The sequence below is a fragment of the Nesoenas mayeri genome (genome assembly GCF_963082525.1).
Source record: "Nesoenas mayeri genome assembly, chromosome: 20".
NCBI classification, from domain to species: Eukaryota; Metazoa; Chordata; class Aves; order Columbiformes; family Columbidae; genus Nesoenas; species Nesoenas mayeri.
The window spans coordinates 1,187,851-1,256,944 of NC_137569.1; the positions used below are offsets into that span (position 1 = coordinate 1,187,851).

The window sequence follows — 69,094 nt, forward strand, 5'->3', positions numbered from 1 at the left end:
TGCAGAGCACACACGCTCTTGGGGGCATTAAAACACCAGCAGCAACAAGGCCGCTCAGAGCATCCAGTCCGAAGCACTTTCAGCAAAATCAAAATTAAATAAACTAAGAACCAATAAACAATAAATTAAACAATAATAAATAAAAATAAAGTAGTTTTTTTTAAATAAACCAACCCAGTGTGAAACACCGTGGGCAGGGAAAGGGACAAGCATCCCATCCCATATCCCATTTCTCTGCTCCCCATGGGGCACATCCAGGTCTCTAAACCCGCCCCCCCAGGGCCGCTGTCCCGACGCAGCTGCTGACACAGCGGGGACACCCAAACCACCCCGGCAGCTGATCTGACGCGTTGATGAGCAAGTCATGTTGCTATAATAAGAAGTGTTTATTTGAATAATAAGGTCAGCAAGTTAAGTAGTTGGTATTCCACTCGTATGAAGCAGTTTGCACAGTGTCACTAATAATTAAAGGGGTTTTTTGACTAATCTAGTTGCTCTTCCTAAATATACTCCACTCTGTTCAAGAAACTCATCAAAGCAGCGAAGTGATCTTGGAGGTTATTAATCTCCTTTGCTCCACAGCTGGAGCAAATTTATTTGCTTGAATTAGCGTGTAATAAACTTATAATAAAGCTGCCATATCCCTCGCTTTAGAGATATAGTTGGTTAAATCTAGGTAACGTAACAAGTCTTCAGGATCAGGGATCAGAGGGGAGAGGAAGAAAAAGCCCTGTATTGCTGTGTTCTCTGCAAGGCTGGGGTTGCAATGCGATTCCTTCCAGGGAATTCTGCCTTCTTAGACTCCAATGGAGGGAACCGGGGATGCTGTTCCCGGTGGGAACAGGCACAGGACGCTCCTGGACCCACCGCAACCCCAGAGACACGCAGCAAACCCGCCAGGTGTCCCCGCAGCCCCCCTAAGTCTCCTCCCAACCAGAAAAACCGGAACATTCAAACATCAGCTCTCAATATTGCAAAGGAGGGACGTCCTGTGAGCGGACACGTCCCATCCCCACCCGCAAAAAGGAGAATTAACCCAAAAAAGGCACCTTGGGCAAAGCTCTGAGCGGGAGCTGGGCCGGCACCGACCCCACCGCGACACACGGAACGTTCCGAACCGGGCTGAGCTGGCATGGGGCGGCCGAGCAAGAGGAATTAATTTGCTTCAGCTCACTAAGCTGAGCCTTTCTGGGCTGCAGGTTCCCTCAAACAATAAATCCTCTCCTTGCTTCTTCTCACATAACACTTGCTGCATGATCTTTAAATAATAAGAACTGGGCAGATGCAGAGTGATGTGGGTAGAAGCAAAGTTCAGGTGCATGGGGAAGGCCCCCACCCCTTCTCCTCCAACGTTATTATTCACAGAGCCTGGGCAGCAAATCATTTCTCTATTTTAGCTCTTTTCTGCCTTTGCCGGAGCGGCTCTGTGCTGGAGATGGGCCCGGGCATTAGCCAGAGGTGTCAGAGGTGTTAGACAAGGTATTAAGGAGGTGTCAATGGTGAAATAGCTGGGATTACAGTAAAGTCTAAATAAGGTGTAAAATAAAACCAAAGGTGATAAAGTCGTTGATAAGAAAAGCTGGAGAAAAATAGGAGTGCAATTATTTTTCCTGCTGGTTGTTCACTCTCGCAGTGCATTATCTCTGGCTTTGCAAAGACTTAAGGGAGATTTTTGCCGGTGTTTGGTGTTCTCCCCGGCAGCTCCGCACAAGCCCCGGCACCAGGACCAGGCAGGAGCGCTATGGGCTCCCACTGAGCCACACTGGGGTTGGGGAGCCAGGGCTGCGCTCATCCTGGCTCTGCGACCCTGGTCTGCAGACAGACAGACAGACACATCGAACTCCACACCCGCTTGGACAAACCTCAGCTGACCATCCTCAGGTTTGAAACTAATACTCATTCCAGACAGATCCCCCCACTTCTCAGGTCTTAGGAAAGAGCCTCCCAGCTCACAGGGAGCAGAGCCCAGCGTCTGCCCAGCCACTTCAGGCCCTGTTTCTGCACTCTGCCATTTATTTTCCTGTACAAGGCTCCTGCGGATGATCAGTTGGAATTGCTGATGTTTCTCCTCACTCCTCTAATTAACACGTTTTAAATTCATAGCTTTTAAAATAATAAGCGCTGGAGCATCTGTTCACGCTATTCTCCAGGACAGATGCCCTCTCCCAAACGCCATATGAGCTTCAAGAAGCACTGGGTTCCCCTTTCCCCCGGTATCGGTGTTACCGGGGCAGGTCTCTGGCACCACCCCAAGGAGCTTCATGCCTTTTGCCCTTTGGGGTGCTTCAGGCACCCTCCTGCGAGCGAGTCCCGCTTGTCCTTCCCAAAGTGGGTCACGTCCCCCCAGCCCAGGGACCTGCCCGGCTCCCCGGGGTCAGGACACGCACCCCGCAGCATCCCGTGTTTTGCATTGTGGTAACAGGGGACCCAGCGCTTGGAGCTGAGCACCTCGGGGTGTCCCAGCCCTGAGGAGCTCACGCCCGAGCAGAAGGTGCCCAAAGGCGCGTTTCACCACACTGCGCCCACCAACGGCCAATAAACCTGACGTTGTGGCAGCTCAAGAGTGAGAACTCGCAGCTCTCCCGCCCGCCACGGGCTCGCTGTTTAACCTCAGATAAACCACATCACCTGCACATCATCTGAACCAAACCCGCCATCCTCAGGCAGGGGATGGACAGAGCCCTTGCCCCACGCTGACCTGACCAGGGGGCTGCCCCCCAACCTCCTCCGGTCCTTGTCCAGGGGTCAAAGGGGCCATGCTGGGGAGAACACCTGGTTTTGGAGCCTTCTGACCTTCACGGGACACGGGGTATCAGCAGCGGAGAGCACAGCCCCGGGGCTGGGAAATACAGGTATTGCAGAGGAGGGTGTCGGGGGGGCCGGTTGTCAGCGGCTGTCACAGCAAAGGGACTCACCTTCCGTGACGAGAACGCATCCATCATCCCGACAGCCCTCGGCGGCAGGAGGAGCTGGCTCGAGGCTCGGCAGACGATGGGGGCTCCAGCCTCCCCCCACTCCAAAGGCAGCAAATTGTCTAGGGGAAAAAAAAAATAATGCAAGAAATTATTCCGGATGGCAAATCAGCAAATTAGCCTTGATTGCTATCCGAGTCTCTAAACCTGCTTTTCTCATGCTCGTCAGCTGTACCTGCCAAACCGTTTGGCTGCTGCGGTGGTTATTCCCACGCCTGGTGGCTGGAGCTCGGTGCAGCGTCCCCTGGGGTCTCCATGGGGTCCCCACGATGCTCCACGGGATCCCCTCCAGCAGCGGGGCCACCCGCAAGGACCACGGTGCGTTTCAGGAACCGCGCTGGTGCAGGAGGATGCGATGGGAGTGCTCTGCCAAGGCTCCTCCGCTCGGGGCTTTGAAACCAGCAGCAGCCCTTTGTGCGAGATATAAACCAAAATGAGGGCTTTTTTCAGTAAAAATCCAGAAGAATAGTTCTGGTGAAGATAAAAAAATATATATAGATATATATATATATAAAACCCAGATTCATCTGCAATTCCTCTAGTGCCTTGAAGTGTTATTAACTGATTGGGTTTCATCACATCTTGCTTTGCGGCTGCGGAGGCTGATTGTCCCGTATTTGCATTTCTCGTGGCCGAGCGGCTCCCTCCTCACCAACACCCAACTGACGGATCTTCGCAAAGTGTTTCCACTTCTTGGTTTTTTTAAATAGAAAAACATTCATATTTATGAACAGCTCTGTCACTACCATATGTTGTGCTCCTTTTCCATATAGGAAACAAGCTGTTTTCAAGCTTTTTAATTATACAAAATTGAGCGAAGTTGGATAAAGGGGAGGAAGGGAAATCATTTCTCTGTGACATATGAGCCATTGCAGGGTTCCCTTCTCACAAGGACAGCGGAGACAGGTTAAATCTGGGCAGATGCAGCCCAGGGACTGGGCCGCCACCTCAACCTTCTCCCGGCCCCTCGCCACCCGGCTGTGCCGTGTCCTTTTCTCATTTAAGCCTGAATTTATTTAACACAGACAAGTGCCCGGGGAGCTCTGGTGCACACGCACCCCTGGGTGCTTCGGTTTCGGTGGAGCATCCTTTACCGCTCCAGCCCATCAACCAGAGCGTCCCAGCGATCGCCGCCTCCGCCGCCTCGGCCAGCGCGGATCAGCTATTTCAAACCAGATCAGCTATTTCAAACCAGATCAGCTATTTCAAACCTGTCAGCTCTCGTTAGCGCAGCTCACAGCACCAGCAAAACGAGATAAAACAGCCATTTCATTTGCAGCGTGTTCCACCCCGGCCTTGGGGCGCTGCGAGACCAACAGGTCACAGCAAGAATTTTGGGGTGGGGATCAGAAAGCGTCACCCAGTTCAAATATCCCATTCCCAGAACGGGTGCGCTCGCTGCCCGCGCCGCGGGGACAGGCGCAGGGGACACCCCCAGCACGCTGGAGACCCCGCTCCCCAAAACCAGGGCAGCGTGGGGACCCCAATAAATAAAATGGCAAACCCCAAAAAGGAGCCACGTGGCATCCCCGCTACCGCCGGCCCCGCCAGCCCAGCGCTGGGGGTCAACGCTGAGCACAAACACACAGACCAGCTGGAAAGGCAGCAGCTTAGGGAAAAACGGGGCTGCAGCAGCCCCCACGCTCCTTAGGATTATTTTAAATGTACGAAACACCGTCGCTCTAAATAATCAAACTCTACTGACGCGACTTGGAAATTGCCACCTACGGCTAATGCTCCAATTTAAAACGCGTCCTCAAGTCAATCTTTGTAAATTCCACATTAAATATTGATCAACCCTGGAGAGGGCTAATACGGCGTGTTTAGCGTAGATGTGCCAAATTCAAACAGCAGCGGCTGAGCCTGAAAGTGTGTCCCCATCCCGTCCCAGGCCACTGTCACCGTCACAGCAAGGGCTCTGCGCCAGCGCGCAGCACGTCCCCGCGGCCAGCGCCGCAGGACGCCAGCGAAGCTTTCAGCCACCTCTGACTATAAGGGGCTTCATCTCCCTCCCATTTTCGATATTTGGATTCTCTTCCCTTCTTTGTAACTGACACCTGCAGCCACTGAAAATACCCCTGTGATGGAAATACAGATATTAATATATGTGCGCGCACAGCCTCATTAACAGTTTGGTGAGCCCAGCCATCGGGCTGTCTGCACAGGCAATGAGAACACCCGAGTACCAGAATCACTGCGCTGCACTGAACCCGTGGCCCATCCAGTCCAGAGGAGGACTTACCGAGGACAGGGCAAACCCAGCGAGGACAGTGAACAGACTTCGGCGGGTCCCAGCAGGACAGAGATGACACGCGGATAAAATTCTCCATCTCATTCGAAGCCTCTAGAAAGAGAAACAGCATCATTTTCCCTTGCACCTCTCCCTGGCAGCAAGCCCACTGTCACCCCCAGGATGGGGGTCCCACCGCTTGGCATTCACCATTCGGCCACAAATGTTTCCAGCGATCCCATCAAGGTCTTTGTGAAAACACCTTGTTGGGAAATGATCCCTTTTATTTCTGAATCCCCCTACGTTGTGTGTATCCGTGCCTGGAGTATTACGAAAATCGCACTTGAAACCCAGATTCCAACTCCATTTCCCAACCACTCGTATAAAATTTTCATTACAGATTAGTGCCCCGTAGAGGAACAGGGGGCAACTTTATTAGCAGCCGCAGCTCAGCAGCCTGGCAGCGGCAGAACGAGCCGCTCGACAGCTGCAGATATTCCTCTGCGAGATACGGCGCAGCGCTGGAAATGAAACAGGTTATATATAAAAAAGTAATTCCGAGCAATTTCTAGTAAAGAGTCAAAGAACCATGTAATTCAACGTTTATATAGACAAGGCTTCAAGGGAACTCTTAAAAAAAAGGTGGAGGGAGAGGAGACTGGAAGCAATGGTAGGAAACTTTGGCTTGATTTTCCTCCTTTTTCTATTTCTTGTTCAATCAGCCCTACTGGTTTGTGGCATCCTTGGCCACCCTGCACAAAGGTCTCAGGTGTTTGCTGCTGCCTCCCCTCCTCTTCCTCGCCATCGCTGGCATGGGGCAGGTCCTGCGTCTCCCACCACCGTTCCCAGCCAGGCAGCAACGTCCTGGGATGGGGACGATCTTCCCCAACGTGCCCACATGCTCTTTTCCTCTTCTTCATCTTCCCTCCCTCATTTATCACGCTATAAAAAGAACAGAGGAGAAGACAATCCTTTTTCTCCGTGATTAATTAAGGGCAGCGCGGGACCCCGAGGCGGGAGCAGCCGCGGTACCTGTGTCATTTCCAAGGTGCCGCAGCTGCCACGATGCGCCGCAGCCCCGTGACTTTCCCCCGCTGTCGTTTGTCATCGCCTGACACTGATAAAGAGCTTCTCCAGCACCGTGTCTTTGCAAGGGAACATATCCATATCAAAGCTGCTTGGATCATCCTTTTGCAAACTATCTGCTGCATTTTCTGGCCTAGTTTCCTTCCCGATCTCAAACTCTTGTTCTCCCCCTCCGAAGCCCCGCTCCGGTGCGCATCCCTGCAGTGCATCTGCTGGCTTGCAAACGGAGCAAATTCCATCTGCAAGACCTGGGAGGAGGACAACAAGGAATTGCAGCATTTTTTTAATATAGAGGTGCTTTTCTCTTTATGATGACCCTTTAACAAGAGCTTAACGAACAGCATTTTCTTGGTTTTGAGCGTCAAAGACAGGCCAGATAAAGTTACCAATTCACTAGTATCCCACAATGAATGTGGCCTCCGTATTCCCCAGCCATATGGTCAGCACGCTATGCTTCCAAAAAACAGGCACATCTACCATCAGCCACCGCGTTCAAGATGCCTGTGGTTACGTGGAGATCGGGAACGTCTCATTTCAGGATCTTTTTGCACGTGCAGGAACACACCACAGACTGGAGACAAGGTGACTTTGCAGGACGCGAGCATCCCTCCCACCGCAGACAGGGTTTAATTGGGATCAGCTCTCAGCACTGAGCAAAACACGTCTCCAGGGGGGATGTGCATCCCCAGGAGCTGCCGGCCGGGTGGGACACAGGGATTGGCTTCATCCTCCTCCAGACTAAGGCACCCCCTGTGCTCTCAGCACCACCCGAACCGCCGCCAGGCTCCCAGCACCTACAGCGTGTTCTCTAACAAGCAAATAGCGTCTTCCTCGCCCCACAGCTCCTCTCGCAGGCAGCGAGGCACAGCAGGAGGGTTTACACTCCTGCATCAGCCCACCTGCGTCAGCATTTTATTCTGCAGCCTTGTAGGTTTTTTAGTTAAAAAAAAAATATATCAGAGGAGTTTTCAAAGCTTAAATGGCTTTGAAAACAACATGGAGAGTTCTTTTTACTGCAGGAGAGGTTAATGATCTCCCTCTGCTACAGAACTAAACTGGACATCATCATAAATAATCGTAATAAGATATAAAGCATCACCTGGAGTCATTCAATACAGAGAACAGGTAGGAGTTATGATGCATTTCCATTATTCAGAGTAACTGCTACATGTGAAATTTTCAAAGTAAAGGCAGTCAATTAAAAAAAGAAAAGCCCGTAAAATTAAAATATTACTTAAACAGAAGGAGATTAGATCTTGCCTTGCCTGGGCAGACCAAACGCTCTGGCTCCTGGCTGGACTGGGAGGCTGCGATGCCCAGAGCCCACTCTGCTCCCTGCAGCCCCTGTGACACCCCACAGACCCCTCTGACACTCTGCAGACCGATGTGACACCCCACAGCTCCCTCTGACACGCCACAGCCCCCCGTGACACTCCACAGACTGATGTGACACCCCACAGCTCCAACACCAACCCCATGGTGGCAAGTTTTATTCAGGCACGTCCAAAAGGACGTTCGCATCCGTCGCGGTGTAGACAAGAGGGTGCCAACAGGCACAGAACTGATCTTACCGGCACATCCCCGTTGGGGTTCATAAACCCCAGAGCAGCACCGCTCAGGCTCCGGAGCTGCTGCCCCGTCCCCGCGCTGGACGTGAACACGGTTCTGCTGTTTGGGGTCACACGATGGGCACCTGGACTCCTGTGGAACGCGGGGATGGAGCACAGACAATAAAACCTCCATCAGAAACATCGACTGCGGCGCTGACTGACACGACCTTACAAAGCTCAGCACCAGTCAGAGGTGACACCCCAGCTGCCCCCCCGCCAGCCGCACCGCGCGGGGACCGGGAGGCCACAGTCCATCCATCACCGGCGGCAGGAGGTGCCCCCGGCACCGCGTGGCGAGGGGGGGTCGGAGTTCGTATCAAATGGCATTAATCACCTTCCCCGAGGCTCCGCGCGCACCGGACAGTCCTATTAATCAGAGGCATATCAGCCCTCCAGCCCGGCCGGGCCCCTTTGTGAGGGTCCCTTCCCATCACCGAGAGATAAGATTATCAGTGACGAGCGCGACACTCATTGAGTAACACCCGCCTGCAAGAATGGGATTTTTCTTTTTTTATTTATCCCCCTGTCTCAAAGATGAGCTGTTTCTTGTCTTGTCAAACCACATCCTTTTCTTTAAAGAACCAGCTTTAAGAATCCAATTTGTCAAGCTGGACAATCATTTGAGAATCCATAAAAAGCCTCAGTGACTTTATCAAAAAAAATAAATCAGAAGGTTTTAAACGGTAACTGAAAGGGATTTGAAAATAGGTTGAGTGGCCTACATCAATTAATCTTCAGAGAGCTGGGGCTTTGTGAGGCTGAAGTGGTGGCAAAGTGTCAAAGGCTAGGTACCGGGCTGGACGAGATGGAAGTTATCGATATTTCTCCTCTTTTTCTCTCTTTTCTGCTTTCCCTGTCTCTTCAGAACATGGTAAAGCCATATTCCCTGCAACAGGGCACTGCAAAGCCAAGAAGGGCCAGGCGGCCAAGCCAAGGTGGGTTGGTTGGCCAAGCCAAGAAGGGCCGGGTGGCCAAGCCAAGAAGGGCCGGGTGGCCATGGTCACTCTTTCCTGGTGGGATTTTTCTGTGGTTATTCCCAATGTTAGCTGACAGGGACCAGACCTGCCCTCCCGCCGCGGTTTCGGGTCCCTCACCATCACTGCACTGGGTGCTGGAGCTCTCCTCCGCCACAGATGCAAGAAGAACCCTTGGAAGGAGCCGTCAGACATCGGTGACACGGACACTTAGCACGGCTGGGGGGTCCCGAGGTGCTTTATAAAACCTGCGGGTCCATCCATCCCCATCTCAGCCGGGGCTCAGCTCCGTCTGAGGAGAGAAAGGGAGAAAAAGACAAATCACTTCAGTTCAACCCCCGAGCGTGAGCAAAGTGTCACGAACCGCCAGGAGGACCTGGGGGCTCACAAACCAGAGCAGAGCAGCTGCGGAACGAGGTGTTCGGCTGGACCGACACAGGCCCTGGAGCAGCGCTGGGTTTCCCCACACGCGTAACAAGAGCGGACGGTCCCTATCGCCCTGCGCTGCCCGGCTCCGCGGGACCGGGCGGGAAGATGCTGAGCCCCAAGGAGCACAACGGAGAACTAAAGAGCCTGAGGGGACACAGGGATGGAAACAACGGACTGGAGAATTTACTGAAAAAAACACAAAAAAGACCTTGAGACGAATCAAAGGCTGCGTAGAGAAGGGTCGCGCTGCCACTCGCCGGTACCGAGAGCAGGATGCAAGGAGCTCCAGATGGCTTTTTGTTTTAGTGCAATCAAAAATCTAATCTGACAGGCAAGTGTGGAGCTGGAGAATAATACAACACAAATAATTTCCTTAAAAAAATGAAAGGAATCTAGCGGCTCAAAGATATCTTCATCTGCTGCAAAGAAAAGAGCCTATCTGTTGCTTAACTGCATTTGCGAGCGTATTCACAAGCTTTCAAATGGTATTTTCTTGCAGAAGTATAATATAAGGACACTTCACTCGCTTTCCAGGCTGGAGAAATAGATGTGCCTTGGAAATGGGCCAGAAGGGCTGTAAGTTAGGGCTCTGAAGTGAAGGTGATAACTTTGCCAATTAAATATGGATGCGATATTTTTCCCTCTCCATCCCCTGAATACTTTCACACTGTCATTAGGTGATGATATAAAGACATAGGCCTCCTGGTGCAGCTTAATTGCTCATATATAGAAAAATGATGAGCTCTATTGCACTGCACGAGTGCCGCCGCGGCTACTCGCTGCCTTATTAATAGGTGATATGAACACCAGTTTAATTCTTCCGCCCAGGGAAAACAGAGCGAGGGCAAAAACCCTCGCTCGGCAAAGTACCTCAGCACCGCTAAACTGCTTTGCTGAACAGCGACAGACTTAGGAGCAAGCTTATATTTAATCACACAGAGCGTTCTGCTGAGTTGATGCTTCATGCGCTGGAGACAGGACAGACTTTCTATTAGGCCATCTTTTATTTCCATATCCTTATATTTTTCTTTTTTATCGCTACACAGTGCGGATGATCCTGCGTTTCACAATCTGCGGAATGATTTCTAACACAGGTTGAAGGCTGGGCAAGCTAATGACAAAAGAGGCCGTTGTCTTCATTAGTGTGGACTCCAAACGGGACAGCCCGTGGGGGGGTCTGTGCTGCCTCCTCCTGGGGATGGACCAGGATGGACCCTCCAGGGCAGAGGAGACCGTCAGGGCACAGGGTGACCGAGGACACCTTGTGCAGAGAGCGGGAGGGAGCGTGCGGGTGCAGAACACGGGGAACCAGAACGGTTCAGAGCCTGGATGGCCAAAGGATGCTGAATAATAGAGAATTAAGAAGGAATAGGAATAGGAATAGGAATAGGAATAGGAATAGGAATAGGAATAGGAATAGGAATAGGAATAGGAATAGGAATAGGAATAGGAATAGGAATGAGCTCTGAAGGCTGTTTCATCCCCAAATAGGCTGTGGGTAGCACGGGAGGGAGCGGAGGCTGCAAATAAATTGGTGGCAACAGAGAAAGCAGGAGGTACAAATGGCTGGAGCGAAGGCGTGATGAGATGTGACTGCCCTGGGGCCTGGGGCTGGAAAGAGCCAAATGGGAAAAGACCACCTGGCCGAAGAGAAAGTGCTTCTGATTGCGGGGGGAAAACGCAGTTAAAGATCATTGGAAGGGACAGGGCAATCTGTCGGCGCGCAGGGCTGATTGCTGTCGGCGAGCGGGGTGCGCGGGGCTGCGGCCCCCGGGGCTGTCAGTGCAGCAAGGAAGGGAAGGGGGGTAGACACGACATTAAGAAGATGCAACTTACCTTTCACGGCGCCCCAGGCATCCCATGGAGCAGGGAGGGCTGGTGGTCCGGGCTGGAATTTGGAGGTCCTGTGCTGAGAAAATAGAGAGTCTTCAGCAGCTGAGGACAGAGAGCAAGCAACCTTGCTTACTGCAAAAATTGCAAAAGCATGTACATTTTTTAAAAGCTGCTATTTTGGAGGCCCCCACCATGAAACCATCCATGAATTTAAGAAGCAGCTGCAGTGCTATGGGAATTCTACCGAAATAAGGAAAAAGATGCTGCTGGACCCACGGTGGGAAGGACACGGCAGGCGCCCAAAGGCAAACGGGGTCTCACACCTGTGCCAAAGTGCCTCGTTCCGGGGTATTTCTTAGATACTACGGCTGGTTGATGAAGTATTCATGTTGGGCAGGTTTGCTTTCCTTCCAACACCACTTGCTAACACCTGCAAACTGGTGGGTGCTGGGGGTCCTGCCCGCACCCGGAGCACCATGGGACCCCCGCGCCCCACGGCCAGAGCGGGCAGCAAACAGCCGCAGAGAGCGGAAAACTTCCCGTCGCTCTCTTGTTAATTATGATCGCGTTTTGCACAGAGAACCTGTCACTCAGCCTCCTGTAATGGCTAGTTTCTATTTCAACTCTCCTTCCACCCTATTATCTTTCATAAAATTCAGCGGGGCCGGGTGATGGATTGATAAGGGACGGTCCTGGTGGGAGCCGCTCGCTCAGAATGGCTCTCACGCGCAGCCAACTTCTGTATCTTTTTAAATATTTCAGTTGTTTGAGATCTTTATTTCATATTTCGATTTCCTGTAGTACAGCAAATTTATCTTAGTCACCCAGTCAAGTTCTCTCCGAGCCCCTTATCTTCTCCTCCTCCGTACAACCCAGAGCACCTACGTTATCTGCGCTGCCGATAAAGCCGCTGCGGCAACTCGCAGATCGCACCGATCGGACGGCGCCCCAGACAAAAAGAGACCTTGGGAGCCCCGAGCTCATCACCAGATGTAAATTCACGGCTCAAACCCGGCACCGGCTTCCGCTCGGCTGGAGAAGCGCCCGGGGACAAGGGCAGCTGCTCCCCGGGGCTGCGGACCGAGGGATGCTGGTCCTGCCACCCCGACCTCTGCTCAGGAACAGCCACGTGCCCACGGTGCTTCGTTCCTCAATCTGATTATTTCAAAAGCAAATACAGGCTTTGTTTTTCTAAGCATATCACCAACCTGCACAACCACCTCCTGATTTTCCTGCCTCTTCGCATGACCAGAAACACCACCAGAGCTCAGGAGAACCGGGATGGGGTTACGGCAGCTTCTCCCGCAGCCGTGCCAGTGGCAGCCTTGCTGACAATGAGCATCGCACGGGGCAGCCGTGCAGAGCCCCCACGCCACCAACACATCCGAGAGCACACCGAAACCCCCGGCCCCGCCGTGCTGCCTCTGCCCAGCCCTCGCCTGGCCCAGAGGGAGCACAGCGGGAGGCAGAGCGACAAGGACCCCGCAGGCTCTCCCTTCCCTGCCAATGCCCCGAGGGGTTCGGTGTCACCTCCCACCCTGTGGCCCCACTGGACCATTTGGGACGCCCCCGATGGAGCGGCTCCGATAGGGCGGAGGGGTCCGCAAGGCCCTGGGCTGGCAGGCAGGGTCACAAACACGGCGACGTATTTTCTCCCACTAGACCACAGAAGTTTAAATATCTCGAGAGCACGGAGCAGAGAGAACATCCTGCATTGCCATAGCAAACCCACTCCAAACAGCACCTTCATCATCCCTGGGGCAGGAGTCGGGAGCAATCAAATAAAAACAATAATTAAAAAAAACCCGAAACAACCAAACATGACACGTGGATAAAATAAAGTCACCTCGCTATTATTCCCCCTTTGGCACGAGCCCCTCGACACCAGCAGCAGCCAAATGCAACCTCCATGCAGGCTGCACCCAAACCGGCGGCAGCGACGGCCTAGCCAGCCTCCCACCAGCTCCTGGGGCGATTTTGTCCCCTGGGATCAAACACATCAGCGGGGCACCCAATAAATACGTCTGCAAAGGGGTGATTTATCTGTACGGGAAGCCATGGAAATTCCCAAACACTCTTAAATATCGGCTTCCTGGCTCTAAACAGTCAAACACTTGTCAACTGGGGAATGTCTTTGTCTGCTCTCCTCCATATATTTTCTGCTTTTCATTATAATTTGCTAAATAATACATTATGACGAGTTATTTATCACACTCCACAGTTTTGTGATTCCCCCCTCCCCATCTGGAGGAATTTCACCCATAAATCAGTCGCACAAATCTGGGCTGCGCTGCCGCAGCTCCGAGCCCCCATCGCCCCAATTCAGCGGCATCTGCGCCCAGGACAGACACCGCTGCCCCTGCTCTGGGCACCGGGAAGAGAGGGGACAGGAACAACAAAAGCCACAACGCCAGCAGATGGAGAGAGCAGAGGTGCTTTGCTCTGAGCTCCCTTTGTCGGGACTACATTGGTAGGAGAAGCAAAAGTGGCACCAAGAGGCAAAGGAGAGTAAAATTCATTGAAATAAGTGCTCCAAGGATTAGAAAGGGACCCTGGGAGGGAGGCTGGATACTCCTGCCCCGGCTTTCAGTTCCAAACGTGGTCCTGGTGAGCGCGAGGGGAAGAGCTCGGCACAGGGCAGGATTCCATTGCTGGGACACACGGACAGACGGCGCTCGGCATCGGTCCCAGGGGGCACAGCAGGAGGGAAAAGCTGTGATTCCTCAGGTTTAACCTTCCTTTTCAAGTCACTGTACCCTGCCTCTGAAGCAAATTGCTCTGCAAATACTGACCAATTTAGCTTTGCAACATCCATCTGAAATAAACAGTATCTTGGCTTATAGACGGGGAAATCAAGGCAGAACCAGGAACAAAACCATCTCTCTGTGCTTTAACTACAAAATCATCTTTCCTCATTAGCAGCTAATCAGAACTACCAGAGGGGAAGAGATTACAGGCAGGGCGGAGAGGGGAGTAACTGAAAGGAATACAGACATCAAAACAGATTTTCATTTATTTACTCGTTTCTCACAGTGAGTCACAGGCTTCGAGTTCATTCGAGTCTGCGTTAGCCTGGCGGGATTTTGAGATGCCATCAGCCACAATCTAAAATGTTGATAGGCCACAGCCGCGCACCTTCTCGGGAAGGAGAAAATCCGCAGTTTTGGGTTGGTCTTGGGAAGCTGGACATCGCTTTGCCTGCTGGATTATAAGAAACCACTAATCTTCCCTCGCCAGCCTCCTAATCTCTATGGGAACCCAGATACCTTATCTGAAAGGTGCTTATTGCAGAGCACCAGGCTGGCGTGACGGTGGCCCCGGCTGGCGTGACGGTGGCCCCGGCTGGCGTGACGGTGGCCCCGGCGCTGGTTTGCAGCGGCTCAGGGGCCTGGGAGGGGCAGGGGAGCAGAGGGGAATTTGGCACCAGGGAGTGGGGGCAGTTTGGTTCCCAAGGCTGCAAGGATGAAGCCAACGGGGATGTCAAACATCAGACGTCAGTTCTTTATCTCAGGGGCATCCAGGCTGAGCAGCTCCTGGGTGAGGGTCTGGCTGGGCTGGGGGTCCCAGGGCAGAGCCCACGCGCCCCTTCTGCTCCTCATGGCATCTCTGCGCACACTCCTACCCCCCAAAATAAACCAGCAGTGGGCTGGCGGCTTCCCCCACAAACTTCTTCCCCAAAATTATTTGCAAGAAGCCAAGTGTTTTATTATTATTCTATTTTATGATTTTCTGCTGGCAGAGAAAGTCTCGCCTTCAAACTTCCCTTTCTCTCCCTATTTCATCCCGACTTCAGGAGCGAGGGGACAGCAGCGCCCGCGATCTACGCGTCCGACCGCGGCGCAGCCCCGCGGGGGACAAACCCCTGGCACCGGTCACCACCCGCACAGCACGTTTGCTCCGGCACCTCCGGCCCCACGCGCGGGCCCGCGCTGCCAAACGGGGAACGCACTTTCAAATAAGAGGAGGAAATGGTGTCTTTGTGTCAGGCAAGGGGAAGAAATCCAGGACCTAGAGACTGCAGAGCCTTTCCACTTCAGACAGCAGGTGCTCTCCAAGATGTGGTTATGGCAACAAAATAAATGATGGATAATTGCTTTTGTGACAACTTGCCAATTAAATTAGACTCAGCAGAATAACATAATGACAATTTGTTATGCTCTGGTGGGCACTAACACACCAATCATAATTAAATGCTATGACTGAAATAGAATGCTGCTGTACACAGGAATATATAACCCCAATTCCCTCCCAGTGAAACATTATAGGTTCAGACTTGATTTCAATTTCTGGAGGATAATAGCATTAGCGCACATCAGAATGAGCTTGCAATATGCACAGAGGCAGCAGCAGCACCGGGAGACAGCCGGAGCAAGGGCAGCTGAGCCGCCGGCGCAGGGACCCTCCCCAGCAACTCTGATGCTCCCGGTTCCCAAGCACAGAGGACACCCCCAAATCACTGCCATGGCCTGGGGAGAACCCAAACCCCCGGTCCAGGGGAGCAGGCAGGGGAGTGATGTCCCCAGGGGATGCTGCTGCCACCTCGCTGGGACGGGGCCGCGGGGTTTCTCACGGCTGCCCCAATGCTGCACATCGCTCGGGGCCAGCAAAGCCTTCCCACACCTCAGCTGTCCCCTCGCAGCCATGGGGACACGATGCAGCCTGCGTGTCCTTGAATGACTGTGGAACTATTTGTTAAAATAAATGTACCTGCAGCACCCAGCACTGCGCTCGCCCCACAGCTGGGGTCCCTGGCGCTCAGCCCTTCCAGCCGGGGTCCCTGGCGCTCAGCCCTTCCAGCCAGCCCGACCACAACAGAGCTGGGCAGCCAAACCAGCCGTGGCTTGTGTCAATGGGCTAAAAACTGAGCGAGGAATGGGTCAGGCCCTGTAAGTACCTAAAAGTCACTGGTAAACCAGCAGCCAGCTGCTTCACCCCCAGCCAGCGCCGAGCTCACCCGCTGGTCCCACAGGGATGCGCCAGCCCTCCTGCCTGCCCTGGGTTATTGTCCTGAATTTTATCCATCCTAGAACTGACGTGGACATTTCTGGTGCTGCAGAAGAAAAACACTAAAGAGATCACCCATTCCAACTGTTACAAAAGCATTTATTTAAAACCAAAATTGGGCAGATGGCAGGAACCTGTGCCACTAAGGTTTTGCAACGCGGAGAGCAGCACCAAGCCCCACTCCTCTAGGAGAGCCACAATTCCCCCAAAGAAAAGCTTCCTAAATGCCGGTGGTGCAAGGGCGGCTGTTGCCTCGACTCAAGCGCCCAGCACTGGGGCTGCCTCGGCCCTGGCTTACAAAGGCCATCACTCCTCAACAGACCTCAGCGCATCTTTTAGCGTGTGTTGCATAAGAAGGCAAGTATAAAAACACAACAAATTCAAGCTCAGATCCTAACAGATACAGCTTTCTGGAATATTCCAAAGCTCAAAACAGGGCAGTTTGAAGACCAAATGTGAGTGTGTGGGCAGAGGCAAGTCACAGAATACTACAGTGCAGCAACACCAACATTTCAATATCTTACTTAGAGCTACATTCTTAAATCACTAAATGCTTCAGGACCTGCCTGGACGAAGCCTGGCACTGGCAAGGTCACATCACCTGGTTTTCCAGCAAAGCCGATGAATTTTTTTGGCTGCCCCAGACATAAGACTTGATCCTATTAAATGCCGAGCTCGCTTGCCCTCAGCACGTAGCAGCGGATAATCCACCCGCGCGTGACCAAGGGTGGCCAGAGCCATGTCACCGCACAGGGACACATGCCGTGCGGGTGACCTGCCAAAGGGCTTGTGCAGCGCTGTGGGGAGCAGCTGCCGCTGGATTAAAATCCTGCTGAAGCTCAGAGCCCGTCCTGCAGCCCTGAATGGCAGGACCAGAGGCGGTCGCTCCAGCGGGACACATCCTGCACATGAGCGAGCTCCAGCACAGACACCGTTTGGTAAAGCAACGCTACGGCATCCCTAGAACTTCTCCAACCACTCGTTGCACCATCATACCCACGTCATTTGCTGCCTCTTTAGTGACTTTGCTGCAGAGCAGCCGTGCAGGACCTGCCTGCAACACACCAGCACAGGTCACAGAATCCTCTTAGTTAGAAAAGACCTTTAAGACCATCCAGTCCAACCATTAAGCCAACACTGCCAAGCCCACCTCCGAGCCGTGCCCCTGAGAACCTCATCTACGAGTCTTTTAAACGCCTCCAAGGATAGTGACATGGTCTGACTCTGGGCAGCTGACATGGAATGGCAGCCCCCTCAATTTCCAAAGGGGCAGAGGTTTCCGTTCCCGGCGCCACAAACGCTGCGGCCGCAGCTCAGCTGGTTATCGCCAGCACCGCTGGGACACGCTGTCCTGAGCATCACCGTGCACGAGGACTGAGCACAAAAGCAGGAGACTTTGCAACTGAGATTCTGGACCCTGTGGTGGGACCTGCTAGAGAGCAGGCAGAGCCCTTCACTCTCACTTTTTCAGGTGAGAACCACCATTTTAGGAACTGCCCTTGGAAAACCTTCAGCCCGGCTTGCAGAGCTGCAGAAGGGGTTACTGACTGCCCGCAATTGTCTTGTCTTTTCGATGCCTCAAGGAGTAAAGAACCTTGTAACTGATACTTTGGCATTTATTGTCACTTAAAAATAGCCTGGCCATCAGAGAGGAACTGCCACACACAGCGCTCATCTCGCAGGAGGAAGGAGGTCAGCGGTTCTGCCCGGGAAAGGTCATTCTGCTGCTCCGTGACGGGGTGCAGGACTGAGACAGCGAGCGCCCTGCTCCTGTGCTTGAGGAGCCCGCGACCGCAGAGGACAGATCCACCCGCACCGGAGGAAATCACTGCACCGCACCAGCTGCCCGCAGAGGCCAAGTGACAAGGTCACATCGGTGTCCTCTGCCTCCACACCCCCGGAGTCCCCTTTGCCCCCCAGCATGGGCCGGACGGACGCTCAGCAGCGGGTTTTGCTGTACCCTGGGGCTCTCCTCCCGCCCCAATTCCCTTTGTGCCCCCCCAGCTGCGCACCCGTCAGCTCCCGGTGCAAACCGACATTCTCTTCAAGTCATTTTGCTGGAGAGCGGGATTTCCCCGCCCGCAGGATCAACGCAAAGCCGCCGGCACCGGGTCGGGCGTTCTCCGTGCCGCCCGGTGCCCCCGGCCGGGCAGCGCTGGGGGACGGGGGACGAGCCCCCGGCCGCACTGGGGGTGCCCAGCGCCGCCCCCCGGCCCCGCGGCTCGGCGGGACCGGCGGGGACCGGCGGAGCGCGGCCCCCATCTAGCGGAGAGAGAGGGGGCCCTTCCCCGAACCCGCCTCCGCCGGAGGGGAAACGCTCGGTAAATAATGAACGGCTCCGCCCCAGCCTCGCGCTCCAACCGCTTAATTAAAGTCGTTTTGTTCCTCTAAAGTCCCAGCCCAGCAAATGTATCCATCGAACGCACAAAGAACTCCGGTCTTAATTGTGTTTTCTCTTAATTGCACCAAATACTCAAGCTCACATCCATTCCCCACCAGGTTCCCCGTCCCCCACCAGCTCTAACAAACCCCCAGCACAGAAAACCTAACTAACTTCCAGAAATCACCTCCCGACTTACACCAGGCGCGGACTCCCAGCCTCCTCCAGCACCCCTTCCCACCACATGCCCAGCTCTTCCAGCTAACTTGCCCACATACCTGCTCCAGGTGAACAGCACCTGTCCGGAGCACACGGCTCAGCTCCATCCTCCTGTCCCACAGCCAGGCCACACAAATCCCAGCTCCCGTGCACCTTCCAAGGGCAGTTTGGTTGCTGGGCACAGCAGGTTTGGGCTGCACACAGAGGCAAGGGGCACTAAACCTCCTCACCTGTGCTCATTAGCACTAATGGGAAGCAGCTGGGCAGTCGCCACCATCACTCAGGAAAAAAAGCAACTCAGGTGTCTCATATTCCCACCCCCAGGCCACAGGTGCCCATGGGGTGAATCCGGCTGCTCCCACACAGCTCTGCCTGGGGAGCTGCCCCTGGGACTTCTTCCAGCACAGAATAAAGGAGAAAATGAATTCCAACTTCGTTCTGCTCTAGTCTGTGTTCTGAATTTAATGCTATTGCTCAAGATGCTTTGGGTGACTAAAGGAAGACACAGCCAAGCTCAGTAAAAATGCAAGACTGAAGCTTGTGACAGCAGGTGACAGAGGAAAAAATGTCTCTCGGTAATTTGTAAGTGAGAAACCTCTTGCGTGTCGGTGCGTTTGACTTCAGAGCACTGCTGCACCTTTTCAAGTACCTCCCGATTTTTGGCAAGCTAAGAGCACCATCAACAGTTAAAAAGGGCAAAACAGAACGCTCCAAGTTTTCCCCTCTGTGCTGCACCATGGACAGGCGGCTTGCAGCTCTGTAGTGAAATCCTGCACCCCTCTAGAGTTACAGAGCAGAACTAGGAATAAAGTTTGACCTTTGAGGATAACCAAGTACTCCTACTGTAATTACACTGACCAGGAAGGGGATCGAGCCACACAAACCCAAACCAGCGGCCTTTTAAAATGCTCTTTACAGCCATACACCACAGATTGGTAAGAGAGGTTTTCGCATCACACACCACAGCAGCATCACAGGATTGTGTCATGGAGAATGCGCCTGGAAGGCAGGTACAAAAGCAAAAGGAAATGCCACCCTTGTCCCTGGGGAAGAAGAGCCAGAGGTTGGTTTGATGTGACTTACACCTGCTGGTGGTGGTAGTTTGTTTTTTTAAAAAGAAAAAAAATCACAAACAAAGAGAGAAAACACACCAAAAAATACAAACAAAGAATAATAAGAGCAGAAAAAAAGAAGTAAAACCCCACAAACAAGAGTTTAAATCTTTAATACAATGAAGGTAGGCCCTGGGGGTTGTAGATACAGTAAGAGTGAAACTCCATCCGGCTGTGACTCCTGGTGAGATTGTTATTTTCTTACATTGCCCAAGCGCCTGTGTCTATTCCTGCAGCAGCTCTGGGCTTTCGCTCCAGCAAAGCTGTAACATCGTGTCTTTCACACTTCTGAGGTGACCGACTTCAGCAAGGAGTCGCTAACACCAGCAAAAGTCCCATTATCTGGTATTGTTACCTTCTGAATTTAAGCAAATGATGGACTAGGAAGAGCACGTTGTTACGTTTCTATAAATAGCAACTCTTCTCCACCAGCTATAAAAAGGTGACCCTTCGGACGGCTGTTCGGACACGTCAGGCCAGCAGCAGCTGCCATTTCCACAGCAGGACTGTCACGGGCCTGCACCGCCACACACGAGAAGTTAAGAGACATCTTTACTGCTGAAAACAAGGCGCCTGAAGAAAAGGAACCTCCAATTTTTAAAGAAAACGTTTAATTTTCCACTTTTGCATTTTGCAAGCCACCATTTGAGATCACGGTCTCGAACCTCAAAAGAATGTATTATCTCCAATTTTACACACGGGGAGGTGGCAGAACCCGCGCCCCGCACAGCATGACGGAGGCACCAGAGCCGGGGAACTGAGGTGTGTTCTGCCAAAACAAGCGTCTCACAACCCCGGGCTGCGGAGGCAGAAGCGGCGGCTCCTGCAGTGACAGTCGGGGTGTCGCAGGGAACCCCAGGGCTGTCAGGAGGGCACGGGATCTTCCTTCTGCGCTTCTGCCGACTCTGGCACCTGCTCCTCCCGACCTCTCTTCTCCTGTATCTCTTCCAGCACAGTTTGGAGCTGCAGGTGTAACGCAGAATCCCCGGGTTCAACCTTGTGATGATCCTGTTGTGCTACCTGCAGTCACAGGCAGACAGTCACCAAAAACAGGGTCAGAAAAAGCTTCTGTTGAGGTGTGACTGAAGGGAGCAATGGACAGCAACAGCCCCGGGTTGTACGTCCAAAAAAAGCTGGTAGAAAAGTTCTAATTCATGCTTAGATTATTTTTAAGGTACAATACAATGTTAAGGTACCACCAGTGCAAGGAATTTAAATTCAAAATGAGACTGCTGACTTCAAGCTACAAGATAAAATCCACTGACCAAGTAATCTGTGAACACTTAATACTTACTTTATCTGTTCCTCTTCTCTGCAGAATTATCCCACTGGCTAAAAGGGCTTTTCCTGTTTCTTCAAACAATTTTTCCTCTTCAATTTTTCCTCCTTCCTTCAGCTCATTGTATTTTTCAACAAACCTGGATTTCAATATTGTAGTTTTTTTACTCCCACAAATAACATTTTGGTTCACTGACTGAAATATTTCTGAGACTTGTCCATTGATCCTTTTATAATCATAAATAAATCTCACCTTTGGCAAGTAGATTTATAGTTTGACTGTGACAAGTCGAAAGGTCTTGGGCCATTGCCATAAATTCTGTAAAATTTCCTATTCAAAAAAAATAAAAACAGTTTCATATTTCAAGAGGGATATGTCTTGGAGTAAAAAAACAACATCAGAGGCAGCTAAAGCATTCACCTAACTACTCCTTTTTCCATTAGCTTTTATGTTATACAGAGATCATAAAATCACAGAATTATTTTGGTTGGAAAAGCCCCTCAAGATCATCGAGTCCAACCATAACCCACCCCTGTCCCTGCCCCATGTCCTGAGAACCTCATGTCCGTCTGTCCAGCCCTCCAGGGATGGTGACTCCAGCACTGCCCTGGGCAGCCTGTTCCAATGCCCCACAGCCCTTTGGGGAAGAAATTGTTCCCCACATCCAACCTCAACCTCCCCTGGTGCAACTTGAGGCCGTTTCCTCTGCTCCTGGCGCTTGTTCCTGGGGAGCAGAGCCCGACCCCCCTGGCTCCAAGCTCCTTTCAGGCAGTTCAGAGATCAGAAGGTCTCCCCTCAGCTCCTGTTCTCCAGCTGAACCCCCCGGTCCCTCAGTCTCCATCACATTGTGCTCCAGCCCCGTTCCCTTCTCTCCACTCGCTCCAGCACCCCAGTGTCTATATTCCTTCCAGACTTTTTAACTTGTTCCAATAAGACCCAGGGGAGGTTCCCCGCGCCCGGTGAGCCGGGCAGCGCTCTGACTGTTCCCGGACCGTTCCGGCTCCCGGGAGCCGCCCCGCCCCTCCCCGCCCCGCCGCAGACGGGCCTTCCGCACCGCACACGCGGGGCACAACGCGGCAAAACCTGCGCGACCTCGCTTCTGTGCGACGTGAACAGGAGCGGCCGCGGGGACGGGGCACGGGGGGGCACGGGGGGGGCACGGGGGGGGCACGGGGGGACTCACGCTCGCACTTCGTCCTCCGGGTAGAAGACGGGCGGGACGACATCCCGCACCTTGCCGTAGCGCGGCCGCGGCACCCGGTACACGGGCTCCCTCAGCGGGGGGAACGCGGCGTAGACGTCGAACCACAGCGGCTTCTCGATCACCCCGATGCGGACCAGGTCGCGGGTCCTGCCGGGGAGAGGAGCGGCGGGGGGAGCTCAGGGGACGCCCGCCCGCCCTCCGCCCTCCCCGCCCGGGACCCGCCCGCCCCGCACCGGCTGAACACGCTCCCGATCTTCTGCAGCCGGTTCCCCGCCATGGCGCCCGGGCGGCCAGGCCTCCCCTAGCAACGCCGCCCCCTAGCAACGGGCTGCCCTTTAACCCGGCACCGGAAACGCGACCCCCCCCCGCCCAGCGCCGCGAGGGCACGCAGCCAATAGCCGAAGGAGGGCGGTGCCCAGGCAGCGCCAGCCGATGGCCGAGCAGCGGCTCAGCCGGATCATTTAAAGGGCCAGCGCCGGATTGCGCGCCGGGCGGGCCGGGAGGTGGCAGCACGCGGCGCCGGGCTGGGTTGTTGCTGTGATTGATCACACGCAGCAGCCCCACCCGGGCTGTGCGCCCCGTGTGCTCCCCCCAGCAGCGCAGAGCGGCGCCGGCACACGGGCTGGGCTGGGGGAGGTGCATCCCCGCATCACCGCATCACCGCATCACCGCATCCCCGCATCCCCGCATCCTCCTGTCCTTCCACCCTCCTGCCCTCCCGTCCCGCGCTCCCCCCGCCCGTCCTGCGGCGCGGGGCAGCGCGTTTCCAGCCCAGCGTTCACCGTCGGACCGCGGAGCTCCGTCCTGGGCTTCTCTCAGCTGTTGCTTTGCCTAAAACACAGTTTTGGGATGAACGGTCTCGCCCGTGCGGGGCAGCGGAGCCCCCGAGGGGCGTGCGGGGCTCCGGGCGGCAGCGAGCTCCGCACCCCGCGGGCTCCCCGACAGCCACCTCCTGCGCTTCTCCAGCATTCTGATGCTTTTGACACTCAAGGCTGTGGGTTTTTCCAGCACCTTCTCTCCCGGGGAAGGTTCCCGAGCCACCCGAGGTGCTGGGGAGCTCTGACCCTGCCAGCGACCAAGAGCGGGGCTGCCCCGGGATGTTTCGCACAGCCCAGCCAGTCCCAACAACACTTGTCCCCAGAACGAAGGGCTGGAGAGCCCGGGGTTTGGCTCTGGCCGGGGACACAAGGGACCAGCTCCCCACGCGCGGTTTGGCGGGCACCTGCCCGTCCCTGCAGGGACCCTCCTGCGCTCTGGCTGCTTTTTGAGCCTCCGAGGAGCTTCTCATCAGAAGTTCTGCTCCTGCAGCCTGCTGCAGGGATGAGGAAGGGGAAGCCAGGGCCAGAGCAGGTGGATCCTTCGGGGGGACGCGATTCCACCAGCAGAGCCGGCGATCTCAGCGCGAGAACGTGCGGGACCGGAGATGAGTAACACATTTCAGAAATAATTCATCCCAGTAACGTATTTCCATTCCACCCGGAGACGATGCAAAGGAGCCGAACAGCCTGTTTGGCGGAGTTGCTGTGATGAAACGGCTCAAGGAAGCCTCACACGCCCCGTCCCCAGCGGGCTCATTCGGGACGGGGCGGGTTAACCGCAGTGTTTTTCCCTTTCCTCTCTGTCCTGAACGGTTCCCACACGCGGAGCCGACCACGGAAGCACCGGGAGCTTCCCCGGGGATGGTGACATCGAGAAAACCATCGGATGCGAATTCAGCGCCGTCCCGAGCAGGAGGCACCAGAGGTACCGGAGGCACCGGAGGCACCGGGCCAGGGCGGCTGCTGGGCGGCTGCAGCAGAGGGACAGCGGGCACAAAGGAAGAAGCGTTTCCCTCCCCGCCCTGATTTATTTCTTTTTCCCTGGGCTGTAAGTAAGTGGCAGCAAAATGCACCAGAGCGTTAAGAGTACAATGGGACTTTATTATGTGAATTACTATTAAAGATCTTTAAGAAAAATATCACTTACGGAAATAAATTCTAAAATAGCAACACTTACAAACGTCACGGATTTGTTTTGTTGTGTTCTTTTTCAACCATTTTGTATAGAAGTGATACAAACGTCACTGAGAATTGTACATTTTTATGTAAGAAATGCATTTTGGCTTCCAAGCCAGTTTTAGTGGCCCTTCTACTCATTAGACCTGATTTTTTTTTCCTTAAATGACATAAAAACAATCACTCCTCATCCTCCATTAAAACGATGCTTTGTGCCTCCGAGATAATTTGCAATGGCTACAGAGCGACCTCATTCAGCGCGGCTTTGCCCAGCCCAGGGTATTTTGGGGCAAGTTGTTCGATGGCATTAGCAAATCCATCCTCGAGCCCGCGGCTCGCGGCTGCGGTGCCACGTTTGGCACAGGGCCCTCCGTGGTTGGCGCGTGTGGCCACCACCAAACGACAGCTCAGCTCCAAAGGTGACGTGAGCTGACGTGCACAGAGCGGGATCAGTGGCATTGCCGGGGGTTCCAGCAGGACTGACCAGGGATGTGATGCGAAACGTGGCTTTGCCCAGCGCCACAGCGCTCAGCGCCGTCCCCGCAGCCGCGGCTCGGCGCAGCAAACCCCCCAGGGAAGGCACCGCCTGGCACAAGTGCGTCACCCGGCACCGGCGCAGCCCCGGTAACACCCTCCCGGCTGGGAGCAGAATTTCCCTCCCCAGCCCTGTCGGTGCTTCCCGCGCTCATGGAAGCGCCACTGGAAGTGAAGCCCTTGGTGGCTCCGAGGCGCTGGAACACTGACAAGCTAATTCGCTTCCAAGCTTGATTTACTTCCAAATATGCAGAGAGCTGCTCCAGGCTGGGAGGGAATAACGGCAGCTTCCTACAGACCCCGAGCCAGCGGATGGATCTCCGCTCACTGTCTGGGGACCAACCACCCGCCCAGGGAATAAAGGACACTCTGTCCCCAGCCCCAGCTTCACGCTCAGCCCCTGCGCCCACAGCCACGCTGGCACCTGAGCCCGCGAGGACACACGCTGCTGCTGGTGACCGTCACCACCGCGGTGCCGAGCAGCCGGTGCAAAGCACACGGTGCCTCTTTGAACTTCAATGTGAAGTTCTTTGGCTCAGGGGACGATGCTCCGCAATCCTTCCTTCCCACAGGAACAGACACCAAAGCTGGGACCAGCTCCATGGGGTGGATCTTCTGGGCTTGGACTTTGGGAACCCAAATCTCGCTGGGATCCTGGGGGGATCCTTCGGCCAAGCCCCGGTGCTGCCAGCAGCGCTTCGTTTGTGCTAACGAGACACCACCCAGACCCTGCACCCCAGAGACCTCCGAGCAGCCCCAGTCCTGACCGGGGACCAAGGTCCCCACCGATCCCCATAGGGGGTGATGGCCGTGGAGATCAACAGGTGCCGCGGCTGCGCCGCCGGTGGGGATGGAAATCTTGGCTTCAAAGGCGTGTGGGCTGCAGGAGGGTTTAAAAAGGAGCCGGTCGGCAGGCAGCGCCTGCCATGTGGGCTTTTGTTAGCAAACCCCGCCGAGAGGCAGGGAAAACAGTTGCGTGCGTGTTTGATGGCTGCGGCTCCTGCGTCTGCCGCCTTCGCAGCTCCGCGCTTGCAACATTTGTGCTGGTTCGCAGGAGCCAGAAAGAGAAACAGGCGCGTCTGTAGCCACCTCCCGCATTTCGCAGTAAACAGATTATGTCGATAAAGGAGAAGAAAATGTGCTGGCGGGAGCGATTTCTGACTTTACGCTCGTCACTCATTACTTACGCAGGGAAGGGATTTGTTTACATAATTATTTTTAGCCTGACAGCATCTCCAAAAGCTGTAATGGTTCAAGCGCTGCCCGCAGCCCCGGCAGCACGGGGCCGGGTGCTGTCCCCGCCACGGGACCCCGCGCCAAACCCGGCAGCGCCCGCGAGCCCTTGTGCAAACTCCCCGTGCCGAAAATCCTCCAGCACCCTCAGGTGCAAACCCCCAGCCCAGGCTTTGCAGCTCACCCCCGGCGCCCAGCCCGGCACCCCGGCACACCGCACCCGGCGGGACGTGTCCTGCTTCGGCAGCGACGATAAACCAAGGCGAGATCCAGCCATGGTGCTGCCCCGCCGTCCGTCCGTCCGTCCGTCCTGCCCCGCAGTGAGCCACACCGCAGCCCACCCAGCGTCCGGACTTCAAGGCAGTTTTAGCAATGCCGAAGGCAAAGGTTTAATTCAAGGTGAAACGCCTAGGAAAAGAAGGCCTTTCCTTTTATAAACAATTTATATTATTTGACTATTACCTGATCTGAATCTCTGCTCGTTACTCCTAGCAGTAGTAGACAAGGCTGTTAGGTTCTTTCTCACGTGTTTTGTTGTTTGTTTGTTTTGTTTCTCCTGTGTGCAGAGTAACATGACATCAGGTCGCCACAGAGATATGTTCAGGCGTGCTCCGGCCGAGCAGATCCCACATGTGAACGCATCCTCGTTAGTACAACTGATTTTCGTTGCCCTGCGACGCCGCTCGGCACGCGAGAGCCGGCGGCCGCTGCCCCGCGCCGGGCTCCACCGCTCCCAGCAGCTCCAGCAGCTGCCCGCTTCCTTCTTTATTTTCCTTTTTGGCTGATTTGCTAGATAGAAGTTGTTCTCAAACTGCTATTAAGAAAACATTGTGCCTCACTTCAATACTTGTACTTCAGAGGAGCACTGCAGCGCAGGGGAGACAGCCAAAAATCTGGGTTATTTGTTGGGTAAGACTTTTTCCTTTTTCAGCCATCTTCTGATGAAGCCTCGTGCATGTTCTGTGCCAGCCACAAACCCAGCGCTGCATCTGCAGGGGAGGAGAACGGCTCAGCCTCAGACGCACCGTGGCCCCGGCACCCTCTGTCGGGGTCTGTTCCCACCCGGACACGCTCTGCACCTGACCCAGAGCACCCAGCTCCCTCCTCCAGCACAGACAGACGGACGGACGGAGCCGTTCGCGTGCTCACCGGGATCGTTCGTCCCCGGGTGCCTCTCACCGTTTACTGCCCCTCCTTCGGCGTCTCCTCCTCCTCCCGCAGCTGCTGCCTCCGCGCTTGGAAATCTTCATCTGCAAGGCAGAGGCGAGCGGGGCTGTGGCCACTTCCATGGTGGGACAGTGGCCACCCTGCCGTGGTCCCAGCCCCGTGAGGTGGCCCAGCGGGGAGGACACCCCTGGGACTGCCCAGAAGAGATCCCTGTCTCCAGTGACCCTGGCAAAGCGCAGGCTTCCAGAAGAGCCACGCGGGACCGGGGACAAGCCCCTTGCAGGGGTGGCCGTGCCCCCGGCAGCCCAGCCCAGTGGGACGATGGTGCGGGGCAGGATGGGGCCGGCACCGCTGGACCCCAGGGAACCGTGCTGAGCACAGCACCACAAGGCACAGCGTTTCTTACCACAGGAATGTCCTTCGACGTCGTCGAGAAGATTTGCCGTGGAAGCCGCCGTCCCCAGCCTGTGCCCTCCGCTAAGGAAACCAGTTGTGGAGCTGGGACGTGGCTGCAGTGCCACCACCGCCCTCCCCAGCCCACAGCCCAGCCATGAGAGGCTCCGGCCAGCCCCGAGGAGTCCTGGGGAGCCCCGAGGACAGCCCCCGCACCCCCCACAGCTCCCCAGCCCTTTTAGGATACACCTGGTGCTTCAACAAGTGTTTTCTTTTCGATTTTCTCATCTTTGTCTTCTCAGAGAAGGCTCTGGCGAGTTCAAACAGCTTCTTGCGTGTGGCTGGAAGGAAGCAGCAGCCAGGTGAGGGTCTCACCCCAAAACTCTCCCCAAAGCTGCCCTGGGTGATGGGGAGGGGACAGCCAGGGCCGGCGGTGTGACAGCCCCCAGCACCCCGGTTCGCCATGGCAGCACCCCACGTTCGCCTGGCACACCGGGGCTGTGCGAGGCTGCCAGGCTGGGAGAGCCGGGTCCTGCCCCCGCAGGGACACGCTGGTCCCTGATGTTTTTACCCTTTCCCTGGGTTCTCATGCCCTTCCCTTCACGACTGACCCCCACCCAGCCCGTGTCTCAGCTGGCTGCAGCCCAGCTCAGGCTGCACAAAGACCTGGCTCTGTTTTGTGGTGGGAGAATCGGGCTGTGACTTGAACGGATTGGAAAAGGGAGAGTTCCAGCAAACCCTCTGCTTGCTTTTCTAGGATTCATACAAACTGCTCAGAAATCCCTCTATTCCCCAACACCACCCGCATCCTCGGCTCACGCCACAACCCACACGTGCACCAGGGACAGACGGACAGTGCAGAGCTGGGGCAGCAAGACCCAGGTCTCTGTCTCCCGGCCCCAGCTGCCTCCAGCCCTCGCGGGCGTCCCGACCTGCAAATTAACTCACATTTTCCCATGTGTTTCAGTTTGTCTCGGAATAAGGCATCGTCAGACACAGCACCGCCGGCCTCGCTGGTCACGGATGGGGCTGCGTCACCTGGAAGGCAAACATCTGGTCACCGGGAGTGCGTGCGAGGGGAGGCCGGAGACAAATCATCTCCATGACCCAGTTCCAGCCCTGCCAGGAGCTGAGCTGAGCGGAGGTGACAGGGCTGTGCTGGGATGGGGCTCTGCCAGGACGGGGCTCTGCCAGGACAGGGCTCTGCCAGCATGGGGCTCTGCCAATTACCCCAGGCGCTAACTGGGTGTTAGATCATGCCCATGCTCAGCACCCAAGATGGCAGGACCACTGATTAGAAGTTCAGGCAGCCCATCGACTCGGCCAGATGGACCAGAGACCCCAAGAGCCAAGTCCTGGTGTCCCCTCCCCTTGGCCCACACCCTGTCCCCGGTTCTGGGTGCCCCGAAGCGCCATGTGCCCACCCGGAGCCCCACCAGCTGCCCCGGGACATCGACAGACACCAGCTCTAATTCTGACTGCGGCAGCTGCTCCGCTCCCCGAGGTTAATCAGGATTTACTGGGAACAGTCATTATGTCTCCCAGGCACAATCCTCCGCTCCCGTCAGGACAAGGCGGGGATTTGTCTCCCCTGGGAGCTGGATCCGGCTCCTGCCCACAGGGATGGACGGACGCAGGACATGGGAGCAGCTCCCCATGGGGAGGGCAGCAGCACCCACCCCCAAACACGTCCCCACCACCCCCAGCTCCTCTCCTGCACCGGGGGCAGCAGGGAGGGATCAGCCAGTGTCCTCCCCCTGCAGCCAGGTCAGAGGGCTGGGGACACCGGAGCTGCTCAGAGGCGATGCTCAACCTGCATCTTTGACAGTTACCTGATATTACAGAGGAGAAACCAAAGTCATTGCTCACGGCAACACTGGTCGACTTGGATTTTTTTGACTCATATTTCAATCGATCTGAAAAACAAAAAGCCCAACTGGATCAGACCCGAGGCAGCTCCCGCGGCTCCGCTCCCCTCTCCTCGCACAGCCCCACGGCCGCGGAGGGCAGGCTGACCCAAGGCAGGGACACGGGCCTTCCTGGCGTCCCCCGCAGCTCGGCAGCCGCAGGAGCAGCCTGACCCAGCCCAGCACCGGCCAGGCTGCGCTCAGAGGACATTTCCCAGGCTCCTTGCTCTGGATTTTGCGGCACTTTGCCACAGCCAGCACAGAGGCAGGCGGGGGAGCAGAGCTCCGCGGCAGGCGGCTGAGCACCCGGAGCAGGAGCAGCCTGGGTGGACCACTGGGTGGACCACTGGGTTGGACCACCCGCCGCCAGCCTGGCACGAGCCACCATGGCACGGGCAGGGTAACGCTGCCGATGGCCAGCATCACCGGGGAGGCATGCACCCGAAAAGCGGAGACAGATGTTTCTGAAGGCGCTTCTCACCTCTCTCCAGGGCGAGGAGGAAATCCCGGTTCCTCTGGAGCTCCTTCATGAACTCCTCGTTCTGCAGGAACAGTGCGATGCGCTCGTCCTGCAGGTACTGCTTCCAGCGCCGCTCCTGCTCCAGCGAGCCCTGGCCCCGCGGGGCCGGTCCCTGCGGCTCGGGCTGCCGGCGCCCACGGGAGCCCTGGCAGGAGGAGAACGCGGCAGCGTTGGGTCGGTGGCCCCAGTGCCTGTGCCGTAGCGTGCAGGAGGGTCCCTGCAGCGGCACCTCAGCCTGAGCTTGGCCTTTTGTTCCTCTGTTATCCCACGGCACCCCCAGCCCCGACAGCCACCGGCTGCTGCTCCCCAGCGGGGTCCCCACTACACCCAGCGCACCATCCCCTCCCCGGCTGGTGCTGCTGCAATGGGGACAAAGCGGGACGAGGCAGTGACACCTCTGCCCAGCGGGAAGGGGGACAGACAGGAGGCAGGAGGGACAGACACTGCACACGGGAATGGGGATCTCTGGGTCCCGGCTCAGCGTGGCACAGGGAGGAACCGGTGCCTCCAGAAATGCTCCTTGGCAGAGACTTTTTAACTTAAAACCGTGGGGTTGAGCCAAGACAGAAACTGGTGTGGAGGTGAGAAAAAAAGTCTGAAAAGCAGAGGCTGCGATTTCCCGCTGACAAACGTCCCCGCGCGCGGCACCTCGCGCGCTCCCCAGCCCCGCTGCGGCCGCGTTGGGGCAGCAGCAGAGCCGCCCCACAGCCGCAACCTCATCCTCGCCCACAACGTTCAGCTGATTTGTGGCTGCTCTCACAGAGCCATAAAAAGCAAAAGTACACAATTATCGGGGAAAGAAAAGGGCAGCTGCTCCTCTCCTTCCCCTGAGCCCAGATGAATTGGCACGTTCCTACTCCCAGAAAGGCAATATAACCCGCAAAGCTCAACTTCCAGGGCAATCATTCAGGAAAACGCGGCGGGCTGCCTCTGGAGCCAAGACGGGAGCAAGGAGCCGATGCAGGGGGGCTCTGGCCCCCTTTGCAGGGTGGCTCCGGTGTCCCCAAAGGGGCCGAGGGCTGCTCGCTCCCCTCGGGTGCTGCCTGTCCCCAGGCCTTGTGGCCACAAAACCACCACAAAGCATAGCGGGACTCTGGTTTCCCAGGGGCAAACCCTCTGGTTTGCACTAGATTTTCCCTGGCAGCGCTGCTCCTCCCGAGTCCAGCTGCTTCTCAACAGGGCAGCACGTTAGAGTCTCAAATAATTTAAAATATCAGGTGCAAGCAGTATTTCTGGCACTAACCGCTGGTCTAACAGCAGGAAAGTGTCAAAGCCTCGCTGGAAATTTCCCCTTTCATGCCTTGCTTGCTCCAGTCTCACCTTGAACAGCACGAAGTGCTTCAAAACTTTCAGTTTAGCCCGCGCCAGGTACCCAGGAGCTGTCAGAGCACCGATGCTGCACGCTCAGGGTGGCTGAGGATGGTGCTCAGTGCACCGCGGAGCCGGGCGGAGCAGCGAGTGAGCCTCACCTGCGCGCCGGCCGTCTGCTGGGGCAGGATGCGGAGAAAGTCCTCGGGGAGGTTGCCCAGGAGCGGGGGGTTCCAGTTCCTGTAGCGCCCGGGTGCCGCGGTGCTGCCGGGTGCCGCGGTGCTGCCGGGCTCCGGCACGTCCGTCCTGCGGGGAAAGCACAGAGAGAACCTTTGGGGAGGGAGAAACCCCCGACGTGTGCTGCATGGCGGCCCCTGCCCAGCTCTGCCGGCCCTCCTGGGAACCCAGAAACCACCGCACGCCCCTAGACCCTCAGCAGCAGCTCTGGGAGCGAGAGGCTTTCCCAGCCAGCTGGAAACCTCGGGGAGCTGCTTTCCAAGCCTGCCCACAACCGCGCGGGCTGGATTTCCCTCCTCCTCCCCGTTTTGCTCGAACTCGCAGAAAACAGCCCTGTGGGAGCCCGAGCGCCGCAGGGTTCTGCTTAGGAAGCTGAGGAACGTCTCTCGCCAGATGTCACACAAGCCGGCAGCGCCTTCGTCCGAGCGGCTGGCCAGAGCAGCCAGGGCACCCGCACACGCCCAAGCCCACACTGTTGCTGCCAGGGGACAGCCAGGGACCCCGGGGGCTCAGCGACAGCAGCTAAACCACCCCGCAGTCTCTGGTGCAAGAGCCACAACGCGCGGGGCCTGGGCGGCAGCACCTGCTGTTTTTGAGCGGAGCCGAGCGCCGCCCTCCCCGGGGAGCTGATTTTTGCCATTCCACGCGCTGCCACGGCGGCTTTCTGAGCCCCTCAGCTGTTTGCTTCTTAGGGCCTTGCAGGGATTTTTTAGCCAGCTGTGAGCTTCACTCATCTCCCTCGGCTTCGTCTCACGCAGCCCTAACGAAGTGACGCCAGACGCCCCGTGCCGGGGCCAGCAAACGCGCAGGCGGACTGCGGGTGCCGGTGCCACGAGGGGCTCACCTGGGCGGGGGGGTGGGTGGCGCGCGGGGGTAGCGGCTGCCGAACTCCTGGCTCTCGTAGGCGGGAGGGGAGTAGACGGGAGGGGGCTCCTCGTCCGAGCTGTCCGGCTCCAGCGTTCGCTCCAAGATCTGCAGGACGAGAGGACGGGGTGAGGATGAGCCAGGGAAACGCTCCCCACATGGCAACATAATTCTATGTATCTGTGACCTGCCTGCCCATGGGAAGCAGTGAATGAATTCCTTGTGTTGCTTTCCTTGCGTGTGCAGCTTTTCCTTTATGTGTTAAACTGCCTTTATCTCAACCCACAAGTTTTCTCATCTTTACACTTCCGATTCTCTCCCCATCCCACCTCAGGGGAACGAGCAAGTGGCTGCGTGGTGCTCAGTCGCTGGCTGGGGTTAAAGCACGAGCGCCGAGGTTACCTCGGGGGGGATGCTGTCCTCCGAGTCCGAGCTGTCATCGCAGCCGCTGCTGTCCAGGTTCATCTGCAGGAGCTGGTCGATGGTGGCATCCACGGCGCCATTGTTGGCCCTCAAGACGCACTCGATGATGTCGTAGTCCATGTTGGGGAACATGGTCTTGAAGTCCTCCATGGCCTGGTTGAACTCCAGCCGGCGGACCTGCCTGGCGGGGCGGCTGTTGTTGAGCTCCTGCGCGGAGGAGCCGCCGCGCGAGCTGCCATTGCTGCTGCTCCGGCGGAAGAGGCTCGTCATGGCGCGGCGGCCGCGGCGAGGGGGCACCCGCCACCGCTCCTCACGGGGCTCTGCCCCCGCGGCCGGCGGGGAGCATGGGCGGGCGGCGGGGGTCCTGCTCCCCACGGCCGGCGGCTCCGCGCGTCAGCCCCCGGCGCGCTGCAGCATCCTCCCACCTGTCGGGAGAGGGGACAGAGTCACCCGCAGGACACAGCGCCCAAAACACCATGAGATCCCCCGTCTCAACAGGGATTCGATTTAATTCGACCCATCCAACCGCATCCCCGCGGGACCGTCCCATCCCCGCGGGACCGTCCCATCCCCGCGGCGCGGCCGGAGCTCGGATGTGCTGTGCCAGGTGCTGTACGAACAAAATGCCAGGTAAGAAAAATGGCATCACCTCCACCACCGAGAGCTCCACAGGCTTAACATTTCCAGGTTTGACATGTATTAAAAACACAGTAAAAATCTCTCTTTAAAACAAAAAACTGGCGTGGGCTCAGTGTTCCAGAGCAGGGGGCTACGATACTCGGCAGCACGGCAAGCCGACCCTTGGGAAAAGCCACCAAATCCAAGATTAACATTCACTTTAAAACCATAAACAGATTATACAGCTACTGCTTCTCATTTGGAAATGCAGGGCCAAATTCAGTCCTGGATTAACTCCACCATTGAAACAGAATTACCCCAGGAACACTTTTGATCCGTAATATCATTTTCAAAGGCTTTTTCCTAAGCAGCAGGCAGAGAGTTCAAGATAACTGTCCCTAAAATGGTATTTAATTCAGAAGAACCTGCCAAGCACATTTCTTAGCAAAACAGGGTATAATCAGATTCAAAGCCATTAAGCAGAGCAGTCAGCTCTGAAGGTCACCCGGGCTGTCCCCTGCCCGCGGCCCGGCCGCTGTGACAGCCATGTCCCCAGGGCGCACAGCTCGGAGCCCCAACCCGCTCCGAGGGGCTTCCGGGAGCCAAACCCACCTCCAAACCTGGGAAACTTGCCACGAACCCTGGGCAAAGGGTTATTTTGGCAATGTGGGGTAGCCCCTGGTTGTGTCCCCATGGCGTTCGCTCGCCCTGCGGGACAGGACACAGAGAAGCGTCAGGGGTTCACTGCTCCAGGGGCAGTTTCCAAGCAGCCTCGGGAGCCCCCAGCTCGCTCCCCGCTCGTGAATAAACTGCATTTAACAGATCAGCCCCGTGTCCACCCCGCAGCTGCTGTGTCCCGGGTCTGCTGCTGCCCGCCGGAGCCCAGCACGGAGCAGACGCGATTCCGGCAGCCCTGCCTGGCTCTACTAATGAGGACAAACAAATCTGCAGGAGTCAATTAATAAAGTACGGCTTCTGGGTTCCTCCTCTGCTATCGTGACTCATTCACAGCAAAAAGGCGGCATTGTTCGCACCTCCGGTATTATACTTTAATTGCAATATCGCGTGGCTGGTTTAGTCACATATTAAATTGAGTTATACCACTACCACAGGCTCCGTAAAAGATTTGGCTGGTCCAAGAGGATGGGGAAAGAGCCTGGACATCAAGGGGAAAACAGCTTTACCGGATACACCACAACATGATCCAATGTGAAGATGAAAGCTTCTGCTCAGCAATGCCGTGCTAGCCCACGAACCTCCAACAGTAAAATCAGCCCCCAAAACCAGGAATGTGCTTGGAAACCCCCAGATCTGTTAAAAATCCTAACAGCTCTTACAGTAACAGAAGGGCCTGTGGCTGGGGGGTCTTTGTCTGCCGGTGCTTGGGTACCTCCCCAAAACGGACCTTTCCCATGGCGGGACAGCCCGCGGGGCCACTGGGGCCGGGGCTGCGCAGGAGGAGCCGCCTGTGGCGTCAGGGCCGAGCAGCTGGATCATCCCAGGGCTGCTGGAACCGGGAACATCGTGCTGGAAACAACAGTTGCTCATCTCCGCAAGGAACGCGGCCCAAACGGGGAACAGCTGTAAAAGCAGCGGGACTGATCGCTCGCAGCCCTCGCAGCTCGGGGAAGAGCCTTGGCACCGACTGCAAGCGCAAATATTCCCGTCCCCGGTGTCTGCTGCAGCTCAGACAGCAGATGGGATCGCTCCAAACCCCCGAAACCAGCCCGGCCCCCTTTCCTGCCGCTGCCACGCCGCGTTTGCAGCTCATCCCTGCGAACACAGGGGAGCTGCGGGAGGATCTGGAGATGGGGGCTGCCCAGCAGCTGGGGGGAACGCTCTCGGAGGAAGTATCGGAACTAGGGACGTTAAATTAGAAAGAAAAGCTTCGGCCAGAGCAGATTTGTCAAGCTCTGCCTGCAAAGGAACAAGAAATCTGGGAACACGCTGCAGGTGTAACTGTAACAGGGCTGAAATGACGATGAAAAGTACATGATCGGGAGCAAAAATTACAGTCGCCTCCACCAGCAAACTGAAAGGCAGAGCACACACTGAGGATGTGCAGGACACGTTCTCAGCCTCCAAAATCCCGCCCCGCACCTTTCCGTCTGCCTCAGGGCTGACCGTGCCCATCTCCCGCCCGAGCCTGGGAAAATCCTGTGAGCAAATCCTGTCTCACAAAAACAAATAGGCACCTGAGGATCCCCTTTAATACTTGTCCTCCCACACATTAAAATGCCTGGGTTTAAGCCCTTTTCAGCGACAGCACAAAGCAATCAGGGAGGAGAGCAGAAGGAAGCCCCGTCTGAGAGCCTGGCAGCACCCACCTCTCTGCAGAACCAAACGCCCTCCCGGCCGCGGGAGCTGCTCAAAGCCAGAGGAGCAGCCGAGAGGGACCGTGGAGACCCCCGAGCGACTCGGGTCCCGACGCCCGGCATCGGCCGCGCTGCCGCTCCGGCGGCCGGCCCCGCGCTCCCAGTCGCACAGCGATCACATTCGAGAGAAGCGGCGGCGGCCGCGGCTGCCCCAGGGCACCCAGGGCTGTGCCATCCTCCGAGAGAGATTTATGGGGCCCTTTGTGAGCCGGCCAGATGTCGGCCCTGCACAGCACCCGGCCGGCTCTGACCCAGCCTCCCCAGGAAACCAGGGGCTGCCCAGCCGCGGGGTCCCGGCACTGCCGGCGCGTCCCCAGCCCCTGCCAACCCCCTGCCCTTCGGCATCGTGCTAATCCCGGCTTTCACACACATTGGCCAGGCCAGAATTACAGCCGCCACCCCCTCCCCTCCAAACTAAGCCTGGATTTAATGAGGTAGCACTAGATCTTAATCAAAAAGTCGCCCGCCTTGCGAGGCCGCCTCGCGCTGCCTTCATTGAAGGTAATTTGATCTTGGTAGGACGACATTCCTAAAATAGTTGAGGGAATTCAAACATGAAATAAGGTTTCCAGGAAGAGATTAAGAAAAAAAATAGGTCAAGCAAGTGTGAGCGATGAGAGTAAGCCAGCATCCCTATGTATGGTTTAACTGCGTCTCTGCTCAACTCTGTCCTGCGTCAACATGTAATAAATTAGATGCAAGAGGTTGCCTGAAGCAGAGAGGCCGATATTAGATTATTCTGCAAGGTGGCTGAACGTCGGAGACCTTTCGTGCTCCGGCTTCCAGCCCTGACATCAAAACACACCCGCCCTGGCTGAAAAATCAGCTTAGGGCTGGTTAGAAACAGCCCCGAGGAGCGAGCGCCGGTGCGGAGGCACCGGTGAGCGCAGCGCGGTCTGGCCCCGGCGCTGCCGCAGTCCCGCGGCACAGCCCTGCGTCCATCACCCAGCCTCCTGCCTCAGCTCACCATCCAGCTCCAGCCTCACGGGGGAAGCCCAGGCAAGCCCGTGCCCACTTGTGTCCCCCTCGCGCCACATGTCACACGAACTCATCTTTAAGCGCTCACCCCACCTTCTCCTGTCGTGCTCCCAGCCAGCACAAAAGCGCTGGGAAGCAATAGGAGTGGAAGAAAATCAAACTTCCTGCAGGTACAGTGGTGTGCGGCTCCCCCGGCGCCGGACCCTGCGCAAGGTGTGCGAAGGAGTCACCTCGGGGCAATTTGGGGGTTAGATTTGGCCAGTGAGCCCCTAATGGGGAGCAAGCAAAGGCAAATCCAGGCCAGGGGCAGCCCAGCTCACCAGCTAATTAGTGCCACTGATTCACAAATGATAATTTGTCATTTTAGGTCAAGGGTCGAAGAAATTAAAGAATGGAAGGGGAGAAATGGAGAAAGCCCAAGCAGAGGCAGCCCCTTCCCCTCCAGCTCCTTGCAAAGCAGGAACCGACTGGGAATGCACTGGACTGGGCTGGGATTAGACTGGGCTGCCCCAGCCCGCTGGGGCTGAGCGTCTCTGCAGGATCTGGCCCTGGGCATCCCCCAGAGCCGGGCAGGGACAGGCAGGGACAGGCAGGGACAGCACCAACGTGCCACCCAGCCACCAGCATCTCCGGCTGCTGCCCTCCCGCCGTCAGGGTTTAAGGGCTGACACTTCATGTGCAAAGGAAAGAAACCCAACATATTGATTTGCCCGAGGGTCGGTGGAGCAGCGAGATCGCGCGAGTTTCTATGGAAACAAAATTAGTCAAGTAAAACTCTCACTGACACACAGTGAATTATTGACCAGGACGGGCCCCTGGCCATCAGGGTCTGGTACAAGATTTAAAGGTGCTCATTGGGCTGCTGGGGCCCCATCCCTCGGGGCACCAAACCACAGCCTGCAGGAGGAAAGCCCCGGAGTTTCCACGCCACGGGCGCGGGTATTTTGGGTGCAGAAGTGAAGCAGAAGACACAAGTGCCCTCCCAGGCAGGACCCCTCGCTTCTCCCTCCTCCCCAGCCCCGTGCTGCGTGGCACAGCGGCGATGGCGGCACTAAGCTGGTGACGAGGCTCCTGCCCGGCGCCCACACCAGCCACCCGGCGCGGTCCCCCGTCCCTTGGCACGCAGGATGAGCCCACGGCGCCTCTGCGCACCGCGCTCACAAGTGGGGATCCCTGCGAGCCAAGAGGAGGGGAAGAACGGGACTAATTAAGTTGCAAATGAAGCTTTTTTTTTTATGAGCCACTAAGCCATACGGCTGCTGCGAGCTATCCTGGAAAAGCACCGAGCTGACCATTCGGGCGCTGCCGCACCCTCGTTGTCCCGGGACACGGTGCCGCACTGTAATTGCGCCGGTCTTTTGTCCTCCCTTGCGCCGGGTGACATTGCTCAGCAGAGGAGAACCTGCTTGAAATGCTACACCTCGCCAGGGACAGATATTTAATTAATGCCAGTACGTCAGGCTCCTGCAGAAGCATTTCCAGCCTCAGGAACAGGTTCTGCCATCGCTGGCCCAACAGGGCTCACGGGGAGAGAAAAGCCCCTGAAAGCCAAAGTGTTGAGGTTGCTCCGCTCCTCCTGCTCCACCACAACACAGTTTACATGCAGAAATGATACGGGATGCTAAACTGGATTTGAAGCCAGGCCAAGGCTCAGATAAGCTCTCAGTCTCCTTTCAAGCTTTCAATCAGCTTTGAGCCTGCCTGTCCCTGTAACCCACCTAGCAGTGTGCCACGCTCCATTTTCTGGACACCATCTGCCTATCTTCCCCCCACTGGAGCTCCGTGTCCTCGCCGAGGACAGTGGCCGCGCTCGTCCCGCCGTGCCCGGCTGCGTGTGCCTCCCCGGGGACGCGAGCGAGGGCAGCGACCGACACGCCGCCAGGGAGAAGGAAGAAACGCCATTGCCAGGAGCCAGAGCTCATTTCCTGGCAATAAAGCAGCGCGGGGCTGAGGGAAAACATCCCGCACCACTTCAGCTGCTGACTGCAAAGGACCAAGGGGCTTCAGCTTGGAAAAGGAAAAGCCACCAGCAAATGCCTGGGTTTAAGCAGTTAAAGCACTAGATTGGGTTCAGGTTGGTGCATAAAGGATCTGCCCTTCCCAACACGTTATTGCTGTGGACGATGCCCTCCACATGCCAACCTCAGCCCCACCGCCCCTGGCTACAGCTCCTCCAGCAGATGGGAAAATAAAGTGTTATTGCTTCCTCCTGGGGGGGAATTCCCCAAATCATCCTCCCCAGTCCCCCTTGTCCTCTTCAGCTCCATCGGCCCCACTCCACCCACACACACCCTCTGGGGACCTGAGGAAGGGCCGGGGTATCCATGGCTCATCAATACCATCTAGAAATGAAGGCCTGAAGCTTTTGTGCTTCCCAGAGTTATTTGTGGGTGGATTTTACCTCCTTTTCCACCTATTCTCAGTGCACTTTGGCAAGGAGGGCCCTTACAGGTGAGCCGGCAGCCTCCCCTCTGCCAGGCTCCCACGCCGCAGCTGCAGAGCATGCGAGAAACACAGTTATCTCCCCAAAACGAACCCCAGAAGATCCGCCGGCCGTGGGGCCACACCGGAGCCCAGCCCCGCGCAGCCACGGCACGAGGGGACAGCTCTGCAAGGCACTTGGTCTGGGCTTTAAGACGCTTGTTTGTTTGTTTGTCGCTGGGCAACTGGAAGGATGGAAAAAATATCCATGTCATATTGTCGCTTATGAGTCACCACCCAGCACGGGCTGGGATGCCCCGTTTCTCCCAGCGCTGAGTGCAGGGAAGGGCCTGAGGCACCCCAAAATCCGATCAGCCCTCCTCTCACTGCCCACCCCAACACCGTCCCCATCCCCGCAGCCAGGGACACCAGCAGCCCGGGGACATCGGTGGCTCAGGGACAACTTTCCAGGCCCTGGAAGGCGGCAATAGGAATTTGCATTCTTATTTGCATTTCCTAATTGCGCCTGTGGGTTTCCTGGGGCAGCGGCTGCCTTTGGTTTCCATGGCAGGTTTTGTGCGGACCCCAAGAACCGAAGGAGGCACAAAAGGGGCCACAATAAACCTGTCACTCACCCGCATCAAAGGCGGCCGGCGGGGTGGGACGGGGGCACCGGGGATGGGGACACCGCAGCCTGTCCCCCCTGGAACCACGGACACCGGGGGGGACATGGGAGCCCCGAGAAGGGACAGGGATTAGGGGGCAGCCGGCACATGGGACACCAGTGGCTTTGCCGGTCACTGCTGGAGCAGCGGTGGGGACACCGACACAGCTCAGCTCTGGTGCTGACCCCAGGGAACCCGCCGACCAGCCAAAAACGGGACCGAGAGATGGGAAAACCTGGTCCCTGAGCCACTGCAGCAAAGCCCAGTGCCAGCGATCAGAGACACAGCTCCGGCCACCGTCCCTCCGCTCCCTGGTGACAGCGACGCTGCTCCCCGGCTGGGCCACAAGAGATGGACCTAGTGTTCTGTACACCTGCGAGGGGTTTTGCGCTATTATTTCAAGCATTTTTCTTATTTTATAGTCCACAATTATCATCATTAACTCATGCTGCCTAAAAGTTCCCCAGCTCTGACCGCGAGCGCCCCACCCCAGCCAGCGCGCACCCCCGGGTTACGGCAGCAGCCCCCTCCCCGCAGGCCCTGCTCCGGGATTTTACCCTCACAGCACGGACACGGGCACGGGCACAAGTGACCCTCGGGCTCCTCTCCCAGCCGCTCCCCTCCGAATGCCAGCACCCGCAGCACTCCCCGTTATCTTCCCCCCGCAGAGGCTGTTTGCACAGGCAGATAAGGACCGAGCCCTCGCTATTGTGCCGGACACCCTGCTCACTCCCGCGTGCTCCAGATCCGGTCAGGGGAAGAGCTCAGACACCGGCTCGTTGGGGTTTTTAAATTTGAAGACTCTTTTTTAATAAAACATTGAAAAAGTCCAAACTTCCCTGGGAACTCCGTGGCTGGGAAGAGGACGGGCACCTTCAACCCATCTTTGAAGGAAATGCTTTTGGTAACTGGAGGCTCCGGCACTGGGAAGGGGCTGTGGGCACCCAGGGGTTGGCACAACAGGATCTGCTGGCATCGGGCACATCCTCACTGTGGCCAAGGCAGACACTGCCGGGAAGCAGATGCTGCTGCAGCCCATGTTAGAGACAAGCGAGGAGGAGAGAAGAGAGAGGAGAGAGAAGAGAGGGGTAGGAGAGGGGTACGAGAGGGGTACGAGAGGGGTACGAGAGGGGTAGGAGAGGGGTACGAGACGGGTATGAGAGGGGAGCCACGGCTTGCCCAGCAGCCAGACAGCCCCGCCATCAACGCCCCCGTCGCAGCCCCGGAGATGGGCCCAGGACGGCGGCTTTCCCGCGGGGACAGCTTCCCGCTCCGTCCTGCGCGCTCCTTGTCAGCGGCAGCGGGAGGTGTGAGGAGGAGGTGTGAATCTGTTGCTTTTTAAAAAATAATAAAAAGGAGCTTTCCAAGCCGTCTGGCAGGGCTGCACATGGGAGCGTGTCTGTGAGCAGCGGCTTCCACAGCCGAGGCAGCTCCCAACCGCTTCTCCATCGCCGTTTGCCCGAACCCGCGGGGGCAATGTCGGCGCTGGCCGGGAGCCCCGGGCTCGGGGCAGCCTGGCGGGACGGGGCCCCCGGGAGCCGGGGCGGCAGCGGGCCGGGGCCCCGAACTGCCCCGAGCTCGGGCGGGACCGACACACACGTCGGCCCGCCGGGGCCCCGCCGCGGGCCCTGCCCCAGTCCCTGCCCCGGTCCCTGCCCCAGTCCCTGCCCCAGTCTCTGCCCCAGCCGGCAGGGCTGTCACCGCTCCGCGGACCGGGCGGAGCGGGAGGGGCTGGGGTCCCGCGGCGGGAACCGCCAGACCCAGCCCGGCCCGCGCACCCCGCGCTCCGGGGGCTCCGCTCGGGGACCGAGGGGACCCGGCACCCCGGTCCTGCCCCATCGCCGCGATCTGCCCCCCCGGCCCCAGCCCCGCCGCCCCGCACCGCCCCCAGGGCTGTCCCCAGGCGGGGCGGCCCCGCGGGACCCTCCCGGTGCTCAGGGATCCAGCGCAGGAGCGGCGGGGCCAGGCCGCTGGGCTGCGGCCCCGACCGCCCGGCTCCAGAGGGAGCGCCCGGGCAGCCGCACCAGGCGCGGCCCCGCAGCGGGCACCGGGCCCGGCCGCAGCCGCCGAGCGCCCCGGGCCGCTCTGCCCGGGCCCCGCCGGACGCCGAAACGCGGGGCTCGGGGGCGGCCGCCGGCCCCGCCGCACCGCGCAGCCCCGCGCTCGGCCGAGCGCAGCCCCGGGGCCGCCCCCCTCCCCGGCGGGGCCCGCCAGGCTCCGGGCCGCGGCGCGCGCAGGCCGAGAGGCGCCGCCCGCACGGCCCGGCCCGGCCCGGCCCAGCGCGGCCCGGCCCGGCGCACAAAGAGCCCGGCCCGCCCCCCTTACCGGCGGTCGGCGCCGCGCTGCGGGGGCGGCGGCGGCTGGCACCAGTCACGCCGGGAACCATGGAAAGGAGCCGGGAGGGGAGACGTACGTGGCGGGCGGGCGGGGGCGGGGGCGGCCACCGTGCCCGGCAGCTGGGGGCGGCGCGGCGGGGCCGGGGCCGGGCCGGGGGGGCGCGGGGAGCGGGGCCTAGCGGCGGCCGGGCCCAAATGCAGCGGGGACGGGGGTCGCTCGCGGCCCCCCCGGAGCCTGGGTGACCCCCCCCCCCCCGCATCCGATCGCGCCCCCGCGCCGGGGTGTCCCCGCGAGGGGAGCGCGGCGGCCCGTCTCGGCCAGGCCGGGGGCGTCGAGCGGCCGGCACCGCGCGGTCCCTTCTGCCCCCGCTGCCACGCGGGTCTGCCCGGCCCTGGGGGCTCAGGGCCCCGGCACCCCCGGCTGTGGCTGCGGCGTTGGGCAGCGCTCCCCTGGCAGCCCCAGGGCCCAGCAGCGGCCCCAGGACAGCGGCTTCCAGGGCTGCTCTTCCTTCTCCTCCGCACCTCTTGAGCACCGCGGGCTCCTGGATCTCAGCCCACCAGCCCTGAGCACGCTGGCATGAGGAGGACACAGCGCCCTGCCCCATGGGCTGAGCACCAGAGATGAGTTACAAGAAAGCATCACTTCGACCACAGACAGAAAGCAGCCATCCCTGGTATCCAGCGGCTGACAGCTTGCAGCCACACCACAGAACAGCTCTGCGCGGGAAGCGATCTCCTCTTACAAATTACAGGAGACGCTTTACATTAGGGAAACACTTCCCGTTCTGCGGAGAGCAGAGTGAGACCGCAAACAGCAGCGGGTCGGGGCCTCCACCTCCCTCGCAGCTCTCCAAACCCTTGTGGACACCAGCACCGCGCTCCCGGCGCCCGCGGCTCCTGCGGCGGCCAGCGAGACCCGCTCGGAACCGCGTCCGCGGGCGCTGCGCCCCGAGCGCCTTTGGGAGGGCGCAGAGCTCTCGCGGGACGGCTCTCGGTGCAGATGGTATCTCCCCGCTCAGCCGGTTCGTCGGTGCCTGGCAGCCAAGCGGTCCTTAGGCTGGGTAAAAATCTGCAAGGCTTGGACAAGGAACACAGACATCAGTAAGAGTGAAAACATGAGGCAAACCTTTGGCTTTCCCAGTGTCCACGTGCCACGTTTGCTTCCCCAAAGTGAAAGGCTCCTGTGACACGGCGCCTTGCAGCGAGCTTTGACTGCCATGTCTTTTCCTAATCCAGGCTCGTTTCAGGGAAAACAGGCGGTTCTATCAAATTTCTTTACTGTCCTTTGATATGGGTTTAGCTGCTAATGACACTACGAAGTAAAAAGAAATTGGAATAGAAATACACAACTATGAAGAATTAAAATAGTGAATTTAATTCATCTGATTCCAACTAATTTGGTAATTGCCTGAAAAACAAACCTTGCACAGACAACACAGAACACAAATGTTTTTGTCTTGACAGCTGGTGAGAGCAACTAAATGAAAAGGTGAATGGAGTATTTCTGCCTTCTCTGAACAACAAAAGGTGCCACACATTCTGAGAATGGCCCTTGGTTTTGCACTGAATAGGCTGATTTTGGGGAGCTATTGCAAGGGCTTTGCAAGGAAAGCAGAGGTCTGGACTCTGACGCAAGCAGCAATTTCAGCTGCCCACGCTGAAATGTTTTACAAATGTCTGGTTTTCAAAAAGCATTCACGCTTCCTTAAAGAAAAACCCAGAGCTTTCAAAAATGGCTCAAATGAGCCCAGAAACCTATTCTGTCCTTTTTAAAAGATCATAAGGCAGCTTTCCCCGGCCCGGGCTGGGGCGGTGCGGAGGCGCGCGGGCGCTGTGGCGGTGCTGAGCGTGCGGGCAGCACTGAAATGCTTTTTCCAAACCAATACCAAAAAAGGTTTGTTTCTAGGTCAGGACCTCAGTACTCGACTTCAACCAGGGGCTGACAGTCAAACCTGCACACAGCTGTAAAACGGATTCGCAACAGGAGCTCAGGCATTCTTTTTCTAATTAGAAAACAGCCATTGAGCCTCGCGTGTTTAAAGGTGAAAGCTATTTTTGACATAAAAATTAGCACGTAGTTCCTCCGTCAGCCTTCGGCTGCTGCTCTGGAAGCTCTGAGCGAACGATCCAAAGATAAGAAGTACAAACACCCTGAATTAAATGAATAGATAGAAGGAGATCAAGTTTTAAGTTTTACTCTACCTGACGATTAGGAAGAGATTTTTATGCCTGCAATTTATCCTAAAAAGCACCAGTAAAAAGGTTCACTTAAGCACCAAGACAGACCTCAGAGGCATTTAAAAATCTGAAGTGCTTTTAATAGCTGCATTTCAAAAATACTGTTAAATCTATTTTTGAGATGGATCAAGTTAGCTGCCATAAGCGCGGCAGGAGCTGCAGCGGGACCCGGCTGCGGTCGCTCCTGCGCAGCTCAGCGCCCGAACGGGGACCCTCGGCGCTACCATAGGGAAATATCAGAGTGCCGGATGCGTTTCAAAACCCGAATGTTCTGCAGGTCCCAGCGGTGGGAATCGCACCCTGACAGCCTGGAAATTAACCCCAGGCAGTTTTCAAAACGCGGCTCAGGGCGACTGTTTCTAAAATAAAAGTGAGCGGAGAGCGAGCAGAACTCGGAGGGTTTATCAGCCCCAGTAATGCCACCGACTAATCCCTCGGCAGCCCGGGCCCTTTACGTAACCCAGGATTGCTGCAGCTCAACCAGCTTACGGGCTTTTTGGTGTTTTGCTTTAAACCTCCCGTGGACAAACGCACACACAGTCAGTGCTGCTTCTCTTCTGCCACTCTAAAGTTATTAAGAGGGGAAGAAAAAATCATTTATTTGTGAACAATGGCAAATAAAATTTAACTCATACACCAAGAATAACGTTGTTTTGTCTCTTGCCCGTGATCTTGACTGAACAGAAATCTTCCCAATTGACAAGACTCAGGTATAACTCTCCAATGAGAAGACATCGAAGGTCGAATCCCAGACTTCTCCGAACGCCCTCTGGAGTGGTGTTGCGAATAAAGAAACCCCCCTGCCCACGGTGACCCGTTTGCACAGTCCTGGCACCGCGGGTGGCTGTGCCGTAATCCTCCCTTCCCGGCGGCTCGCGATGAGCTCCCGTGCCATCCAACCCACTGTCCTGGCAAGATTCAACCTTCCAACTCGCAGCCGGTGCTGAGCCATTAACCGACCGCTGAGCGCTCATGGAAACTTAATCAGCAAAAAATATGCCCCCACCCCATTGAACTAGTTGCAATAGGAGACCTGAATGGGCTCAATCTAAACCCCACTCGAATCCATGGCAGCAATAGGCTTCCCTGGGTGTTGGACTAGATCCAGCTTAAAAGTTTGCATGAAAAACACTCGGCTAAGCGCATCAGCTGCACAGAAACTAACCCGCTGTAACAGCAGCATCTGTTCTTTGCATCCACCATTTTCTCAGAGCCTCCGCTCACCGGTGCCGCGGGGACACGAGCTGCCGTGCGAACCGCGCCGTCCCCCGGCATGCTGCGGGTTGGGTGGCATGCAAGCCGTATAAACTATTTGACCAGGTAGCTTTCATTTGTCAAAGAAAAAAACAGCTGAATGTATTTGGTACGATGGCATTACAACGTGGACTTGACGTCTGCATCGAGACAGCGGAGCAGCACACCTCGGAACCATTCATACACAGTACGGAGCAAATGTTCACCCAAGTACAAATGGAACAGGTTGACAATTAGCTGATGTAGCTTCGTGGACATAAACCAGGTACATTCGGGCAGAACCAACATAGAATAAAAAGAAAACAGCCCTTTTCCTATCCCATGCTACAAGCGCCGTGGTTAGTGGTTTGGGAAGCCTCTTGTCACATTGAAAAGTTTCCTTGCCGGTGTTTAATGTGTTTATTCTACTGCTACTCTGCTGGGATAAAAATAACATCAGCAGGGCTGGACGGAGCGCCCGCTGTCAATACTGCAGTAATTAACAACATACAATTAAGTCTCACACCTGTTTATTGTAAGTCATTCATAGATAACCACTTCTAGTACACATTTGCATCTTGGCTTTTAATGCTTTTGGGTTTTTTAAGCTCACGGACACCCAAACTTCACCTACGGGTCATCTTTGCGATTCCCCCAGATGCGGAACGCTAGAGCTACCACGGCAGAGCGTGGGAGGCGGCGGCAGCGCCAGGGTAGGGGCTGGATGGGGAGCTGCGCACCCCTGCGCCGGGCGGTGCCGGGTCTGGTGGGCTGTGCCGGGTCAGCCGGGGCAGCGGCACCCACCTCGGCACAGCTGAGTGGGAACAAAGTCATAGCTACATGTTCTTCTCTACAGTTTTGTTTATTGAGACAAACTAATTAAAAGGCACAAACATAGGGCATATGTTTACATGGACATTATAACAAACATATACATTAAAAGTGTAGGAATGTGTTTCCTTTCTGCTAAACAGAAAGTTCCTAAGCTTTTATATATACAAAAGTTGTACAATTTGATGTCCTAAAGTACAAAAGATCATTTATAAAATTATTTTACACTAAGCTCTATTTTTTTTTCGGTTTTTTGTTTTTGTTTTGCTCTGCAGTCCAAGCCCCTCGACCGCTTTCCCGCGGTGACACAGACACCTGTCACCTGAGCGCGCGGCCCGGCAATCTGTGCTGCCGGCGCGGCCGCCGGCGCCGGGAGACGCGCGCGCGCCTGCTCGGCTCCGCCGCTCCACAGCTCCAACTCCATTCACAGAAAAACAGCTCAACTGGCTTTTGTTTTCTCTTTTTTTTTTTTTTAATGTAGAGTCTTGGGTTTAGGGTGGTTTATTTTTTTAAAACAAAGTTTTAAAAACGTGAATATGTGACATGATAGTCTAAAAAGTATATCTGTCTCCCTAGATTTTGCTTTCTACTTTATGTACAGATAAACAGGTTAAGAAATAAAAAGCACATGTAGCTTAAACATGTGTGACCATTTGCGGAGTTCTGGGCTGGGTAGTTGGAACCATCACCCCAGAACTCCCACAAATTGATAGAAATGTGTTAACACAATAGAAGAATAACGTAAAAATGATGATGTTTGCAAATATTTACAAAGTTGAACAGATTTGCACAACACTTGATTAAGAAATAGGGGAGAAATTAAAAGACGCTCTCTGCTTGTCCTGGAGGGGCATCCTACCTAGTTAGTGGTTAGAATAAAAACTGTATACAATTTAATATAAGACAAAACTTCTAGTGAACAACTAACACGTCTGTCCCCTGCTGCAACACCAGCAGGCTCTGACTGGGAGGCGCAGGGCGTAAAAATCACACCCCGGGCCTCCAGAATCTTCCAGCTTAAAGCAAGATTTCTTAAGTTCCAAAGCACTCCTTTTGCTCCTAGATAAGAGTCCCATAGGGGTCTGACTGTTGAGAGACCATGTGTACATACATTTCAACTCCTCTTCTGTCAGCCATGGCTGTTTCTCACCAAACAATAAGTTTTTTTTTAAAAAATGTTGACTACAATGCTATATTCCCTTAGGGTAATATGTTGGGTAATATTTACATCTCCAAATATCAGGTCACAATCCCTATTATATGTTGAAGTTAGAATGATAAGTTATCATATGCTTTGCATATCAGAGCTGGTATCACCTTTCCCATAGGGAATGCTGCCTGAAATTATCATATTCCCAAAGGTAAAATGCATATTTTCTCCAAAATGCATTTTTTTTTTTTTAATGACAACATTGTAATGCATTTACTCATTAAAAAAGAAACAAAACAAAACCAAAACAAAACATCAACACAGACAAAGATTCTACACTAGCTCCGGAACAGCGACTGAAGGGCTGGCGAGTCAAAAGGAGCCATCCGCTCTGCTAAACACACAGAGGGGTCTTCGCTAGTGTTTAGAGTCAAATCATTTTCTACGTTAAAATTTGGGGGATAAAACATACAACTGTCTTTTTAAGAACTTTTTTTTTAAACTCTGGCAAATAAGCATCTGCTCTAACTCAGCATCAGTCAGCTAAAAGGTAAAACTTACTTTAAATGAAGTGCTCCAGTGAAACTCAAGTTTGAACCACGTGAGCCAAATCAACAGGGGAAGGAAGATGCTACTACGGTCTCCGATGGTGCTTGTTGCCCCAGTGTCTTAGTCTGAATTTATTATTAACTAAAACAAAACGAAAAAAACAAACAAAAAAAGAACCCCAACCAAACGAAACCCAAAAAAAGAACTGCTGGTAAGGATTCCATTTTAATCCTTTTTTAATACTGTTGAGGAGTTTTTTACCAGGGGGGAGAGGTGGGCAGGGCCTGGGGCAGGAAGGGCATGCTCTCCACCGGCCGCATGGCGATGTTGAGGGGACCCGCCAGCGTCATGGGCGTGGGGAGGTTCATGGGGGACGTTATGGTGACGGGGTGCGCTATGTTCACTGGAGCCGTTACTGGGGTGGGTAAATTGACTGGTGTGGTGAGCGTTAATGGAGATGTCATGGACAATGGACTGGTTATAGTTACAGGATGCCCTAGGTTCATCGGGCTGGATATATTAACTGCACTTGATACATTTACTGGACTTCTCATGCTCATTGCAGCTGCCACTGTGACTGGGTTTGTGATAGTCCCAGAAGCCACAGAGGACGTTATATTGAATGGAGTAGTAAGAGTCACAGGCGTAGTAGCAGCAGTGGAGGTTTGGCACAAGTTAGCAGCTTCTAAAAATGAGACATAAAGAGACAAAAAGGTTTTAACACATGAAAAATCATGGACAAGATTTAAAAATAAAACAAGAACAAAACCAAAAACAAAACCCAAACAAGAACAGGTACAAATTCTCAAATAATTTTCTTTAGGAATTATTAGTAAGTTAAAACTGTTAACATTCTATAGCCTACAAGAAATACAAACTCTCATGCAGTTCATTTCAATGCAATATTTTTTCCCTGAGAAATCAAGCGAGGTTGTCTTATAAAGAGGGTTTCGATGTTCACAAAAACAGTATCGTACAATCAAAAAAATCCTCCCAAGAGGAACATTATAAATAGAGGAGAGAGTGTACATACCGAATGGTACGTACTCTATAGCCTTCTCAAAGGTGAACTGACATTCTGTGAAGGTTTTAAAAAGTCATTATTAGGGACTGATAAGCAAAGCCCGTTTCAATATTCACCTGCTTCTTTCAGTCTTAATTATTGCTAATAAATCGTTCCACTGATCACAGTACTTCTACTTAACAGTTTTCGCGGCTACCCAGTCAGTACATCTTTCAGCCCCCATTATCTCCTCAGCTTTCACACCCGCTACAGCTCCACACTCAGCTGTTCTGTGGTTTTTAGGTCTGTGCTTTTTGGTGACTCTGTGTGCGGTAAGCAGGCATTAAGTGCCGCGGAAGGCAGAGCGGGTGGCTGGGCCCCGGGCAGCGGTCCGGGCGGCGGGATCACCGGGCATCCGTCAGCACCACCTGCCGGCTCTGCCCTTCTGGGAGGCTCCAAAAAGAGAAGCGGGAAAAGGGGAGGGATGACTGCTAGAGAAACCAACAAAAACACATTCTACATCAACGCTACGGCACATCTGAGTCGTGTCTTATTCCGCATTTGTAGGGTAGGACACCAAGCTCAGTCTAGACCGCGTTTCAGGAGGTTAAGCCAGGAGCAAAGAGTCCACTGGGGCAAGACAAATGAACCAAGACAGAGTTAACTTTGAAAGCAACATTAGCCCCACTCAAGGGTTACTGTTGGTTCTTCAAAGTCCATATCTAGGAGGGGTGGAAAGGAAGGGAAAGAATAAAAACAAAAAAAAAAGTGAAAATAAATCGTATTAGACTAAAAAAAGTCCCATCTAGTGTTGTAAAGCCAACACAAGAGGCGGCACCAGCAGAGGAGAAGCAGCAGCACTGACACTGACTGGTCTGGCTTCGCCTGCCAAGCACAGAACACGCAGAGACACATTCCAGCCCCTGCCCCAATTAAATCAAACCAATATCAGTCTGAACACACTTCCCCCCACCCGCCTCCCTCACCTGCCCTTCTGTCCGAAACTGCTGGTCCGCTTAAACTACAGCCAATAATCTCAGTCAGACAGGGAAGAGGGAACAAGACACAGCAGGAAGGAACAAGCAGGATTTGCTAAATCTGACACCCATTTGCATCGTCTATTTAGTGGCCTGATGACATTTAACGTTTCTGTTATCACTGCATTGTAACATGAATAAGCTGTTCTATACTGTCTGATCACAGAATTCAACTGGAATAACAATCAAGGCGAAAGGAGCTAGCAGCCTAACACACAAACAAGACCTAGAAAAGAAAAACAAGAGTGAAGAAACGGAAAAGTTCAGGAGAAAGAAAAAAATAAGGTGAGTCAAAAACATTTATTACTAAAAACAGCTGGTGAAAAACAGTAAGTGGTCACTAAGAACTTTGGCTAAAACATGTAATCCACGAGTCACATGATAGGCATTAGAAATCAAATTGTTGAGACTAAACTGCTGTAACCCTAACGACACTACACTGAAGCAACGTATTGTTCACAAAGCTGACACGCTGACCAACAACCGGAGGCTGTTCAACCTCCGGTGCAGCAGCACAGGTGAGAGTGAGCTGGGAGCAGCAATAAGGAAAAACATCATCACCTCTTAGTTCACTTTGTAACGAAACAGAGAGAGGAGTCAAGTCTGAGTTCCAAACAGACAGTTATGTGATGCTAAAGCGAATGGAATAACTGGCAAAGAAAAGATGAAAGGGACACAGAAAGCACCTGCATGCAAACTGCTGCTGATGCAACACCAGAGGGTGTGGCGTGTGTATATATACATATATATATATACACACGCAAGTTAACAAGGGGTAAATATGCATAAACACAGCTACAAACCACATGCAAGGCAACAAAAACACACTCTTGCCTCGGAGCAGGCACAAACATCCCGTTGTAATTGATGACAGCTACGTACATACGCAAGCACAGAGAGCAGAGGGAAGTAAGTAATGAGGAGCTCATTTACAACAGCCTTAATTTTGGTCTTGTTATCCTCCCACTAGCTTTTACCTATGACTTCTAACATTGAGAATGACATTTTCACGTAAGATATCCTATTCTGACACCTTAAACTCCCTACACACCTGCTAACTTCAGTGTCTTACAAAACCAAGACAGAAAATACTGGTTTATTTTACCTTTCTTCCTGGCTTTGACGGCCTCTTCCCACAACCTCAGGGTCTCTACCTGCTTTCCCGGCCAACTTGTGACATGTTGCTGCTGCTGCTGCTGTTGCTGCTGCTGCTGCTGTTGCTGTTGTTGTTGTTGTTGCTGCTGCTGCTGTTGTTGCTGCTGCTGCTGTTGCTGCTGCTGTTGCTGCTTCTGATTGCTGGTCTCTTCACTCATGCATGCTATGCCAATTAAGTAAGAACACAAATTCACCTTGCAAAGTTACTCTGTTTTCTGCTGAGATGAGAAAGGCTTCTTCCATAAAGAGTGAGTGGAATCTCGCAGGATTCCAAGAGCAAAAATCACAGAGGTGCTTAAAAACGGTGCTTAAAAATATAATTAATTCTATGTTTTATAAAAACTACTTTTCCAAGATCTAAACCCCAAATTATAAGTCTGCTTTCATTGTCAAAACTGTTCAGTTTACATTTGCCACACAGAACAGCATGTTACTACTCTCTGGCCACATTACAGCTCGTCATTTGCACCTCTAGCAACTGCTGTAAATGCCTCGTGAACTGGCTTAGCACCACCGAACCGGCGGCGAAGCCAGCGCTGTAACCCTACCCCTCGAAAAATACTTCACATCCAAAGTTCAGTTTAAGCTCAACAATCAGGCATTTTAGACATTCCCGGTACCTTCAAATTATGCAGGAGTAACAGGAACTGAAAAGATGTTGTAAATTAATACTGTTTAAAACGCTTTAAGGACAAAGTTTGCAAAGATATTCCTTACTTCTCCCTCTTGATTGCCCTGAAAACCCATCTTGTATCACTGACCATGTGGGTGAACTTAAGTTACAGGTATTTTAACAGAGATGATTTGAAAGTCAAGTCTTCGTTTGCTCACTCGGCACTCCCAGGTTCAGGCTGCAGCACTTCCACGGGGCTTGAGACTAGAAGGAACTATCACAACCGTCTCATCTGAACTGCACACCACCCGCCAGATGCCATTAACGCCCCAAACGTATCAGGGCTGGATTTAAATGCTTTTCTTGTCCGCTACTGCCAACAGAATCATTGAGCCCCGGGGAAAAGCTCAGAGAAAGCAGAGAAATCTTTCTCCTAATTTTGATGAGCTTTAGATGAGGCTCCAAACTTCAAATGTGGCAGATCTTAGCAATTCTTAAATATCCTAAAAACTTCAGAGTTATCTGTTGGACTTGTAGGCCTGTACAGTTCAGGAGCAGCACTGAACTTGGAAGCTGAGAAAACCTGGGAACTCTTTTCTGCAAGAGATAGGTTATTCTCACAAAGTGCAGGGCATTCCTAAGGGGTAGGAGCACAGTCTAGCAGCAAACTCATTCCGCATATGCCAATTTCTTGAGCTGAAGAAGACCCTGTTATCAAATATCTATTTTTAATAGGTGCGAATACCCAGACTGATGGGCATGGTTTTGCATTTTAACGTCATCAAAGGCAATTCCCTTTGCAAACACATTGTTATTAGAAATGTTTTTAAAACGTTCACCTACTTTTATTGATGCCTTGTTTACAGGTATTACAGTTGATACTTTGGCTCTGCCCGTGTGTCTTTAAGTGGCTGGTGATATATGCTGCACTCAGAAGTTTACCACAGATATTACACGATACCTTTCCTTCATGGCGCACCATGTGTGTCCGCAGTCTGTCTTTGGTGGCAAAGGCAGCAGTGCACGTCTAGACGAAGGACAAGAGTTACACTTGAAGTGCAGACAGCATCAGCACACGAATTACATGCCCACTGTAAGCCTGGTTTACCTCGTAGGTGCAAACAGTATCCTAAGGATACTGACAACCTTAGGTTCTATCTGTATTGACAGAGAAATCAAAATCAAACTGCTGAACAGAGACTGAAAATGGAAGTTGGCTTCTGAGACAATCAGGCCAGAATCATACTCCATACTAGCTGACCTTTCTTCAAACAGCGACTTGCCATCCCTACCAAAACGGGAGGTAGCTTATTAAAAAACCCTAAAACGGGCAAAGTTGTGTTTCGATAATATTTTTACTGCACAAATCCGAACTTGATATCTTAAGTTGCTCAATTACTCCTGTTCCTATCCAAATCAGAAGGAAATGAAACCTTTTTCTAACACTATTATTTTACACAAGACATTTATTTAATATGATGAGTCACTAAAACACAGGCTAGAACAAGCATGGATATTCCAAGCAAAACAGTTAATTGTTCAAGGGCACTCAAGTTATTTGTCTTATATTCAAGTCATCAACTTACGACAACTTGCTTTGAATAACAGATCCAGAATCAACCATTCCAATCCATTTTAAATAATGGGTATACTGAGAAACATATTTAATTGAAATATGCTGAAAACCACATTGCACACATTACTCCAGTAATCAGCCCTGAGCTGAGGACGCTGTTACAATTCTAATACTACGTTAAGCTTATGCTAAAAGAGCATACCTGTATTGTTCTCCAAGAAAGCAAAATGCCGCTAATCTTCCTAAAAAAGTAGCCACAGCATCCTTTTAAACTGCCTCTACACTTACATCAGAACTACAGTGCTGCTGCTATGTAAGGCGGATGCGACTTTATTCCTAAACGAGCTTTCCAAAGAAAACTCCAGGAGCAAGTACAGTTCTGAAAAGATTATTCACCTGAGATTCTAACAATACAACAACATATTGTTCTTAATAAATCATTTTAGCCCTTACTTGGCATTTGAAGGGTCTCTCTGTTGAGTGAACATGTTTAACGTGACAGCTTAAATGATCAGGCCTGCAAAAAAAGAGAGAGGAACAGAAAACGCATATTGTTACAAATACATAGTAAGGACACTCGGCCAGCGGTGCTGAACGCTGCGCTGCCAGCCCCTCGCAGCCCCGTCCCAGTGCCCCGCGGTGGCTTTCAGCTTGAGTAACACGTGGTTACACTGAGATCCAGCCTGCAGTTTAAAACTGAACCGTGTTCTTCCTACACACCTGAAAATGGTACGTTGGGTTGTACCGTGTGTAAAGGTGACAGATCAACAGCTCTACAGGTTGCAGTTTGCTGTGTTGCAAGCACAGATATTTTCACCAGAGGCAGCAGCAATGCGAGCTCCCCCGCAATGCTCTGCCCGCACACCCAGCCCTGCTACGGGACAAGGGGACGGTTTGCCTGCCATGCCCCCTTCGGCCATGGACCTTCGCAAAGGCTGGTCAAGGGGCTCTGTGGTCACCACCAGCGACACAGACACGTGTCCTACGGGACCTGGGTAAGGTCGCGAAATCATTTCAAAACACTCTCGTAAAAGAGCGAGCGCTTTTGGCCACTGCCAATCTGGCTCAGACCGAGACCCACACCCTAGAGGTAAACAAGGCTCTTTATCCCCTCACCAATCTTCTAAGATGTCTGGTTCTCCTAGCCCCTCGCTATGATAGCTTAACCCTTCTTGGTTATGAAAAGCCAATACTTGAGCTCGCCTGGGATTTTCTACATGGTACCTCGAGAAGCCTTTTCCACAAACACCACAGGTGTAGGGTTTCGTGATGCCACCTTCGTGAGACCTCACGTGGTAGGTCATGCGATCCTTCCTCTTGAAGCGCTGATTGCAAATTGGACATTCAAAGGGTTTTTCGTCCGAGTGGGACAGCTTGTGCCGGTTGAGGTGGTAGACATCCCTGAAGGCCTTTCCGCACATCTCACAAGCGTGGTTCTTCTTAACAGGCTTGCTGGGCTTCTTGACCGTCGGAGTGACCGCCATAGCCGTTGCACCGGCGCTACTGCTGGGGTTGGTGGCAGAGGAAGACGTAGTGACTGTGGACAGGATGCCCGCGATGGTCGAAACCAATGAACTTCGGCTGTTGTCACCAGCGATGGTCGAGATAAGGGGCACCATTGTGGTGGGAGTTTTCTTTGGCCGTGACACTAACTTTATCCCTGTGTGGCAGGACTCGTGACGCCTCAAATGGTAGCTGTCCCTGAAAGCTTTGCTGCAGTAAGTGCACACAAAGGAGGTTTTAGGTTTTTCCTTTTTAATCCCAACAATAGCATCCTTTAATGTTTCTGGTGCAGGTTGAGGTTTCTGCGTTATTGGTAAGGGCAGAATCGGCTTCTGATCGGGTGGCTCAACAGCAGAGCTCAGGAGAGGCAACAAACTGTTCTGTGCTGCCTGCTGTTGGTGATGTGAGGCTTCGTGTGCCTAAAACCAAACATTCACACTTAAATTCTATTGATGGGTGCTCACTCTGACACGGTGAGAACATTTACACACTACAGGAAAGCACATTCTAGAGCAAAAGCCATCGAAGTAGCGACTGGAAAAGGTTACATAATTTGGGGTTTGGACAGGATAAACCGCTCGCGCTTTAAATGCATTCACCGTGCAGGTTCTGTGGAAAGCGCAGGATGGCACGCACTGAACAATCAAATCATTATTAAGTTTCTGGAGGGCAACACTTCTTAGGAAAAACAACTAGGTGCTTGTCAGATCTTTTACTAACACAGCTTTTGATCTTTACATAACAGATAACTTGTTTTGATAATGATCATATCAGATGCCACCTTGAGACTATCTTTGGAGCCTATGAATGTACTGATGGGAGTTGCAACATAATGCCCCACCTTAAAGCCCAGCTTAGCGCACACTGAGAATTAAACTGCAAGCACAGAGAGCCAGGATGCAATAAGGCATCTTATTTAAACAACATACTCAAACCAGTGTGTTAGCACTGAAACCAAAGCAACACCAATCGAGAACCGTCTAAAGCCACGTTTCTATATTTAGCAGGTTCCCGCCACATTTATACACTGACCACTGTGCTCTTTGCGTCTGGAAACTAATAAGAATAGCGACATGTTCTTTTTCTTCTTGATAGGAAGAGAAGCTAATCGATAAGCACTGGGAGACATCTAGAGATGCTAGAGAACACAGTGGCGGGGTTGGGGGTAAAAAAAAGCCCTCGGAGCCATTTCGAAACAGCCAATACCAGCTGATGTGAGCTGGGGAATCAGAGGGAGAAGCTGCAGGGAGGAGGCAGAGGAGACTCCGCCAGCCTGCCCCGGCAACCACCGCCCAGCAGAGCTCCGCACCGCGCTAGGGCGGAAAACACTGTTATTAAAACTCCTGCAGTCAGACTGGGACAAAACCCTGGCAGATACAAATTTAAAGTGGTTTAGAAACCACACAGACCAATTCAGCCTAATGGAGCATTAAAATAAATCACTCTAGCACCTTAAGCCAGTTTAAGCGCATCTGTATTCAAGATGTGCCTCAGTCTCATCAGACCAGTTTTAAATCGGTCTCGTCACTAACGCAGCGTGCCAGGTCTGAAGCTGAGCTTGAGGAAACTTGTGTTCCCATTAGATCAGCTCTGCCGCCTTCCAGGACTTCTTCCCTACGGTTCCCTTCACAAAACAACGCAACTCGAGGCTGTGAGAGATGAATAAAACGCTGTGCTGGCTTGGGACCCCCAACTCGGCTACCTTTACATCGGTTGAGGATGCATAGCGTTACGAAGCACACTCAGGCTAATACTGAATCCATTTCATCACATCCTTTGGAGACGACAGTACTTCTAGAAGCTCACTTTGGGACTTTTTCTCAGTTGCATCCAAGCTCCGGCCGCTTCGCCCTTCCCGATGGCAGCAGCTCCAGCCACCTGGGTGCGACTCTCCCGGGGCGCGCGCGGCTGCAGCCGCTCCTTTGGCAGGCGACCTTTGGATAAAAGCCACCGGTGGACACAAACACTAGAACACGTGGGTACGAATACGTGCTCCCTAACACCTCAAGCCTATCTGACAGGAAAACGGTTCATGGGAGAAATCCCAGATTCGGTGTGATAACAAGAGACAAAACTCGCCGGAATCGTTAGGAACCAGGCCAGCCTGTCCGTTTTCAGCTGTAGTTTACGTCCCACCTGTGCCGGAGCTTGGGATGCAACAGGTAAGCTGAGTGTTTCCACACCGCAGCAGCCACCTCAAGCAACAGCCCGAGGGGCCGGTTTGCAGCAGCAGCTGCTGAAGAGTCGAACGCTGAACTCTCCTGGAGGCTGCGCTGCTAAATCAGGGCACGGCCCCAGCTCCAGCCTCTCCGCTACACTTCTGCCAGACTTCAGGGACAACTGTGCATTTTCAACCATTTATTTTTCCATGTTCTTAAAAAAGTGACTGAGACACCTACATCGCATAAAAAGAATGGAGTATGCACAACACACGTAGAAAGTACAATATTGAGCAAGTTGCCTACGTAAACACAACTTCAATTTTTAAAAAAATTCTGAAATGCTTTTCAGCCAACTTTAAATAAGCATTAAACAATGTTGTTAAACTGCATCAGAAGACACTTAAGAGCACCTAAGGATAGCTCCAGAGATACAGTTTCAAAGGCAGAGCTCGCAGATCGGATAATAGAGCCCAAATCCTTTGGACAAGGTTCAAACTTATGCAGTTCATGGATATTTTTAAGCCTTAAAGAATCATCAGCGCTTCAAGGTAACGATGCACTTATTCCTACAGAACCGATAGAGACGGTGGCCATAAAACAATGTATATTCATCAGGCCACAGGCTGGGAAGCCACTGCTTATGTAAGCCTGCTTATCTGGGTTCCCAGGCAGGCAGCGTCATTAGCAGCGCTGTCTGTAACGAACCCTCGGCCACGCGCCCCGTGCCTCAGTTTCCAGGGGCTGCCTGCGCTCCAGCCCGTTCAAAACGGCTCGGGCAGTGTTTTTTTAAGTCTCTGTTCGAGGAGGGAAGGCGGCACCTGCTGCACGCCTTTCACCAGCCCGTTTTATTCAGGCACAGACCACGGCTTTACTTGACCCAGCAGTCACGGCAAGTCAACATTTTTGCGATATTTTGATCGCCTGGGACAGGCTCTCCTGCAAAATATCCTCGTCCTATCACTAGTTTTTTCTTTCCTGGGGAGCAGTAAACAACAAAATACTGTAATTCATGACCCGAAGTGGTAGGATGTGGCACCGTGAACTTCCAGTGCCAGAGGCTAAAATATTTTTGCGCTCCAGCCTTAATGTGAGAGCAACAAATTAGCATGAGTCATATCTTGAACGCTCCGTTTGATGGATGATTCCTCCTCACATTAACAAATACAACTTTCACTTTCCGAGGAGATATTAAAAGTGGTTTTCCAAATACCCATTTCAGGGACTAATAAGATCCAAACAGGAGCTGCTTATTCAGTGTCACAATTGTTTCTTTAAAAAGATACAATTCATCAAAATGCCACCTCAACACAATCAAACAGCTTTATTTGGAAGGGACAATTTACAGGCACGTATCCCATTGCTAGCAAGACTAAAATTAAAACGTTGGAACCTCCTCTAAAAACATTTTGCTAAAAATTACAACTTTACACACCGCTTATTAAACTGTCCCTTAGAAACCCCGTCACAGCTGAAACACACACTTGGCAAAACTCCTCCCGCAAAGAACCAGCGTATGTATTCAGTTGCTCGTATTTGTTATTTAACTGATACCGGGGAGGAGGGCCGGGAGGGGCTTTTAAATCCACTTTTTATTGCTAGTTTTAACGGACTGGTTGGATCTTGGCTGCTGGTGAGAAGGGGAAGAAGAAAAGCTAAAGTCCCATCAGGACTATCTTAAGAGTGCTTTCTGCCAGGTGCATCAGGATGCTCGCACCCCAAATCGTTGGTTTTAACAAAACGACTCGAGAAACAATGTTCAGCATTTATTGTGAGATCTTAAAGCTTTATTATTTGGGGAGGAGGGGGGGAAAAAAATCAAGAGGAAAATTTCCACGTCACAGTTTTATGAAGATGCTTCCAAGTCACACATAGCTGAGTACGTTAGGAGAGTGAACTGCTGACTCCTTAATTAAAAGCAGCAAAGCCTTCTCCTAAATCAAAGTGTGACATCGCTCTTTCAAAATACAGAACCCTTCAGAAAAATAAAGGCGAGCAGCAAGAAGCTGGACACGTACTTGAAAGTATTACTTGGCATTTCTGGCCGGGGTTGCTGCAATACCAAGCCACCAGCCTGCCAATGATTTCCCCTGGAAAACGCTCAGCTGTGAGCCTGGGAGGCAGAAAGGCGATAAACCAGCCCCAACTCGGAGGGAGATGGCCCTAAACTAAGGAGATTAACTTCTTAGCGTGAAGTTGCCTATGTGCGAATCACAACTGCCCACTAGAGCGAGAAATAATTCGCGAGACCTCGGCCAAACTCCACGGCATCACCCGCATTCGTCACGAAAAGGCGGAAAACCCAGCGCCCAGCTCCCGGTACCGGCTCCCGGAACATTCCCGGCATGTTTTCGGAGCCAGAGCACCCGAGGGAGTGACTCATCCCTCGGTACTTGCAAGGAAACAATTCTTCCTCTCTAAAGGAATGGTGCTCGCTCTTGGTGGATTTATTCATTCAACTCAGGTTCTCAAACTCGTGTCACGGGTTGGGTTTGGGTTTAATTCCGAGGACAGCGAGCGAGCGAGCGCCAGTGCCAGCGTGCAAAGAGGATTATTTTACCTTCAGAAAGGTGATGTGCGGAGCTTTATTTTTTTTTTCCCTCCTGCTGCAATTACACATTTTATGTTTTCAAGCTCAAAAAGAGCAGGAGGCATCGGAACACAATCTGGCCCGAGAGGGCTTGGCTCACAAAAGCCAAAGGAGGATTTTTTTTTTGGTACACTGGATTTTCTTTGGAATTACATAAACAGCGGTGCTTTTAAGTCAGTCTTTCGCAGACAGAAGGGGGGAAAATTGTGACTCAGTTGGCAAAGGGAGGGGTTGCATGCTCTCCCGTCCCCATTCCTCTCCATTCCCGTTACCATTTCGCCAGTTTTTACAGAAATCCAGCCCGCTCGCGTCCTATTTTAAAAGAAAACAAGCTCCCTCGTCACCCGGCCCCTGAGTCAGGCTGTTTAAAGAGGGATTAATTTATTCTCCCAGACACGGTGTTTGTTCCATCAGGGTTTTGTTAGAGCTCGGTGGAGGGCTGGGTGGGTTTTTTTGTTGTTTTTCTTTTTGGCGGGGGGGACAGAACAAAAAACAAACCAAACAAACAAAAAGAAGCTATTTCGGGTTTTGGAGGGAAGAGCAAAATAACCAGAAATACCGAAAATATAACCGTCGCCCTCTTTTTAGGGGAAAACCGCGAGGCAAAGCATCCCGGGGCGGCGGCGAGCGCCGTGCGCGATCGGCTCGGGGGCGGCGGGCGGGAGAAAGTGCAGCAGGGAAAGGAGGGAAAAGCGCAGCCGGCGGCGGGGCCGGGCGGGCGCTCCCCGGGCGGGCCGGGCCGGGCCGGGCCCCGCCGCGGGCCGGGGGAGGCGGGCGGGAGGCCGGGCGGCGGCGCTGACTGACAGCCCCGGCCTAGCGGGGAGCCCGGCGGGGCGGCCGCCCGCCCGCGGCCGCTGAGGGGAGGGGGGGCGCGGGCAGCGCCGGCCGCCGCGGGGCCTCACCTGAAAGAGGAACGCGGTCCAGTTGGCCTCCATGGCGGGGGCGTCCCGGCCCTCGGCGGGCGGCGGCGGCGGCTCCGGCGGCGCGGTCCCCCCCTCCCTCCCCCGGGCCCCAGCTACATGGAGCCGACAACAAAGCGGCGGCGGCGGCGGCGGCTCAACATGGCAGCGCCGAGCGGCCGCTTCCGCTAACCTCCGGGCTGCACCACTGCGGCCCAGAGGGGGGAGGCGGCGGCGCGGCGGCCCGGCGGGGCGGCGCGGGCCCGGGCCGCCGCGGCGCCGCCCCCGCCGCTCCCCTCACCGCGGGGCGGGCGGCGGACTCGGGGCGGCGCGGCGGGGCGGCGGGGCGGGCGGTGGGGCCGGGGCGGCGCGGCGGGCCGGCCGCCCCCCCCGCGGGGCTGGCAATGGGCCGGTCCCGGGCTGGGGAAGCCGAGGCGAGCTGTGGCGAGAGAAGATGGAGGAGCGGCCGAGGTGTCCAGGGCCGCCGCCGCCTCGCCGCGCCCCGACCCGGCCCGCGGGGGCCGCCCGCGCCGCCCGCCCTCCTCTTCTCCCCTCCCCGCCCGCCCGCCGCCCCCGCCCGGCGCGCAGGGAGGGAGCCGCGGGGGCGGTGGCGGCGGGGGGCGGCTTCGCCCGCGGGTGCGGGCCGGCGGCGGGAGGAGGCCCCGCACGTGCCGCCCCGCCCGCCCGCGGCAGCGCCGGGACCCGCGCGGGGGGAGCGGCGGGGTCGCCCCGGGGGTCGCCCGGCGCCGCCTCGGCCCCGGCCCGCCCGGGGTGCGCCTCAGCCCGCCCGGGGTGCGCCTCAGCCCGGCCTCAGCCCGCCCGGGGTGCGCCTCGGCCCGCCCGGGCGGCCGCTGCCGCCGCCCCGGGCCCCGCAGCCGCCGGGCCCTCCACCCGCCCCCGGTGCTCCCGGCCCGGCCGTGCAGCCCCCCCTTCCCCATCAACACCCGTCCAAGTTGCGAACCGTCCGGGTTCGCTTCTATCTCAGGCATCTCCAGCGCAGCACCTGAATGCAAATCAAAGCCACAAGCAATTAAGTATATACTTACCGTTAATTACATGTTTATACACATGAAGCACGTCCCTGGCAGCCGCAGGACCGGGCCCTGAGCTCCCCCTGCGATGGGGGCTCCGTGTGCCCCCCAGCGGCCCCGGGGACACGGGTGGGTGTGGGGGCACCGAGGGGTGTCCGGGGTCTGTTTGGTGAGCACAAGAAAAACACGAGCGAAGGAGGTTAAGCACGGCAGGAGGGTGTTTGGAAAGCAGACCTCTGCGCAGGGCACGGGCTGTCTTCCCTGCGACTGGAGGAGATCACAACAGGCTTATGGGACTTATCATCATCATCATCATCATCATCATCCCTGGCTCCATTCAGTGCTCTTTGCTCAGGCCCATCCATGCTGAGCCACGCTGCCCATCGAGGCCTCGGCTGCTGCGGCACCCGCTTCACCAAAAACAGCCAACGTGTGAAGAAATGCAGCCGAGTGGCCACAGGGTCCCGCGCAGCTTGACCCCAGCAGGCACTGCCAAATACTGCCGGTGCCGAGGAAGGTTCCCGTGGTACTTCCTCCCCTACGGGACAGCCAGGTGGTTTTTCTTGTCTGTGTTACAGACCATGCAAAGGCCGGTCCCAGCAAAGGCTGGCGCAGCGCTGGGGCTGCGGCGGGAGCAGGGACGGGGACCCAGCAGGGATGGGGACCCAGCAGCCCTTGGCTCCTCAGGGGTCCCAGCTCGGCCGTCACCTTGTGCCACCTTGGGCGAGTGACCTGGCTGTGCGGTGCTGGTCCTTGGCCCTCCCCGAGTGTTTCTTCACTTTCCAAGAGTGTTGCAAAACAGTAGTTGTTCTGTTCGGAGTGACGCTTGCGGTCGTTTCGTGCCTCTTGGGCTAGCCGCTCGCTTTTTTCCTTGAAAACCCAGCCCTTGAGTCAAGTGATTACGTCAAAATCTGTTTGCATTTAAAGGAAAAAAAAAATAGTTTCTCAGCCCTGTGCCCCCAGAGGAAAGTTTGTGGATATGTGAAGTTTGTGGATGTGCGAAGTTTGTGGATATGTGAAGTTTGTGGATATGTGAAGTTTGTGGATGTGCGAAGTTTGTGGATATGTGAAGTTTGTGGATATGTGAAGTTTGTGGATGTGTGTCCAGGGGGAATCGGCTGCCCGGAGGGACCTGAGCCCCTGGGGTCACCCGTGGCTCTGACAGCCCATCCGCCCCGGGGAATTTGGAACCTGCTTGGTTTGGACCAGCCCCATCTGCACCGTGGTAAAACTCCAAACCTCTACACTGATGCATCCGCTGGGCAGCACTGGAAACGTGCAAAATTCCCCCCCTTGCTCTGCAGAAGCTCTGGATTAAGGAAAACAAACCAAAAAACAAGGAGCGGAACGGGTTTGGTAGTGCACGTGCGACACGCACCCTCGCCCCGCTGGGGTGCCCAGGCAGCGCTCGCTGTGCCGGGCAGATGCTCTGCCGCACGTCGGGAGCTTTCTCGCTCCTGCCCTTCATCCCGACCCCGGCAGAGAGGAAACCCGCAGTGGAGCGGGGACACCGCGCTGCTCCCGGTTATTTATCTCCCGGTCGATCAGTTATTTTTGTTAACGCTTATTAATGCAGCCTTGGCAGAGCTCTCTTTGTTAAGGGATCACACTCGCGTCAGTTAAAGGCTAAGAAAACTACCCAAGCGTATCGGTGAGTCATCGAAGAAATCCCGATGAGCACGTAGGAGGCTAAACTCCACGTTCTTGTTGTTTTTACAGCCAAAGAACCAAGAGGGGATGTAGGAACAAAACCTAGAAGACTCAAAGCCTTCTTATGAAGTCGGGGGAGAGGGAAGCAGAGCTGGAGCCACTTTCCCCTCGCACCCCACACATCCCGCAGCGCTGCAGCGATCGCCGACAGAAAAGTCGCGGTGGGAGCAGAGCGAGCGAAGGGCTGCGGAAAATCCCCGGGGGGAAAAGAGCTCGCGGGAGCTGTGTTTGTAGAGGGCAAGTCTATGCCAAACCTGACAAACGTTCCTTTGCCCAGAATTATAACTGGAAATATAAGAAGCCACAGTGTTTGAAAGCGTGTATTTACATTATATATGCCCCAAAGCAGAATAAACAAAGGTTAGATTTGTAAACTCTCCGTCTTAATTAAAGCAGCACTGCTTTTGGACAAACCCACATAACAGGTGGCTTGAAGTATTGTGTTATTTAATTCATACCTTCCAGCTCCCCGAGTCGCTGAGCTGGGACAGCGGCAGCACCAGCAGCACCCGCTGCCGCTCGGGTCCCCGCGGCGGGCGGGCAAAGGGGATTTCTAGGGCAGCGGGAACCATGTGGCCCATTTACCACCATCCCCAGGCTGCTCTTCCTGCCTTTGCCAACACAAATCTTCCCTCTTTTCTCCCTCAGCACTCCCCACACTGTTGGTTAGGACGGGGGCGCTGCCAGGGCCCCGTGGCCGAGGCTGGTTTTGGGGAGCCTCCTGGGGCTGCCTCGGTGCCACAGCCCAGCGCCGGTGCCGCTGAACCCCCCGCACCTCCTGCCGCCCCAGGCGGGACGGGCGATCCTCACGAGTAATCCCTCAAACCCATTCACAGCACGACTCGTACAGAGAGGAGCCGCCGCCTCCACCGTGCATGGCCACGAAACAGTTAATAAAGTGCCTATTAGCACAGGCGCCATTAGCTGTCCTGCCTGCTCGGGATGCCGGGCAGGGGATGAGCGATGAGCTCCCTCCGCCAGCCCGGGAGGATCATCTGAACTCTCCCTGTTTCACACAATTATCCCCGCAGAAGCCCCCTGTGCGTTAGGAGCTGTAGTGGGACAAGGGTGATAAGATAATGATTTGCTTTTCTGCTGTCTGCGCATCTCCCGTGGTTGTAAGTGGACGAGTTGCGCTGGGCGAGCGGCTGCGCCCCGACCCTGCTCACCGGGACCCGCAAAGCGCCTTCCCCAGCCCTGCTGCCCACACGCCGCGCTCCGGTTTCCTCCGGCGAGCATGTGCTTGCATCGCTAAGAATAGAAAATGTTGTCAAATATCTCAGCTTTAGAGGAGCCCCTGTCTGTTTGTGCTCCGCTCCCTGAGCGACGCAGCGGGCTTTGAGTTTCACAGCTCCATGAGGCTGAAGAGCCCTCGAGTGTGTAAATAAGCTGCAGCGACACTGCCGAGAATGTGCTCCCTGCGGGCAGTTTCCCTTCAGCTGCTTCCCGGCTTCATGTCTTCTCTGGTTTCTCTCTTTGCAGCCCCAGCTTTCCACCCCAAATGACCAGGGAAGATAAAAAGAGAAGATAAAATCTGCCCACAGCTATGGAGTCGTCATCTCTGCTGCCATGCAAACCTGCTGCCATCCATCCATCCGTCTGTCTATCCATCCATACATCTGTCCGTCCATCCATCCATCCATCCATCCATCCATCTGTCCATCCATCCACCCTGCTCCCTGCCTGCACCTGCCCCCGGGCCTGGCGGGAGCGCTGCCGCTGCAGAAAGCGCCGTCTCCTTCTCATAATTAGCACATCTGAAAGATCGCTCCACTTTTCAAAAGAGGAAAATAGGATGCAGGAAATTACCCGCCAGCTCGGCTGAATCACCGCGGCGAAGCACGGTGCCGATCCATGGAGGAGCAGCAAGAAGCTGCTGGAAGGGCGGGAGCCTCGTCGGTGGGCTCAGCGGGGACGGGATGATGCTCAATGCCCAGTTTCACGTTTTCAGCACCAAACTTTGGAAGGCGCGTGGCTGCCGCAGCTGCGTGCAGGGGATACGGAGGGACACTGGAAAAGCCAGCGCAACGCCCACAGCGGTGGAGTTGTGGTGCCACAGGGTCCCCATGCTGTCCTGGCAATGGGGCCACCTCGGGTCCCTATGGAGCTGTGACAGCTCCCACCACCCCCAGGGCCCCCCGGGAGCCGGGGTGCTCGTTGTCCCCATCAGCAGGAAAAGCGGGAGCACTATGGCCACTCTGGGCGTTCAGCCCTGGTCCGTGCAGCTCGAAACCCTTCCCTCCCTGCGGGTGCCCCTACCATCCCCGCCATGGGAGCCCCTCATCCTCACCATCCTCCCTCATCTTCGCCACCCGTGAATCCAGCACCGTCCCCACTCCCGTGTCCCCGCAGCCCCAGCTCTGCTGCCCCGCACACGGCAATGCCAGGGCCGGATCCCCTCCTCCCGGCGCCGCCGCGTCCCCCAGCCCGGCACACGCCAGGAGACACTCGGTGCTGCCAGATGGAGTGGCTGGTGCAGCCGGTGAGCTGTGGCAAGGACCAGCATGGCGAGGAGCGTGGTGAGGAGCGTGGCGAGGAGCGTGGTGATCTCCAGCCCGGCAGCGCGCCGGGAAAGCGGCGTTATCTCTTCCCACCTCCTTGTCCTCAGCTGCGCCAGAGCTAATCTCCGCTCGGCACCTTGAGCTGCCCTGCGCCACGAGCACCCAGCAGCCCTTTGTTGTTATTTTGGTTCTCTCCGTCACAAGCTTTTTCCCACAGAGCTGCCGTCGCCGCCGCTCAGCGCGCCGGCCCTGGGACACGCTGCTGGCGCGGCCACCGTCCCCCGGCACCGGCACAGCGCCTGCCCGTGCCCCAAAACCGGGACAACACGCCCAACGGGGACACGCGTGGGGACGCCCTGGGAGGGGGCGCAGAGCGGGGCCGCGATGCCGAGCAGCGCAGGTTGCCCGTGCTTGACATCAAATACCCGTTTTTACGCATCTGTAGGGTGTTTCCAAGAGATGGACCAAATTTTAAGGCGGTGTATTTTGAGGTCATCTGGGTCAGTCAATAACGGTGGCACAAAACCACCATCTTTGATGTTTCCCCACAAGAAAAAGTCGCAGGGTGTATTGTCTGGGGATCTTGGGGACCAAGGGTAGTGCCAAATTTTGGGGTCCTGTGCAACCTATCCAATGTTGAGGCTGCGTGTCCATCTTTTTTAAACATCCTGTATATATGATTTATGGTTTATATATGATTTATGTATGCTTCGTGTACGATTTACACAAAACCATGCAGGTCTACAGGGTTTTCTGGTTTGCACCAGGATGTTTCAGGGACCGGCTGGCGGGTGCTCACCAACCTGCTCGAGGCACCGTCCACCCAGGAAATCCCCAAAGTTTGACTTGAAATGCTGCCCAGACAGAGCGTGCTCCGGGTCCCCAGCGGCTGCTCCTCCGCTCAATCACCGCTGACCATTTTTAGTCATAATTCCTGCGGGGCCGAGGACGGCAGGGAAACCTCCGCTGCCTCGCTCCCTTCCCACCATCTGCCCGGCTCCCCCGGCTCCCCCGGCCGCGCGGTGGGGCGGCGCATTTAGGGGAAAAAACCCCCACGGGCGCTGAATTAGAGCGGCCGGGCCGGCGAGGAAATCCTGGCGCTAATCCCTGATCTGGCACTGGCACACAGGCAGAGCCCGGCGCTGCTCCCGCCTCCCGCCGCAGCTGGGACCGCGGATAAAGCTGCATTACCTTCCCTGCGAGGCTGCTGCGATTAACAGCAGCAAAGAGCTCCAAAATCCTTTGGGGAAGGGAGCGGTGAGGATTAATACCCAGCTAGCTGGCTGCGGGCCCCTGGGACAAACACTCTGCCCCATTTTCTTTATTCTTTGCTATTTATTTCTTTTTCCGGGACCTGGCTGTTGTTTAATCTCATTTGGCAGCTATGGATTGCTCCAAGATAATCAATGTTCGTGCATTTGTCCGCATCGCTCAGCCGATACAGCGGGATGAGCATCCGGCTCCTCTTTGTCACCTCTGCGCGCGGGGACGCTCGGCTCCGGCTCCCGGGAACCGGCCCCACAGATCCGCACACGAGCAGGGGTGGGAGGCAGCGTGGTCAGGGCAGGCAGAGCCAAATCCGTGCCAGAGCTGCACAGAGGAAGCTTTTCCCCCCGAGTTTAAACAGTAACAACAAAATCACTAGAAAAATACAGACCTGCCTTTTGTCAGAAGGAAAATACGCAGAGTTCAGCAAACTGCCAAGTATTTGGGTTTGAAGTTTCCGCTGGAGGCAGCTGCGCTCTGCAGCCTCTTGGCACGGAGCGAGCGCAGCGGCGCGGGAGCCGGCCCAGCGCCGCGGCCACGCTGGCACGGCTGCCGGGCACAGCCCCCGCCCCGCCGGGCTCCACCGGCACGGCCCGGCACCGGCACCGGCTCCACAAACGCAGCCGAGTCCTGCGGGAAACGGGGCTTGTAGAGAAAAACGTTATACCTTGAGCTGACTCATAGAAACGTGAAACTCACTTAAGGGATGAATTAGAGCTATTAGAACACAGAGGTAATTACTCATGCGAACAATGCCCTTCTCAACTCTTTAATGATTACACAAATTAGTGCATAAAATTATATTAATAGCCCTACAACTGTTGCGTATGCGCAGCCCTGCGGCTGGAGGGGGTGAGCCAGGGGACCCAGGGCCAGGCTGGGCTGCGGCTTGGGGGACTTGGCTCCATCGGGCTCTATTGGGCTCCATTGGGCTCCGTCGGGCTTCATTGGGCTCCCTAGGTTCCATCAGGCTCCGTCGGGCTCTGTTGGGCTCCGTTGGCTCTATCAGGCTCTGTTGGCTCCGTTGGGCTCCGTTGGGATCCATTGGCTCTATCAGGCTCTGTTGGCTCTATCAGGCTCTGTTGGCTCCGTCGGGCTCTGTGTCTCTCCCGAGTCTCCGCAGGGTGAGACAAACCCCGCAGGACACCCACTGCGGTGGGTTCAACAGGCTCCATGGTGGGACTCACTCACCTTCTCCGCCATGCAGGGGGAATGTTAGGGAACGTTTGTTACACAGGGAACTTCCCGGAATGTTGATACATCTTTCAGTCCAGCTATTCAGAACAGTTTCAATGGCAATCCAAGATCGACCGCTCTTCACTCCGCAGGTGCAGTGGGGATTTTTACACAGTGGACTTTTACCAAAGCTGTAGCTATTTTTAGCTCATTTAGCAATTACAATCATTTTTCTGTACAGCTGAAAACTATCCGCTGTTATCGGGAGTAAGAAACCTCGCGCCACAACCAAACACGAGCAGATCAGTGAAAGAGCCTCCTGTTCTAAAGCAGAAGTCTCTTCAAAAAACCAAAACAAACCATCAAGAAAACCCAAATTGGTTTCTAGGAGAAACCACAAGTTTTCTCTCCGTTTCAGCGCCGGTGTTGGGTTTACCGAGCTCTCCGCTGTCAGGGCGATGTGCGCCGAGGCCGGGCTCCCTCCGGCGCAGCTGGCGCGGGCAGCAGCGCCGTCCTGGCTGCGCTGGGCGGCTGCAGCGGCCGCGGGGCCGCACGGCTCCGGGCGGACA

General features: G+C 55.0%; 3 protein-coding genes across 4 annotated transcripts; all 3 read right to left on the bottom strand.

Annotated features, from left to right (window-relative positions):
• Positions 1 to 19,690: 19,690 nt before the first annotated feature.
• Positions 19,691 to 22,698, bottom strand: MRPS23 (mitochondrial ribosomal protein S23). Its single transcript, XM_080357334.1, has 5 exons — positions 22,566 to 22,698; positions 22,312 to 22,479; positions 21,381 to 21,458; positions 21,144 to 21,267; positions 19,691 to 20,869 (listed from the first exon to the last, which is right to left on the bottom strand). Exons 1-5 carry the CDS (start codon positions 22,607 to 22,609, stop codon positions 20,714 to 20,716), a joined length of 570 nt encoding a protein of 189 aa, XP_080213460.1. The 5' UTR covers positions 22,610 to 22,698; the 3' UTR covers positions 19,691 to 20,713.
• Positions 22,699 to 26,457: 3,759 nt separating this feature from the next.
• Positions 26,458 to 40,600, bottom strand: CUEDC1 (CUE domain containing 1). Its single transcript, XM_080356806.1, has 11 exons — positions 40,527 to 40,600; positions 32,892 to 33,337; positions 32,470 to 32,597; positions 31,550 to 31,694; positions 30,042 to 30,225; positions 29,486 to 29,569; positions 28,602 to 28,691; positions 27,901 to 27,994; positions 27,667 to 27,725; positions 27,273 to 27,343; positions 26,458 to 27,082 (listed from the first exon to the last, which is right to left on the bottom strand). The coding sequence occupies exons 2-10, from the start codon at positions 33,180 to 33,182 to the stop codon at positions 27,276 to 27,278; spliced, it is 1,143 nt and encodes a 380-aa protein (XP_080212932.1). The 5' UTR covers positions 33,183 to 33,337; positions 40,527 to 40,600; the 3' UTR covers positions 26,458 to 27,082; positions 27,273 to 27,275.
• Positions 40,601 to 46,619: 6,019 nt separating this feature from the next.
• VEZF1 (vascular endothelial zinc finger 1) lies at positions 46,620 to 61,098 on the bottom strand. 2 transcript variants are annotated; one of them, XM_080356803.1, is made up of 7 exons: positions 60,845 to 61,096; positions 54,915 to 55,612; positions 54,144 to 54,207; positions 52,958 to 53,141; positions 51,452 to 51,664; positions 49,340 to 49,384; positions 46,620 to 48,991 (listed from the first exon to the last, which is right to left on the bottom strand). In XM_080356803.1, exons 1-7 carry the CDS (start codon positions 60,875 to 60,877, stop codon positions 48,564 to 48,566), a joined length of 1,665 nt encoding a protein of 554 aa, XP_080212929.1. In that variant the 5' UTR covers positions 60,878 to 61,096; the 3' UTR covers positions 46,620 to 48,563. The 2 variants fall into 2 exon arrangements, with proteins under 2 accessions (XP_080212929.1, XP_080212930.1); XM_080356804.1 differs by lacking the exon at positions 49,340 to 49,384 and having other exon boundaries at positions 60,845 to 61,098.
• Positions 61,099 to 69,094: the final 7,996 nt, after the last annotated feature.

Excerpts from the sequence above, each read along its gene's own strand:
- MRPS23 (XM_080357334.1), bottom strand. The coding sequence starts at position 22,609 with ATGGCGGGGAACCGGCTGCAGAAGATCGGGAGCGTGTTCAGCCG. Across the intron at positions 21,268-21,380 it reads TATAAATCTACTTGCCAAAG|GTTTGTTGAAAAATACAATG; the intron begins GTGAGATTTATT and ends ATTGAAATCCAG. Across the intron at positions 20,870-21,143 it reads AGAGAAGAGGAACAGATAAA|GTAGCACAACAGGATCATCA; the intron begins GTAAGTATTAAG and ends CTGTGACTGCAG.
- CUEDC1 (XM_080356806.1), bottom strand. The coding sequence starts at position 33,182 with ATGACGAGCCTCTTCCGCCGGAGCAGCAGCAATGGCAGCTCGCGCGGC. Across the intron at positions 32,598-32,891 it reads AGGACAGCATCCCCCCCGAG|ATCTTGGAGCGAACGCTGGA; the intron begins GTAACCTCGGCG and ends CTCGTCCTGCAG. Across the intron at positions 29,570-30,041 it reads CCTCCTCGCCCTGGAGAGAG|ATCGATTGAAATATGAGTCA; the intron begins GTGAGAAGCGCC and ends TTTGTTTTTCAG.
- VEZF1 (XM_080356803.1), bottom strand. The coding sequence starts at position 60,877 with ATGGAGGCCAACTGGACCGCGTTCCTCTTTCAG. Across the intron at positions 54,208-54,914 it reads TGTGGAAAAGGCTTCTCGAG|GCCTGATCATTTAAGCTGTC; the intron begins GTACCATGTAGA and ends CTTTTTTTGCAG. Across the intron at positions 53,142-54,143 it reads AGAGACCCTTCAAATGCCAA|ACGTGCACTGCTGCCTTTGC; the intron begins GTAAGGGCTAAA and ends TCCTTCGTCTAG.